The 72,089-nt window shown below is 44.0% G+C and overlaps 1 protein-coding gene across 1 annotated transcript; it reads left to right on the forward strand.

Moving 5' to 3' along the window:
* The first annotated feature begins 24,801 nt into the window (after positions 1–24,801).
* Positions 24,802–40,618, forward strand: LOC147692017 (uncharacterized). The gene is made up of 11 exons (XM_086938302.1): positions 24,802–24,918; positions 27,657–27,791; positions 28,765–28,848; positions 29,650–29,733; positions 30,794–30,877; positions 31,239–31,445; positions 32,225–32,296; positions 33,175–33,217; positions 35,282–35,344; positions 37,458–37,637; positions 38,474–40,618. Exons 2-11 carry the CDS (start codon positions 27,762–27,764, stop codon positions 38,725–38,727), a joined length of 1,101 nt encoding a protein of 366 aa, XP_086794428.1. The 5' UTR covers positions 24,802–24,918; positions 27,657–27,761; the 3' UTR covers positions 38,728–40,618.
* Positions 40,619–72,089: the final 31,471 nt, after the last annotated feature.

Raw genomic sequence — 72,089 nt, forward strand, 5'->3', positions numbered from 1 at the left:
CCATGCTCCACATCTAAATGGTATAATACCCGTCTTCTAAAACCCGGAAAGCCTCCAGCCAACTGCGGGTCATATAGACCTATTTCACCCAGAGACCACTGCCTGCCCTTAAAAAATAAAACAAAAATGTTTCATTTTCAAATTTTCTTTAAAGCATCCCGTTTTCCTTTAAGGAAAACAGGCTGCATTAAAAAAAAACTGGTTTATTTGAAAGCAGTCCCAGACATGGTGGTCTGCTGAGCCCAGCAGGCCACCATACCTGGGAGGGGCCGCCATTCTCAATGGGGTTGCAATTGCAAGAGGCTCTTAAATATTCATGAGCCTGTCTATTTGCGACCCCATTGGGAATTGCTAACAGTGTGAAATACACTGTTGTACATTGGGAATAGCGCCTCACAAATTGCGAGTCGCAAACGTCTCGCAATTTGCGAGGCGCTATTTCCAGGGTTGTACATCTGGCCCTGTGTTCATTATTCGGGGCCCATGTTAAATAACGTTCTATCCCTGCTTCCCGCTTTAAGTCAAGATAGCGCTGCACTGTCCTCAGTCGATGATTTTTGTCAGATACATATTGATTTTTTGTATTGACAAAAAGGGGTTTTCACTGTGGACTTAGGTGTATTATCTATTTCGTTAGGTGTACAAAAAAGATTAGATAGACCTACCCCTTTTAACTTGGACAAGCTAAGGGTTTAAAAAGGCTCTATCTTGCCTCAAATAGTCTTCTATAACAGAACAGGAAAAGCTAGAACATCTTGAGTGCTAGATCTTAAGGCAAACATGTAGGGGTGTTAACTGGACTAGGGGCCATATGTTACAAGCCTTTTGCGATTCGTTAAGGCCGAAATTCGCAGAATTTCGGCCTTAGCGAATCGTAAACGGCCTTTTTACCAATTTTGAAATGTAAGAAACATTTGCAAAATAAGGAATCGCAAAAAATTGCGATTCCTTATTTTGCTTAAGCATTTAAGGAATCGCAATTTTGCGATTCCTTAAATGCTATGTATGAGTTTTAGACTTGCGATTCAAGGTTTAGAAATCGCAAATTACCACCAACTTGTAGTTGGTGGTAATTTGCGATTTCTTGTAAATATGCACAATTGTGCATTTGTGAGGGTGGCATATGACGCACATACATGCCCATTGGGCATGTATGTGCGCCATATGCACACACATGTAATTTACAGGGGTGCAGCAGGGTGTCCTTGAGACACCCCTGCAGCCTTGCAATAATTCTCAAATTGCGATCAGCAAATTGCGAATTCGCAATATGAGAATTATTTCTCAATCATTCCTATGGGCCTCCTGGCCCAAAGGAATGCATTGGAAATTATTCCTTAATTGCGAATTCGCAAAATGTGAATTCGCAATTAAGGATTCGCTAAAAAAAAGCGAATTTCTTCATACATACCATTTTGCGATTCCTAATTAGCGATTCCTTAAAAATCTCTATTTAGGAATAGCAAAACGGAACTATGATACATATGGAAAGGGGCGACCATTCGGTCCCCCCGAACGTATGGTGGAGTACCACGATCCCCCCGGGAAGCCATCTTGGGCGGGAGGCGAGTCTCGGCTGGTATGCCCGAAGCGGCGTAGCCGGGGCGCGCCTTTTTCCCGCCCTAGAGTGGGCTGGCCTAGACACCGACGCGGTCGGCCACGCCCTCGGAGGCAGGCGGGGGCGGGTTTACGCCCACCCTGAAGACGGATAAAAGGAGCGGAAGCCAAGAAAGCATCCTCTTGTTCCTGTGCTCTGAAGCTGCACCTCCCCGCTGCACGTGAGCTCGAGACGGAACGAAGAGCAATTTTGAGCGTTGTAATCTTTCTTTTGTCTTACAGATATCCCGTCTGAGAATGCCCAAGAAAGTCGGAAAGCGGGTCGGTACCGAGGAGATGCTCCGCATGCTCATGAAGGAGATAGCCGATCTGAAGAAAAAGGTGGAGGCTAAGGACGGGGAGGGAGGACCGAAATGGCCTTTGCAGGGAACAATCCCCGGTGGAAAAAGCAAGAGGCCCAAAAGGGGAGCACTTGGGGGAGAGACCCCGGTTCCCGAGACCCCACGAGAGGAGCCAATCCCGGTGCCGAAAGAGGGGAATCCAATCCCTGTGGTGGTCACCCCCGTGAACAGGGAGGATATGCCCCCCGAGTTAGCGGCACAATTGGCAGCGTGGTTGGGAAACGATAGCGAGGGCGCCACGGCTGACGACGCCCGGGCAGTAATGAGGCAATTGCGGGAATCTAGGGAGGCTGCGAAGGCAACATCTTCTGTTCCCCCGCAGGTTCCGGCGGCTGGAAGTACAGCAGGCCCAAGTTCGGCGACAAGCGCGGGGTCTACTTCAGGTAAGCGGCCATTGCCGATTGCGGGGGAGGGGTCTGTACCTTCTCGAAGGGAGAAGATTGCCCAGCACGTCCCACAAGAAATTAAGGAATTGATTTGGGCGGATAAATATGTAAACATGTTTTCATTGCTTACCGACCATTACAAGATTGAGCATGTGAAGAGTCAAAAGGAGCTCATGCATCCGAGTGTTTGGCGCGCAAAAATGGCCGCCTTTAAGGTCGACGAGACCATTGGTACTTGGGGCAGAGCGTGGGGAATTTTTACTTCCATCATGGGTGAGCGCAGGCCCGAGTTGTTGACCGAGTTACCCATTTATCAGTCGCGTATCATGGAGTATTCTGTGGCATATGGGGGCAATCAGTGGTTCTGCTATGACAATCTGTTTAGAAAAGCTAAAGAACACAACCCATTGTTGACTTGGGATTGTTACGACTCCGTGTCATGGCAAAAAATGGAGAGTACAGGGATGTTGAAGGTGCCATTGGTAGGGAGTAACGGGGGGAATCTTCCCGCCAAAACTCTGGGACACCCTTTCGGACGGGTGCAGGTAACGAGTACCACTCGAAGCCGAGTGGCAACACAGGTAAAAGGGGGATCTGTTGGAATTTTAACAGAGGGAAATGTACTAGGCCCCAGGGGTCATGCAAATTCAGACATGAGTGTGGGGGTGCGGGCAGCCATCCCATCCTGAGTCCATGTGCAGAGCCAAAACGGGTGATAACGGTGGTAAGGGAGGCGCCAAACAGGTCTAATATAGTCCGAGGGGCGCCTTTACCGACCCCGATTGATACCATGGCAATGATTCCTTGGCTCAGCGAATACCCGGATCATGCTTCCGCTGGGGTGTTACGAAACGGGTTTTCATATGGTTTCCGCATCCCAGTGGGGGATTTTCAGGGGGTACCAAATTGTAAGAATCAAATGTCGGTCTTACAGCACACGGCGGTGGTGCAGGTAAAGATTGGGAAAGAGGTGCCTCGAGGTCGTGTCGCCGGTCCATTCGATTTGCCACCGGTTGCTAACTTTGTTTGTTCTCCTCTAGGGGTGGTCCCCAAGAAGGACCCGGGTGAGTTTCGGCTGATACATAATTTGTCAGCCCCACGTGGCCTTTCCGTGAATGACGCGATAGACCCGGAAGTGTGTTCGGTGCGGTACGCATCTTTCGATGAGGCCGTTGCCATGTTGAATCGCCTGGGGCCCGGGACGCTGATGGCAAAATCAGAATCGGTAAGGTCATGATCGGTGAGCAGTAATTCGAAGATCCCTATGAGGGGGCGTCACCCATTACGGATGGGAGCGCTCGGGGGAGGTGGCCAATTGGCCCCTCAACGGGGAGGCGGTCCTGTCTAAGGAGAGGCCGCCGGAAGGAAAGGAAAGGTGGTCAAGGCCCCTTCCTGGATAGGAGGGGCTACTGCCCCTCCTGGGGAATTTCCCGGGGCCAGGACATCTGCGACGGCAGATGGGTAAGTTGTGTGGGGTGCGGGAGGGGGTTTACGCTACCTTTTAGACACCTCACACGAGTCCTCGAACGACCGTTAAATGGCGTCGAGTTTATTGGGGCCCCCGTCAAGTACAAAGGGAAATTGGTAGATGCACTTGAGGTACGCCTCTGTGCGGTCGCTCCTCTCACAAGTGAGGGGGGTATTTCTGGTTTAGGGATCTGACACCGGTTACGACCTTGCCGTTGGCCCTTAATGTTAGGATGTACAATTTCAAGTCAAATGTTTTGTAGGATGTTAGTTCGGCTAGGAGAACCTTTGTATTAGAGATCTGTTAAGGTTAGCCAAACATCGTAATGTGGAAATGAAATTGTACATAATATGAAACTGTTATTTTAATGTTTTATTTTTGTTTCATATTTTAATAAATACGGCCGGGAAGGGTAACTCCCTTCCCGCCTTCCAAAAGTTCAAGAACTGTTTCCGGTTTCCCAATTCTTGGGGATTGTGTTGAGAGGGGGTGGCGGGTATCTCAGCCATATGGAAAGGGGCGACCATTCGGTCCCCCCGAACGTATGGTGGAGTACCACGATCCCCCCGGGAAGCCATCTTGGGCGGGAGGCGAGTCTCGGCTGGTATGCCCGAAGCGGCGTAGCCGGGGCGCGCCTTTTTCCCGCCCTAGAGTGGGCTGGCCTAGACACCGACGCGGCCGGCCACGCCCTCGGAGGCAGGCGGGGGCGGGTTTACGCCCACCCTGAATACGGATAAAAGGAGCGGAAGCCAAGAAAGCATCCTCTTGTTCCTGTGCTCTGAAGCTGCACCTCCCCGCTGCACGTGAGCTCGAGACGGAACGAAGAGCAATTTTGACCCACCCACCAGCCCCTGAGGACAGCGATTCGTTGTGAATACAGTTGATATAGTATCTTTTTGTTTTTCTCTGTTTTCTTACAGGTTGTGATGATTGTCGTGAAATTTCTTAAGATGCAATAAAGATTGGTTATTTTTCAGTATGTTTTGCAAATAAAGTAATTTGGAACAAGGATTGATCAGTATTTACGCTTGGTAATAAATGATGTTTGCTTTGTAATCTTAGTAACTTAGGTAGAATTGTCGTATTTATTTTGGTCGGGCGGTAAGGTCATGATCGGTGAGCAGTAATTCGAAGATCCCTATGAGGGGGCGTCACCCATTACGGATGGGAGCGCTCGGGGGAGGTGGCCAATTGGCCCCTCAACGGGGAGGCGGTCCTGTCTAAGGAGAGGCCGCCGGAAGGAAAGGAAAGGTGGTCAAGGCCCCTTCCTGGATAGGAGGGGCTACTGCCCCTCCTGGGGAATTTCCCGGGGCCAGGACATCTGCGACGGCAGATGGGTAAGTTGTGTGGGGTGCGGGAGGGGGTTTACGCTACCTTTTAGACACCTCACACGAGTCCTCGAACGACCGTTAAATGGCGTCGAGTTTATTGGGGCCCCCGTCAAGTACAAAGGGAAATTGGTAGATGCACTTGAGGTACGCCTCTGTGCGGTCGCTCCTCTCACAAGTGAGGGGGGTATTTCTGGTTTAGGGATCTGACACCGGTTACGACCTTGCCGTTGGCCCTTAACGTTAGGATGTACAATTTCAAGTCAAATGTTTTGTAGGATGTTAGTTCGGCTAGGAGAACCTTTGTATTAGAGATCTGTTAAGGTTAGCCAAACATCGTAATGTGGAAATGAAATTGTACATAATATGAAACTGTTATTTTAATGTTTTATTTTTGTTTCATATTTTAATAAATACGGCCGGGAAGGGTAACTCCCTTCCCGCCTTCCAAAAGTTCAAGAACTGTTTCCGGTTTCCCAATTCTTGGGGATTGTGTTGAGAGGGGGTGGCGGGTATCTCAGCCATATGGTCCCTAGTCCTCTAAAAAGGCAAGTCCAGCCTCTAGATGGACAAAAAGGATGGACATACTTTTAAGAATAGCAGGCAGCCTATGTAAAACTGTATTCTAGCCGGAGAAATGTACCCTCACACGCCTGCTCCATAGCACCCTAGGGGAAAGCATTTACTTTTATGTAGAGTTAATAACTCCTTTATTGGTGCTATCCTAGTTATTTCGAAAATCTAAAAATACCATCAATAGCCCCGTCAAATTTACACGCCCTCTGTCCACACAAAAGAGAATCTGGACATGATTTAGAGTTCTAAATGTGTCCCTCTGTTTTCATTGACACAGCTAAGGCTGTATTGTTCTGAACAAGTTATATTGATCAGAACATCCAGAGTTTAGAAGCCGTTTCTGTTTCATAGCATTTTACAAATGATTGTTGATTCTAAAGATCAGAACAATCATGGTTCTGTAATGCTACACAAAGGTTTTGATTACATGATAATAAACCAAATCATGTCATCCGTATTTTTACAGTAAGAACGGACATCACAGGATCAGTCTCTGAGCACCCACTTAAATAATTTACTTCCTCATTTGCTAGGGAGCATTACATCTGTCCTGACCTAGGAGTGCAGCTTGGCTAATGTGTCATTTGCATTTTGAAATGCATATTGCTCACAGTGACCAACAGTCTTACACCATATGCTCTACATTTCTGGGAAGAAATGGGATTAGTTCAGCTGAGATCACACATCCAACAGCAACACAATGCTGGCGATTTAGGGAATGCCTCAGTCTTGTTTACTTTGGTTAAAAAAAACCTGCTTGTATATTTTAATATGTATGCTAAAAGTGCCTATAAACCTTGTTTAGGTGGAATAAAAGCGTTTTGCAAGAAGTCCCCGCACACAGACGTGCAGCTCAGATTTGAGATTGATGATATTATTTGCTACTTCGTGTGTGGTTACTGCTTTCTTTGTCCTCATTGATCTGTATGTGATAACAAGATTAATATCTGGATGACATTATCTGATCAGATCGGGCCTACCAAACAGCACAAGCTGTCTGGTTGCAAAGTATCTTTTGTCTACTTACCAAGAACTAATAGTGGGCTTAAATCCCACCCATTGCTTACCATTGGATGGCTCTCACTTCACGCTAATTTGCTTGCTTCTTATTTGATGGCATTCCATCTTGTGTTTGTCGCTCCCTTGGAGCATAGCATAGTTACTTGTGCCCGAGTACTGCTCAGTTTTGTTCATCTTATGGTACTCCCTCTCCTGCAACTCCGGATTGCGGATAAATACAAAATGAAATCGAATGGCACCCACAGCATTCCACTGGCACATGTTTGTGTTCTGAGCCATAAATACTTAGGCAGAATAACCCAACTGCCATTTCGCTTTTCTTTTTTTTTTTTAATTGACGATGTTGCACAGTGTCTCCTCATTGTACAGCACTGCCAAAAGCATTTTGGAAGCCAATAGTCCAAAGGTGAGAATGATTAGCTTTGTCAGTGCTTTCTAAGAGGAGAATTTATCATAGCTGTAGTAACCCTGCTTTCTCCTTTTATCATTTTGTGTTACAGTAATCTTCAAGACTATACTGCTCTATACTGGATGAATTGCAAACTTGGTTAGAGCATAATGGCATCCTTAATTTACAAAGACAGGCTTCTGCAAAGGAATGTTGATCAAAAATATCAATAGCACACAGTGCGGCAGTTTTGGCATTTATAGCAAGTTGAGTTCCGGACAGTCGTTTGATTCTCATTGCCTTTAGTAAGCCATTTGATAAAATGGCGGCTCCTCCGCTAAGGTGGAGGAGTGCTGCCCCACTGCTCTTCGAGAAGTGGAAAAATATAATGATAATAACTCAATGTTATTGTCATTTTATTTTTCCATACTGCAGCAGTTTTACAGCGCGCGGCGGGTCTATGATGTTGTCATAGCCAGCAATGGGAGGAGTGATGGGCACTTAAGTGCGCATGATGGTTTGGCCGCAATCTCGGACCAGCCAAACCGTCATGCAAATTTTGCATGTTCTCCACAGGCTGTACTGTACTGCCTGGGTGGAGAACATGTCCAAGCCCCTAGTCCCGCCAAACTATGGCACTCAGCCCAATCACAATGCTGGTATAGGCAGCGTTGTGATTGGTCAGGGGAGCCTGTGTGCTTCCGGGAGCCAGGAGCCGAGGGAGAACGGAGGAGAGAAGGCAGCCTGCGCTTGGAAGATGAGTCTTCTTTTCTTGTTTTTTTGTTCTAATCCTTCACACCCCCTCCCCTGTTCCCTATCAGCCCCCACTGCATTTGAATACCTGCACCATATCCTCCTATTGAAGAATCTGTGTGAATTGAGTCGGCTTTTTGGATGAAAATTTCTAACCCTAACTCATCTTCTGGTATTAATAAAATTCCTATCCATTCTGGTTTAAAACATGGTTGCATACTTGCCATCAGATTATTCAATAATCACAAAAGTACCCAAGCTAGTGCTTTGATTTCTATCCTCGGGTTCCAGATTACAGTGCTATTTGCCGCAAACAAATGGTTCAACGCCTCATCAGGGGCAGTAATCACTGTATAAATACAATTTACAATTACAATGATAATTACATGATCTTTTCATCCTTCACTTTGTGCTCATAAGTGGACTGAAATATTATAGAGATGAATATAGTTTGAAATAAGTAAATTTATTCTGCCTTATCACACATATGTCTGGCAGGCGCACCAGGCTAGGTGCAATTGCCACAAAATTCCATGTCAAATTCCCTAGTCACTAGAGAACTCTCCATCACCCATTCAAGCAGCTCCAATAAAGCCTTAACAAACCTACCTTCCTTTCAAACATGTTAAATAAATCAGCTATGTACAAAAATAAAACTGAATTCCAGAAAATATAATGCCCTTGAAGAAACAACTATATAATGTTAAAACATAAAATATTTTCACAGATGCTTAGAGGCAGATATCATTCTAGCAGAACTCTCTTTTCATCAGGATGACCACCATTGTCCCTCTTCTTCAGCACTTCCAGTCCATTACACAACCAATCACACACTTCATTCCTTTCCTGGTTGGAATGATGATACCGTGTGAGCTTCCATTTTCATACCCTTGATTTTCGCGTGAAGCACACTTAGCCACAGAACATTTTGAAACTCCTTGGGGGTGTCGGCAGGTGATTTTAACTCTCATCCAGTCTTCCACCTTCAAAATCAACATTCCATGCGAACCGTCATATTTTCTTTGGGCTGCCAGCCTCCTCCACATCATTTTATGCACACTTCCTTACTACACGTATCCACATTTCATCCATTTGTTACTCATGTTGGTGCCACAACACAGAACAGTAGCAAGAACTTACCACAGAAAATATATGTTCAAGAAAGGAAGACAAACTAATTGCATTGCCAGCAAGAGTGTTCCCAGACACTGCACTGAGCACATAGTTTAATATCCATGGCACCCACACTGCTCTGTTGTAGTGCAACGCATAAAGAGTGGAGTGAAGTGCAGCGCATAAAGGGTGGAGGCAGGACTCTGCAATCCAGCCCTGCACAAAGGATATCAAACTTGAGCTTCTTCCAGGGGCTGCTCCTCCTCTAGAGTGAATGAGCATTGCCCCGCCTCCTGTGTGTACAGCAGGCACACACAAATAAGTAAAATGGCACGTTAATGGCATTTTATTTACAAGCTCAGTGAGTGCAGGGGGCGGGGCTGAATGCTGCAATTGGAGGATTAAGGCTGCCCCTGCAGTGTGCTTGTTGGGTTGGTCAGCTGGCTTGCTACGGCCAGCCCGACAAGCGCAGTGCGCACCCAGCAATCCGATCGCTGTGAAACAGCCGGGGCATTGCTGGCATAGAACCCAAGCCTCAAAATGAGCGCTAGGTTAGCCTGCTCCCACCAATCCTGGAGCTGCTCTCATGCTGAGAGCTGCTCCGGGATTGGTTGTTGGTGTTCCCCTGAACCGAAAGGAAGTCCTTCTGTTTCCTGCTTGGGGACGTCGATATGGGGAGGTATATGGGGAGAGAGGTGTTGCAGGAGGGGAGTGGTAAATATGGTGAGTTTAGCGCTGGGGCGCACCACCTTATATTTAAATTTGTAGCCACCACTGGCTTCTTCTTTATTCACCAAATTAACATCATGTTTTCGGGAAAGGAGTGTGAGCAAGCTTTATAATAAGCCCTTCCAAAAAAAGTGGTCTGTGCGGAAAGGAGTGTTGGAAAGCTTCATAATAGGCTCTTCTGAAAATGGTGGTCTGTCAAAAGGAGGTAATTCGAGGCTCCCATTCCAAGATGAAGTAAAGCCTTTTTATGTGATGGTATTTTCGGATGTATGACGGTACAACACGTACCGTTTCAACGCGTGCGTTTACAGCGCGTCTTTAACAACGCAAGTCGTTACAACGACTTGCGTTGTTGGGCGCGGATAGTAAATAGTATAATTTACTATTCTAACACCAGTCCCCGTGGATAGTAGGGAAGGTGTTGGAATAGTAAATATACTATTCTTTATCCTTTAGCGCCCTCCAGCGCAAGTCGTGGTTACGACTTGCGTTGTAAAGGACGCGTCGTAAAAGCACTGCAGGGTAACATCCGCGTTTCAAAGGATGTTCCCCGGTATTTCTTGTTTGAATCATATCGAAAGGAGGGAATCAAAAGAGGAAGATCTGCTGCAATGCATTTGTTCTCTTATTTTATTGTAACATTGTTCATCCCCTTGCTACTATTTGTGTCCCAATTTGGTGTTTTTAACAGTTAGATATTGTCCTTATTCTACGCTTGGAATTCTAGCTTGGTTCTTTTCTCTTTCCTGATGTCAGGAGACGTTTGGTGCCTTGCTGGTCTCTTCAAGTTTAAATCTTCATCTTCAATCAAGAGCTACAAGAATGACAAGCAAGTTTTTCCCTCTGTAGGGTTTGCTGCTAATTAGCCGATTCTTAAAAAGACACTCGACACTTTTCACTTGTACAGTTCTCTGAAAGGTGGTACTGTTATGTAAAGCAGTTAAGGATATTCTCAGCACCTACTTCTGACATTAGTCAGTGCTTGAGCTGCAAAAAAAAATTTGCTAGCTAGTTATGCTCTAACATTTTGACAATGACGACAAAAACTATGTTTTTTAGTAAAGGTAATGAAAGGGACCACTGGTATGTAGATGTTATATTCCTTTCTCATATAGATCAGTACAATCATCTAAACGTCACCTTTGACAGGAAAATATGTTGGTTGCTGCTTCTCAAATCCAGGTGGAGTTCCTTGACCAGTGCTTCCAATGTACTGCTTGACTTTGACCTCAGGAATGGAGATCAATATGACAAAATATAAATAAAAAAAGTCTATAACATATATTAATTTAAATTTTGTTTTACATGGATATCGAATCTTGGCCCCAGAGGGACCTTTTTGATGCACTCAATAATAAAATTTGTGTCAACCATATAAAAGACTGATTTAAGATCTTTAGCTACAAACAATCACATAGCAGGTACAATTCTTTTTAAGCTTGTGAGCCATTTATTAATAAACGTTGTAAGTAAAATATCCAACATGAATTATAACGTCGATGTAGATCAGACTGATCTTGAAGACAAATGGGAGTTGGTGCAATAGCCTATGATTTTAGGGTCTGCAACACACAACAAAGGAAACCCTACAATATACATTCAATTATAGGCGGGTCTCTGTGAATAATGGGAATGTTTTCACTGAGGATTTCTGAGTCGGCCCGCGCAAAATGTCCTAATGCCAGTGCAATCTCACACAATTTCATGTCACACTTAAATGGGAACCCGAAATTATGATTTAACACCATGTCATGTAATTATGCGCTATTCACATAATGCAACTGATTAGCACATGGGAACAACGCAAATGACCACAACGCAAGCAGCTTCTGATTGCCCTAGTTGTGTTTTTTGGACTTTTTCTTTTAGCTTGATATGCTAGTTTTGTATTTTACTTAATAATGCATAATTTGGGGCAATTGTCACGAAATTTTACGTAATTACGAAAATGCAAATTATGCCAATTTTGCTTTCAACTGGTTCTAAGGGACAAATCAATAGACAATTTTACGTTATGCTATGTATGCCTCCCCCCCTACCACCCTCTTGTTCTACTTCGATGATTTGCACATGGGCAGTATGCATAGCCTGATGGCTGCACAACAAGCTCACCACTCTTGGTATTAGACTTTCCACCCCGGCACTCAAACATGAATAAAAGTGCATTTGTATAGTGCTCAGTTACTTCGGAGAGTGTCTTGGCGCTCTGCACTTCTATAATTACTACATCGGGGACTAAAGCAGATTTAAGCTAAATTTAAAAGCCATGCCTTTAGTTTGTTTCTGAACATCTAGCTGGGATGACCCGAAGTTCAGGAAGCAGTTTATTCCAGGTGGATAGCCCTAAAAAAGAGAAGGATCTGCCTCCGACCCTAGATCGTCGGATCCTTGGAATTTTAGCCCAAAAAGCATTGGCCAAGCGAAGACATCTTGAAGGTGCATTGAACCAAATCTTTGCTCTAAGACATAACAAAAAAACCTGGGGCCATATCATACATATGGCGCATTTCCTAGTTTGAGCTGGGCGCACCTTTCTATACGGTGCACTTGGCGCACAAGCGTCTGCAGGCAAGCATCAAGCATCTGCGGTCCCTTCTGTAATACCAAAGTGTCCAATGAGCATGCAAAAAAAGGAGCAAATGCCAGTTGCGCCCCCAGGGCACTTCTGTAATGCGGCCCCTGGTGTCCTGTCATCTTCACCACCGCTCTTGACAGTATCCACCCTCCTCCAACCAAATATATATATAAAACAGGTGTATTCTCACACACTTCCCTTGTACCAAAAAGTACTATCTGGTGCCCTATCACCTCCTATCAGTCTTGGCCCCTTCACATAAAACACGGCCTAGGTCCTGACACTCTACCACACCTCCCTCCACTAAGCTCGTTTTTTTTGCATTGGTTTTTGAAATCCATGTTCGCTATTATGGATTCTTGTGAAACCATCCATAACATACAATTTTTGTGTCAGAGGTCAGTTCAAATTTGCATAGAACGCTAAGGTTCAATGCTAATTTACTTTAATCCACTATTGATTGACTGGACCGACGTTGGTAATAAAAAGGTACTTTACCATCTAATGAATAGTTCAGACAAGACAGCTGTTGTTTATTGTACCAAATGTATCAGTTGACCGAATGACGAAGTTTTATGTTGATAGGACCTACTATATGTGATTCTTGCAGAATTAAAGGTTTCCTACACCCTTTAACACACAAAATATTTTAAAATAAATATTATCAACTTAAAATTATATCTATCGTTTGTTAAATTTGTAATTTATGTTGAAATATTAGCTGACTATGTTGTAATAAGACTAGTCGACCACCCTTGTAACGATGTCATTTACGGGATTTTACAATTTTGAAATTAAGTTGCATTGCTTTCCATCTGCTCTCGTTGACTACTGATGTTACTTTTCACGTGAAACCTTGCAGGGCAATATTCATTCAACAGTATTATATCAACTGCTCCCTATACTGGCCCAGGACTGACTCGACCCTCTGTGTTCACCGTCCTCTTTGAAATTCGCTTAATAGTCAATGGTCACATTTCTTTGTCTTCCTCTCATTCTGCCTACCTAGAAAACGTTCCATACCCCAACTAGCTCTGATGATTTAGAACAAGAACGTTGGTCATACCACGGACGCAAATGGGTGCACGTGCTCTCCAAAAGAATGCCCGTATGGAATGCCCTGACATCCTTCAGCAAACAACAAGAAGAGCCCCTACCTAATTTCAAAGCCTTCAAGTCAATTAGAGAGGTCAAGGGTCGCTGCTGCGCAGCACGTTTTCCTCAGATGTACAAATATATCAAAGCCGTGGCCATTTTGTGAACAGTGAACACTACTTTGTCTGTTTTGCTTTAAATACAGGTATCCGGAGCCATTAGATAGAAGGAAAGTTTATTATGCATGTATTCCTTAAATTGGTGACGCATGGTGGAATGTGGGTGTGTGTGAGGTGGCGACTGAATGCGGAACACAGATTTTTAGTGTTGCAAGTAGGATGGTCAATTGTAGGGAGGATACATTCTATGGTTCTGGATCCTGTTGTTCCATATTTTTGTACTAATAGGTCAATAAACATGGAGGACATGGTTTCCATCTGGATCTGTGTCTTATGTCGTGACATCCAACCTAAACCAACGCCAGCTCAAGAAAATCTATTTTAGAATAAATAAATAATTCTGAAAAGGTACGCACTCCAGTCCATTGTACTCACTTGATTTGGGAATGTTCGATATAACTGCATATGAGCATCATTATACTAAAATGAGAAGTCCAAAGCACCTTTCAGTGTTACTGGGTTGGATTTATATATATATTTGCCCTTGGATATGTGTAATATATTATTTTTGCCTTTAGTGGAGACATTTTTGTATCAAATACTTTCTGCCAGAGACTGGGGCTAAAAGACTAACTTTTCTTTTATGAGCAGGGGTGACTTACGCTAGAAGATCAGAAATAAATAAGAGTATGACTCACCTGCAAAAAATCCTTGTGAATTGTGTCAGTGACATTAGACAGCCAATCACCTCCATTTATAATATTCATCAGATTTTTTCCTCTTTTTAGGTAGTAACAAGTGTCGACCTACTTTGGCTCTACCATCAATAAATGTAAGACCCTTTAGAATGCAGAGACTTATTTGGCATGAGATAAAGAAATAAATGTTACTTTGTTCTTGACTCTAGGGTTATACCCTAATTAGTGGTACTGAGGGGCAGATTATCATAATGCTGGACCGCCACTGACAGCCCATCAGTAGAAGTCCCACCGACATTGGGATCAATTGTCTCGGCTGCCATATTACCATGGCGGGTGGATTATTGGTAGTCAGAAAGACCGACCGCCACACATCCGACAGGCTCCTTGAGCCTGCCAGTGCATCGGAGGGGATTCATGTCCCTACAAGTGTGACAGTGCCTACCAGGCACCACTGGAGGGATTATGATGTCCCTTTCCACCTGTCTTTTCATGGTGGGTAACCCGCCATGAGAAAGGCAGGAGGAAAGGGACTTTGGGGGCCCATAGTGGGCCCCCCTTCCCCTCCGGCCCTTAGCTGTGGATTTTGGGGGGCCATATCCCTGCACCATGTAGCAGGCACTGCATGGTGCCTGCCACGTGGTGCAGGGATATGTCAGGTATCACCTTTTTGCACTGCGACATGCGCTGCAGCCAGCAGCACCCTCCACAATACAAAGGCTAGGCATTGTGACCGCTGTGGTGACGGTCGCATCGTAAGGCCTCTGTTGGGACTGCTGATTTCCGATTAGGTGGTGGGCAGACGTAAGTCCACCCACCATCCTAATAAGCCTCTTAGTTCCCCTTACGGTTGGAGTTTGTGCTCTCTTTCTCCGCCTCTTTTTCTTTTCTCTACTTGCTACACCCTTCTGAGATTTTAATCGTTGTTAAATCATGTGATAATGTCTTGAAAGTGGATTCACAATGCATAGATTTATAATTTGTGTTCCTCTTCTTTTTTTGTTCTGTATTGTTCCTTTTATATATTCTATGTGTTTTTGTTCTTGTCCAATTGTTTATTTATTTATTTATTTATTTAAAGGTTTTGTAAAGCGCGTAGTAACCCGATGAGCATCCCAGCGCTATCCTGCATCTCCAGGGGTTTCAGCCGTCTAAAGAATTATGTTTGAGGGAAGAGGAGAGTCTTTAATGATTTCCTGAACTGGAGGTGATTCGATTCTGTCCTCAGTCTTCGTGGGAGGTGATTCCAGTATTTGGCCGTGTGGACCGAAAAGCGACGGCCACCGGTCTTGGCGTTTTTGACTCTGGGGACTGAGTTGAAATTTTCTCCGCTGGACCGGAGATCCCTTTCCACCTTGTAGGGGATTTAGAGTTCCTTGAGAAGGGGGGCCGTTATTGTTGAGGGTTTTGTGGGCCAGACAGAGGGCCTTGAAGGCGACCCTTTCTCTGACTGGAAGCCAGTGTAGAGATTTGAGAGCTGGCTTGGCAGAGGATCTAGCCGGTGTGCCCGTAAGTAGGCGGGCAGCGGCGTTTTGGACTTTCTGCAACGTGTTGAGGGTAGCTTCAGGAGCTCCCAGGTAGATAGCGTTGCAGTAGTCCAATCTCGCCAGGATGAGGCCCTGAATGAGGAGCTTCTTTGCGTTTGCACTTGCACAATGCACAATTGCACAATTATTGTACACTGTACTCATTTACTGATTGGCCCTGATGAAGTGACGTATGTCATGTGTTGGCTCCTGATGTCTATCTTGTTTTGAGAAACGAAACTTAGTTTGAACATTTTTATCACCTGTTTGTGGATGCTTGTTGATCTACTAACAAAACCCAGTCTCTTTTTTACTTTCCTAGCTATTGTTTAGGTGGAGTCGGAATAGTAAATCTGACCCCTTCAAAGTCCCTCACTTTCCCAACATTTGCCTAGGTTTTAGTGGGAATGGGTAAATGTGACCCATCCAGGTCCAACACTCCCCCTACTGGTAATGTTGGAGTGGGTGGGAATAGGAAATCTGATACCCTTCATAGTTCAACATTTTTTTTTCAAACTGGTACTTACTTTGGAATTGTAACAGTAAATTTGACCTCAAACAAGTCTACTTTTTTATGTGATATTGTTGGTTTTAATTGTTTTTAAAAATGTATATGATGTCATGTTAAAGTATGTTTTAAAAATGTATATGATGTCATGTTAAAGTATGTTTTAATTGAATGTTTTTAATTATAATGTTTTATTTTTTGAAGTAATATTATTTGTATTAAACTTTTTTTCCTTTGATTCTTTTTATGGTATATGTATTTTTTAATATTTGATATATTGTTTTTAATTATTTCAAATTATTTGAGGCAGTGTTTTAGTTTATTTCTCATGTTTATTTCATACTTTTATTTATATATTATGTTTACTATTTTTTTTCATTTAGTTTAATTTGTATGTTTTTATTTTAAGCTTGCAAATTATAAAATGTATGTATCAAATCTTTTTTATTGTCAATTTTTCAGTATACAACCCCCTATCAATAGCCACCGGCCAATACACCACAATACAGTTTTGTGTATTTGGTCATTGTAGACCTTACATCAGTGTAACATTAAAACCTATTCCAACTTCTTGCCTTCCCCATACATATTCTAGACTTCTGTCACCTCTACCAGGGCATCATCTTGCCACTCTCCAGCCCCCACATCCACACCCATATACATACAGAATTATCAAACTTGATGGATATTACTTTTGCTTGAAACCAGTAATTCTAAGCAGTAGCACCCGCAAATGCCTGAGACATGTCATTTCTTTACATTCTGTGGCCAGAATATCATAGGAGGGTTTCTACAGTTTCTTAAAGTGTGTCATCTTTGCTTATATGGACATGGGAATATTTACCATTCCCGCAATCTCCCATGTCCTGCATAACCATACCATTTAACTGGGTGCTTTTGTCTTGTACCACATACCCAGCAGAGTCTCTTTAGCTGCAGATAGTAGCTGCTGATATGACAATGTCTCTGATTCACCCTGGATGATATCCACTGGCAGCCTCAGCATATTAATATTGAGCATCAATCTGTTTCATCCAGAATTCCTGTCCAACATCCTGCAAATTTCGAACAGTTCCATAAACGTGTAGCAGGGAGACCTTTTCCCCAGCGCCTCTCCAACAAATAACACTTCTGCTTCTGTTTCACTGATGTATCCAAACCTGCATAATATACTATTAGACTGCTACCTTAATGAGCATATCTTTAACCTTGGAACTTGAAGTGCTAAACCCTTATCTGGCGAATAATTCCTTCCACTCTTTGTCAGTCAATTCTCAGCCTAGTTCCACTTCCCAACACTTCTATCCTGTGATCTTATGAGGTGTTGATTCTGTTCTAAGACACTTTTTATCTGTCAGGTGCCTCTCACTTCTCCCCATGCTTAGCTTATAACCATCTCTCGAATAGGGTCAGCTACCACCCTGCCTTATCTTTGACCGTAGCATACGTTCTGTCTCAGAGATCCTAAGCTCCGTTTACAGTTACTCTAATGCCTTGAGTCCAAGAACGTCACAAAAGTCTCCCCTCTCTATTATCCGACTCTGTACCACGCTACGTAGTGCCCTTTATCCAATGCCAGTGGGAATTCTGGATTACCTATGATTGGGGTAAGGTAGTGGGGAAAAGTGGACAGCCCCTTCCTCAGCACCAGAACAACCTGTGAGCCCATTGTGGCTTACATTACTGGGGATGAGTCTAAGCCACTTAGACAGCTGTAATACTTTCCAAATGTGTTGCACTGCTACTGCTTGGTCCTTGAAAGACCAATGTTTCTTACTCTGATCTTCAAAGGTATAAAACAAGTTTGCTACTTGATAATAGTCTGCTATGTATGGCATCCCCTGCCCTCCTTCTTTCGTGTGGCAATAAACAGTACTCAAGGCCAATTTAGACCTCTTCCTGTCTCATTCAAAGGTAATAAAAGATTTCTGCATTTCTTTCAACATCCTCTGCGGTGTCTATACTGGCAAAACCTCCGCTAAATAAAGAAACATAGGCAAGGCAGTCATTTTAATAGCAGCTATCCACCCAGCCAGGAGAGACCTCCAATATGCCACAACTTCAATTCCGTTTTTATGGTATGTAACAAATCAGAATAGTTTGCCTGTGCTGTTTTTTCAGGAGTGTTAAAGATTTTCACTGCTAGATACATGATATGGTTCTCCTTTCGGGACCGTGGGGACTGTTTTCTTAGGGGTCGCTTTTGCACTGAGGAGATGAAAGGCTCAATATTAGGGATTTTTGTAAATTGATCTTAGATCCAGCCATAAGTAGACAGATAAGAGAGCAAGGGGGTTATTGATGAGCTCAGCTCTGCTAAAATGAGCATTATATCGTCTGCATAGAGACACATCCTATACTTAGTTTCTCCCATTCAAACCCCCTTTATCACCTACATAGCCCATGTCCTATTTGCCCATGCAGAGTGTGAATAAAAGTGGGGGCTTTGAACACTCTGCCTGCTGCCCTGTGCTACAGGGAACAATAAAGGTTATCTCATCATTCGCTGGCTCCTGGCTACCAGAGTATCATAGCCACTAAACCCACAAGTACAAAATCTAGATCTAAGTCAAATACCTCCAATACCTTTTGAAGATAGGGTCAATGCAATCTGTCAAAGGCATTCTCCACATCGACTGATAAGAATAAAGCATCCGTTTTTGCCTTTCTCAATTTGTTTGATATTTGTAGGACTCTCTTGGTAATATCAGGCCCTTCTCTTCCAGGAATAAACCCTGCATGGTCTGGCTCAATAAGGCTCTGCATATGCGGGCCTAAACTAACTGCGATGATTCAACTGAAAAGATTTTTATTGACATTCAATAATTATATGGGGCGAAAGGAAGCACTCAAGGGCAAATCCATTCCCAGTCTAGGAAAGACCATCAGCCATACTTCTCACATAAAGTCCACTAACAACTGTTCTTCCCCAAAAGAGTTGTATAGAAGTACTAGAATAGGAACCAATAATGGGCAGACTGCTTTACAAAAAAGAGGTGTGTACCCATCCAGTCTCGGAGGTTTGTTAAGCTGGAGGCTAGAGATACCACTAAACACCTCTTCCAATTCAAAAGGTTTTTCTATAGAACCACCCGTGTTTTTTTAAGGCTTGATAAATGAATCGGGCCCCAGTATTCTTCCTCGTCAGCACCTGTTCTGCTGTATAAATGTCCTGATAATACTCTCTAAATGTTTGCACAGCCTCCATTTCATTGTGACTTAACACATTATTCTTTCTCTTAACCCCTTCGCTGCTCATGACGAGCTCAGCTCGTCATGCAATACACTGGTCGTGTGCTTATGACGAGCTGAGCTTGTCATGAAATAATGTTTTTCAAGCGTTTCCAGCACATGAGGGGAATTGCCTTAGCAATCATGTGGTTAATAGAGGCTACTCTATATTTATCCACCTTTGCCCTCAGTTTGCATGCCAATAGCATACTAGGCTTGTTACCCCCTTCTGTAGTGGATTTTTTCAATCTAAGGATGGCACATTCCACATTAACCATATCTATAGCCCTTAACTTAGCTCACAATTTCTCTAGCTGCCACCAAGTTTGTCAGGCTCCAAACCCCCTCTCTCAGACCTGCAGTGCGAGACACTCCTTTCTCCTGTCTCAGTTTAATTTAGAGGTCATTAAATTAAAATTCCTCACACCACTGTTTTGAGAGCTTCCCAAAGCACCTGCGGTTTTATCACTGCTCTGCTGTTCTCATATATATAGTGTTCTATTCTCTTAGCGATTTGTTCCTTTTTAGCTTTAAGCTGTAGCATGGTATCCCTTAATCTTCACCTCCACTTCATAATTTGGGCTTCTGACCCTCTGAAAGTGCTCTTTTTCCTTTGCCTACCTCCAGCAGCTGCTCCCGCATACTGGCAGTCATGAATAAATGGTCAAGCCTAGAATATGCTTGATGCACAGCAGAAAAAATGGTGAGCCTCCCTCAAAAAGATCAAGCGAGCTTCGACATATTTTACCACCTTGTGATAGCTCTCCTACCTGGCTCGTACTAGGTACAGAGCAGTCTAAAGTACCATCCATCACCAGGTTAAAATATCCCCCACTATTACATAAAAGAACAACCTTATCTCTCCTGGTAAGACTTCAAGGACAGCAGAGACATCCCCATCTTCACTACCCAGGTCGAATTAATCCTTCACCATTTCCTTCAAAGTGAGTTCCTCATGATGCCTCCACCCGAGCACCAACACCAGTGACCCACCACTTACTACGAGGCCCTCAATCTGTCGGACACCCCAACATAAGTGCATAGGAATAATTTAAAAGACACATCAAGAATATAAATTATAATGGCACCTGTGATAGGTGTCTTCAGGACCTAATACCCAAATCATGTCTTAATCTGGTAGCTCTTCTAAGTGTGTTTGTGTGTGTGTGTGTAACGCCTTGAGGGCAGAACCCAATCCCCTTACTATATATTGAAAACTATCTAGTAACTCGTGTAATTCTGACATATATAGTAGTAGAGATAGTGTTCAACATAGATATCTTATATAATATTATGCAAGGGTATTTATATTCATACATTTTTATATAGACGAAGAAAAGACAGAAAAATTCCAATTCATGATATGGAAAGAATGTATTTCATGGTCTTCAAATGATGCGATAACAGTCAATATGTGTTTCACCACATAGCAGCGCACAGGCGTGGTGGCCTTGTCAAGGCTGAAAAATATCATGGCCATTAATGTGCATCAGAATCATTACAATACATATTCTTAAAATATCTCCAAGTAAACAGAAATAACTAGGTGTGATATGTTCTATCACCAATCCATACAAACAATAGCCCCGCTGTGCACCATGTGAGTATAAGTCTTACAGTGAGATTGAAAGGTATAATGGTAAATGTTAAGATTTTAATTTTAATTTTCTTTACTATTCACCAGGCGATATGATAAACCAGAGGCCAGTAAGTGCAAGATTGAATCAAGCAAGTTATAAGAGGACCTTCGACAAACAACTATATGCAGTAGTAAGAAAAAGAAGGGTAGGCTATTACCTTGTCAGTAAACTAGTCTCGATCAATTTGTATTTATTTTATTTAATGTAATTTTATATAGCTCAAACTTATGGTGTCAGAGCGTTTTACAAAAGGACCAGTTACATTACATAAGGACTTCGGAGTATATGAGTTACATTAAAGATACAAACAGAAAAACTCTAAATTAACAAAAGAATGCTAGTAAGTACAAAAGTCTGCTCCAAATACTAGTGGTTTGAGTTGCATATATACAAGTTGAAAATTCACTCAAGGAAAAGATACAAACAGAAAAACTCTAAATCCACAAAATAATGGTAGTAAGTACATATGTCTACTACAGATACTGGTGGTTAGAGTTGCATATATATAAGTTGAAAATTCACTCAAGGAAAAGATACAAACAGAAACACTCTAAATCCACAAAATAATGGTAGTAAGCACATATGTCTACTACAGATACTAGTGGTTAGAGTTACATATATACAAGTTGCAAATCACTCAAGATTACATTTTAAAAAGCAATTAGGGTTGGACAATTATATATTACATATTTACTGATCATGACATTCTTGCCGTCGTTCAGGGGGTGTTGCACTTAGGGGCGGTGGACTATGGTTTGTAGGTGTCCCCGAGGTGGAGGTGCAGATGGCCATAGGGGTAGAAGGCTGGGTGGTGGTGAGCGGAAGCAGCATGCTGGATACCTGGGCTGATGTTGAGGTCATGCTGGGCTCCATCTTGTGGAAGGAGTAGGACGCTCAATGCAGGTGGATCTATTCCATGAAGTCAGGTCTCCCGCTTGGCTCAAGCACCCGCAGTGAGGCCCCGGCAGGCCCAGTGCACCAACACCGCATTCAGGCCTCAGGGCTGACAGTCGGCTGCCAGGCTTGCTCCAACAAATCAATGCCCCGCTGGGTCAACTAAACTCCCACCCTCTCAGGCACGAGGGTCCATGTATACACAGGCAAGGGTAAGCCGCATCATCTTTCGGTACGAAACTGTGTGTGTGAAATTTCACCAGTGCTGCCATTTGTGCAGGAAAACGTCCCACGAGCGCCTGCACTAATCAATAGAAAATCTTGGCCTGTGAGTGAAGCCAGCCTGGAGCGAGGGACGAGTCCTAGCAAACTACTCAATAGTCCTAACAAAAATCAATAGTCTAGTCGGCCAAACAATCCCAAAAGCAATACAGGAGCTAAATAATCAACTCGTAGTGAGGAAGCGTAGCGGAAGATGTGTTAGGTTAGTAAAAATAAATACCTTGTGAAACCGTCAATAGGAGGGTATTAGGTCATGCACAATTCCTAGAGAGACAAGGCAAGGATAGGCTAAATGCCACTCTGTCTGTAAATCAACAAACAAGTTGAGTATGTCTGGATAAAAGACAAGTCACATCATGGTACCTCGTGCGGTCTTGAACATTAGTAAACCATGGGAGTTTTCCTTCACATAATCTTGACATTTACTATTATACCTACCAATCTCACCTTATGACTTTTTCTCACATGGTGCACAGCGGGTGTCTCTCAAACGTGATAGTGTCCATGGCCTTCACCACCACCCCAATGGAATTTTTTACCCTTTTTTGGCAGAAATAGTGAAAACTTGTGCGAATGTCCAGGGCAGTGTTCTCCTTGTGTGTCAAAGGGCCCACTCTATGCATACTAATTTGTATAATGTCATCCTCTGCTAGATTAGGTAGCACATTTCTGATCAACAGCTTAACAAGGGCCTCAACGTCGTTACTCACTGCATTCCTTTGTGTACATATTTTCTAATATTTAGCATCTCTAGCATTTTTCAAGATCCTTAAGATGTTCTTGCAAGTCAGAATTCTGCTCTCGAAGCATGAGAAGTTCTATTCCCATCGACTCCAACTTATCTTCACTTGCTTCATGGGATGTTTCTAAATCATCCAAGTTGTGGTTGATGTCTCCCAATTCCTTCATGAGCTCTCCTCTTAGGCCAGCTAAGTCATCAGATATGCTCCAACACAGTTCTTCCATGGAGAATCTTGTCAGCGATGGTTCTCCGTCCATGTCTCCCTTTCTCTGACCCTGGTGGGTCTGTTTTTTGAGCCCTTCTCCTAATCATTTCTTTGAGGGATGTTTCTTTTTTCCCTTTAGAGACTACCATTCTATCCACAACTCCTGATAGCGTGGATGCTTGGTCGCAAGGGCCGCACAGGCCACCAGCGCACTCCTAGTCAATTGCTGCTATACTTGGCAGTTTGTGGGGCTTGTCCACTTCATGCAGAATCCAGGGGCTTCATGTCTCCCAGGACCTCCTTGCATCCAATGGGCCGGCCGCCTTCTCCCTGGGCCCTCAAGCCACATATCATGTGTTATTTTCTTTAGAGGTGATGATCCACGCTGGGGGGCGGCATAAGACATCTTGACTGGTGAGGAGTATGTTACCACCATCGCTATTACAGTTTTCACTAGCATTGCTATTATGGCCTTATCAAAGTATTGTAAGAGGGAGTAAAGTTAGCCTCTCTCTGTCCCATGTCCATGTGCACTCATCAAGGCCTCTCTAGGCTGTAGCCTTGCTCCGGGCCATGAGGCTCAAGAGCTAATCATCCCCGCTAACCACTGCTACTTCGGCACTGGCGAGCACTCCGCAAAGCATATTTTCAGAAACTGCTTTCTCCGCTAAGGCCAGCCAAACTTGTTCTTTGTCCAGAATGGCTGGATTGCTCTTTGTTGGTCTTAACTAGGTCACCACATGGCCAGGGACCAGATTCTTGCCACTCACTGAACATCATTCGCCATGGTCGCCATCTTGCAGCTACCACAGCACCACTCTAGTTCCTTGTTGCAGAGCTTTGCCATTCTTCCAAAAACCTGCCCTCTTTGCCCCTAACTCTGGGGCAAGCGAGACCCTTGGTCAATGCTCCGCACCACCTTGGAGAACCTCTCTCTACAGTGGGACCAGACAGGGAGGAGAAACACATGTCCTAATTGGCAGCCATCTTGACTCTGTCCCCCAAGTTATGAAATGTAATGCTGTATGCATTTGTTTTATTTTTTTAATATGTATATTTTTTAATATTAATATACCGGTTAATATAAAAAAAATAGATAGTCTTACCTATTTTGTGACAATATCTTGGTATTTTATGTTTTTGTTGTTGGTATGCTGTTCCTTACATACAACGTATGTTAAATTGATATTTTTCTCATCAATATATTTTGCCAATGTTTTTTATTTCGATAAATGTGGTTTACATATTTGTCACACAACCAAAATAACCACACACATGTCACTTAGTAAATGCCACACAATTAAAACTATCTCATTCCGATATTGGGGTTCGGAGAATAAGGACTGGCACTTCTGTCACACTACAGAACCACCTCTCTTACCACATCCTAAAAGAATGGCGGTTGGGCTGAGGTGTCTAATCCTGGCCTCCCGTCATCTGTGGAATGTGCCCTACTGAGAAATCATAGCATGCACATGAGTGTCGTCCATGTCATCCACAAACAATTGGCCCCATTGTTTTTCAAGTAGCTGGTGGAGATTAATCAGCTGCCACTCGTGGGTGTGGACCTCGAAGTCAGCGTTTGATACTCTGAGAGTCGCATATAAAACCTCTTTCCTCTGATAAGCGTTTACAATCGCCAGGAGCAGGCTCCACAGCTGACTTCCTCGCTGGGCTCATACAGGTAAGAGCAACATCAGGGACAAAGAAGCTGTCGGCACGCCACGGCTTGTGTTAGGTTTACGAGGCCTTGTTTTTGCGCCTGTGAAGTGAAGGAACCTCGTTTTAACTTGTGACTGGTCTTCCCCTGGAACCTTTATTGGCATTGAGATGAGTAAATTAAAACGAGCGGGCTGCGCCTTTACTTTGTAACAGAGAAAGACGCCCTACCCTGAGAACTGAAGAAAACATGGCTCCTCTGGCTTGCCTTAGTACACTGTAGACTCAATTTGGTTCCTTCTTTTTTCCGATCTTATTTTTAACCTAGGTTTTGGGACCCCATAGATCGGCTGTTCATATTTCAGTGGGCTGGTCTAGTATTCGGAAGTCCTGCCTCAGTGCTACAAGCAAATGTGTATTTGCAGAATTTACATGATAACCTTTAATTAAATTTGACAGATACTTGGGATTCTGTTTGGGTTGAGTGTAATGTTGCGCAATTTGCATATATTCACTTGTTAATTAATTATCTGTTTGGCTCGAGTATGTGTTTTCACCTGCAGCGTTTTTAGTCCAGGGTGTGGTAAAATAAGACATCTGAAATAAACTAAGGGCGAGATCGTGGAAACTGTACAGTTGATGTAATGAGGACATTTACAATGAGAATTCAGAGAAAAGCAGAAAGAGGGTCGACCTAAAGAAAGTGAGGATGGGATAGGGGAGGCAGACAGGGAGTAGCAGGGAAAATAAACTAAAACAAGGTAGCAAAAGGATTTAATGTCACATTTGTGCCAGGAAAAGTTATTGGAAGAAAGCTCGATAAAGAGTAGCTGTAATGGAAATATAAAAAACGGAACTCACCCCATCCCAGCATTACAAATGGACCTTTGCTATCTTAAAAGTTTTCATCCTAAAACAGTTGTGAGCCTAAAAAGAGATTGTTTAAACAATGTGTTTATTCGTCTTAAAGCAAACCTGACCCAATTTTCTATAAGTACTACTCTACAATAAACTGAAAGATCGAGGTTGATTTGTTGAGGAAAATCAGTAAATTCTAATCTTAAAATGTACTCTTTTGGTTAGTCTGCTAATAATTATTCACAATTTTGTAAGATGACATTTAGTAATGTTCTTATATGGTATTAACCTTCCTCATATCGACATAGTGTTATTAGATTTCTTCCAACCTGGATGCCACTCGTAAAAGAGTAAATTAGGAACCCCTTTTTATGCAGAATCTGTTTGTTGTGTAAAGATTTTAGTTTAAAGAGACAGGTGGCAGAAATGCAAATTAATGAATGAGTTTCACTGGTACCTCAGACAAGGATAGGCACTCAGAAGAAGATCTGGAGAATCTGAGTGAGAGAAGCAAATCGGAACTTGACTTGGTGAGAATACATCTGCTCTTATTACACAAAGGAGCGCCTAACATTTACTCTTAGAATTCGGCGTACAATCTGGCATTGCCATTTAAATATCAGCTTTGGATTTTGGGGTGCAAATCACTCTGTGTACACATGGGATAAAAATATACAGAACCAAGTGGCACAGAGGCACAGTGTCTTTCAGCGAGGGATGTCTATTAGGGCTTAGATATGATTCGCCACATTGTTTATCTCCATACAGGCATGCGTATACGGGTTCTTGCACTATCAGAATGAATGCAGGAATTTTTGGTTTGATGATATGCCGCAGTGTTTTAAAAGGGATTCCTTCATTGTTGTAACCTTACTTGGTGTTGAATGACAGCAACTCACATCTAAGTAGTTTTCATTGAACCACGCCACTCTTCCCTTAGCCCAGTGCTTAATTTCACCTGGTGGTGACAGGTGGAGTCCATCTGCACTCATTTTTAGGGGCTGGCACTTTTCCTTGTCAGACTTTGACCCAAAGTAAGAGATAGAAACATACAAAAAGGAGAAAGAAGGTGGAAGAAAAAGAGGGAACAATAGTGATAAAGAGAGAAATCAGGGATGAAAAATACCCTACAGGAGTAAGAAAAAGGGGCAAGTAGTGTTGGGTGGTGGATGAAAGAGGCATGAGGTGGAATCAAGACTTCGCAGACTTGGTAATTGCACCCCAATTATCAGTAGCGCAGGCCGTAGACTTCTGAGCAAAACCGTAGGCCCTGCACCTATTCTTTTAAAAATGAAGCACTGCAAGTGCCAGATACAAATCAGCGCACTGCTCACTGCTGATCTTTCCCCAGTCATACATTTTCACTTGACAGTTGTGTCTAAAGTAGGGTTGCCTCAAACACAAAACTGCACTGAAATAGATTGAGAAGAAAAAAGAGAGGAGGTTAACAAGAAACATAAGCATTAAGACACTCACTGTTCCATATATGTATTCTGGAAACTGGACAAAACACCTCAAAACTATTGTGTAGCACTGAATATGGGTAATATGTGGGGGCTGATTTAGAGTTTTGTGGACAGTTACTCAGTCACAAACATGATTGATATCTCATCTGCTTACTACAAGTGCCACAGGATAAAATGCACTTTTAATAAAGCGGACTGGACATCTGTGAAGAAGTAACACCGTCCACCAAACTCTAAATCAGGCCCTTAATTATTATTGCACCACTGACCGTGAATTTGTTATGGACTTTCTTTTGTAATTGCCTTGCTTACGATCGTAGTAGTGTGAATATCTTATGAAGAATATTAAATGCCCACCAGTATTAACTCTTCCGCAATTGGCTCTCATTGGTTATCACTTGCCTAATCTAACGCATTCCGCTTCTTCATAAATTGGCAGGCTTCCAAGGACACCCCTTGTTTGCCGTGAGGGAGGAATAAGGAGACAAGCAAAGAAACTGAAGGCAAGAAAAAGATATATAACTGTCACTGAGCCCAGGAGGAGATGTCCCAACAAATAAGGCACCAAGCTCAGGTGTGTAAAGAGTTTCCTGTCTTAATTCATGGAAATAAGTCTCCCTTTATGCAGAAACACTGAAATCAAGATAAAAAAAGATCTATATAGCTCATGTGTAAATAACGCAAGATCCTTGAGATGCGCCTTTGACTCTTTACTAATATTTCTTACTGTGGCTCCATGCGATGGTATTGGAGAATAAGATACAAGTTATGGGCGAGGTTCAGTGAATGAATCTTCATTTAGATGATCCCAAGAGTAATCCCTGTCTTGCAGAGGTCTTCAAAACATCTTTACTCCCAGTTCAGTCATTCCATTGTTGGCCAGAAGGTCTCCGTTGGTGGCTAACTAGTCTATAGGCCTTCAACAGTGGAATCAGGGATCGGGAGAAGGGGAACCTTGAGGGTTGCAAGACTTGTCCAGGAGCAGTAAATCAACCAGTGTCTTGGAACATCACAAATGTTCAACAGTTTGGTTTTCGGTTTCTACTAAAAAATCCATGTGGTAAGCACACAGTTCATCAATTATGATTAGGCCGCCAGAATCAGACATTTAGTATATCTTCATATCCCACAAATCTCTTTCAGGCAATCTAATGGATGGTTGAGCTTGTACCAGGCGATGTGGCATGTCTATTGGTCACAGATGTAGCAGTGGTGTCTTCCAGTTGATCATGTGCTGTATCACAACCAAGATTCAAAGCTATTTTGGTTCATTAGTTAATGCCATTCATGTCATTGGTAGGAGCTGCATTTGGTATTCCAGTAATATCACTCCTATGACTGCAGTATTTTCAATTTTGAAAGCCCATGATGTGAATGGCAGCTGTCATGTATTGGGCCCCCTATCATCGCTATATATTGTATATGTGGAGAGTCAATTATTGGTTAGATTATGAATAGCTTTATTGTGTGCATTTTTGTTCAAAGAATTCATCAATCATGTTTAACTATTAGGTTGAAGGCATCACGCAACATTTATTATTTTACAGGAACAAGCCCCACAGCTAACTTCATACTACCAGAGGACTCCAGTTCTGAACCAACGGCTAGATAGGATCCGAACTGCTCCTCAGGTCAGTAGTAGCTGTAAGACAAGGAGGGCTCTCAAACACTCACGTAGAGTGGGTTTTCATATAAAGGGTAAAAGCCAGTTTGAATGCAAGAGCAGTTTTTGTGAAAATAATTTAGTCCATTTTTAGATTGAGGAAGTGGGTATTGTGTTCAGACATGAAGTCACCTGTTCTGAAGAATACAGGCAGATTGGAGACAGTCCAAACAGGGGTGTCCACATTTGTACTGGGTTTTGACCACAAGTCTTCTGTTGTGTGGGTATAACAATATACCAATGGGCATTAAAAACAATGTAAAATGCTATCTTTCCTGGAAATGAGTGCTCATAGAAACAATGGTCACAGTATGAGGAGGCTGAAGGCACCTAGGGGCCAAGGAACAAGTTTATATTTCATTCCAGAAAAGATATTCAGTGCATGAACTAACCTCAAAGTAGCAGTGATAGAAATTAGAGCAAATTCACAACAACTGTAGCCCATTTTTAAAAGTGTCTGGAAGAATCTCTAAATACAGAGAAGGACCCACCAACTGATCTTCCTCCCGAATGCTATCCTTTTGGTGGAGAATATCCATCCAGTGCATTCTACTGTGTATATAGTTTTTCCAGATATTAGAGTATTTCAGTTCCTTCCAAATTGTAAATGAGGACTTTAGGGAACAATAGGGTTGCAACAGTACTGAATAAGCAAGGACATAAACGTCAGCATTGTGTTCTATGAATTCTATGCTTCTTTGTTTTTATGGGAGGACACATGACTGTCACAGACCAGATTAAGGCACTAATTACTTTAATTGTCTAATAGGAACAAGTCACTGAGGGACCGGTCGTCTTCCAGTCATCCATGATGTCAGCACAACAAACGGAGAGAGGCTCAGCGATTTCACAGGTTGGTATCAATAGCTGAAGTCCTCCGTGTTAGTGAAATGTGAACAATGTGACACAGCCAAACACAAGGATGAGGTTAAATGTGGAAGAAGCAAGCCAGCACAAACATGTTGGTCTAACCTCAAGTGAGCTGCAGGCATTATCTTGGGAGTGAAAAGGTTGTGCAAGAGAAATGCAAAGCTGAGTGATAAGGAAAGCAATAACCCTTCATCCACCATATCTGCTCTGAAGGAGTCCACTCACATTTAAGCTAGTACAACTTGAGAACCTAATTGTCACATGGGCTGATCTGGTCTCAGTTCCTATCCGTGTAGAACACAATAATCTGGAACCAACCTAAAAAAAAAAGATTGTTACTGAGTTCCTCTATACAAGGTTTCTCCTTCTCTTGTGACTGGCCCAGCCTACTAAATTAGAAGTTCAGATGAATTAATATATGCATACCAAATTCAAAAGTGTGTTATCAGGATGAAAATGTGTGTTTTTGCAAAACTCACAAGCTGATGTTTGGGGAAAAATGGTTGAATTTCCAAAATATATTTAAAGCTGGTATTTGAACGATAAATCGTGTGCTGGTGGGGAGACTTATTGCTAAAATTATTTCCTTAGTGCCAGGACAAGCTATGGTTGTTACATACTACCTATGTGAAGGCATGTAAGATTAACTGAGCCTTTTTCACATTGCTGCTGTCCACCCTGCCTGATGCGCTGAGGTGATCACATTGAGTAATCTTGCATAGGGTAGCCAGTGACGTAATCTTGTCTGATGTGGTCACTATGACAGCACTAAAAATGTTAGAAGCTCAGAAGGATTTTCATTGATCATAAGTAGCTCTTATTACAGAAAAGGAAGGAGACTCCTGCTCTATACCAACTTGACTTTGTAGACTAGGTCACCAGGGGCACTTGTCAGCAGTCTTCGAAGTCCCTCACAACATTGTGGCAGTGCGGAATTGACTGAGTGGTCTTTTAGGAAACAGTGATCAGTGGGATCTCAAAGGGAACAAGTAAAACCTATGGAGATGGGTATGGGCCCAAGTAACATTTCCTTTTTTGTGTAGGCACAGGTGTCTCGGGTGCCATCCGCCTTGCAGTCCTCAACATCGTTGCTGCCCAGGCTGGAATACAACCAAGCAACTTCACAAGTGAGTAACTTGACTCCCATAGGAAGCTAAGGACAGAATTATTTGATGTCCTCGTTGCCCCATACATGTGTCATGGCTGAACCTATCTAATTTGGGTTATGTTCACTGTAGTTCTATAGCAGTTATTGCTGGCTTAGGATGTGAATTAACTGAAAGAGAGTGGTGTAAGCTGAGACAGGGGCACGACAGTGATACATCAGAGTCAGTCTGACTGTAGCTGAAGACGGCCTGCATCAAGCGTCCTTTAAAATCATTGTGATAACCAATTAGAGAGGGGAAGGAGAGCCATCAACATTTATTTATAAGTGGCAGGCAGTTAGGTTGGATTGAGATAACACATTTCCGTTTTCTTATTTTTCAGGTACAGCTAACTCAGCCAACGTCCACATTCCAGGCATCGTCGTCGTCCACACAAAGAGTTGATGTAAACTATGGGATTTCATCAGCCCAACAAATGGACAATACTCATGGGAGTTCTTATGCTCAATATGTGGACAATAACCGAGGACAGTATGCCCAACGTGGGGACAATATCCATGGGAATTCAAATACCGGCAACTGCAATCCAGTAAGTTGTGAGTGGGATGACATCTCTCAGCCTACAAGCAGCCAATAACAGATTTTTTTCATCCAGCAGTCAGGGTTGTAGAAGACCATGAGTGGAGCTAACGGCACTTTAGGCGAGAGAAAGAAAAGAGCTCCTAGTTATGCAGAGAAAAAGTACATATGTAACAACTGTCAGTTCCAAATCAAGACCCAAAATTTAGAAAAAGGACATATGTAACAACTGTCAGCTCCAAACCAAGACCCAATATTTTGCACAGATCCCATACTCAGCTCAGACAGCAACCCCACTCAGCTTCATCAAAAGCCCTCTAATCCGGGCTAAGCGGAGGGAAGCGTTTTAGTGTAACTGTTTGGTGAAATGTAATGTTATGTGCATTCCAATTCCTTTTATTCCTTAATAGGCTGAGTTGATCACTTGATTAGAAACACTGGGCGAGAGTAAATTGTTTGAGTAGCATAATGGGAAAATACACTAGGGCAGGAGTAAACCCTAGATGCTAGTTAGTATGGTATTAAGTGAGGTCCAACATGATGGAGCAGGGTGACATCGCTCTAACAGTGAATTCACTCCACGATCTTGACCCACTTATCGACCATGTTAATACTGGCAAAAATGATCTGGAATGGGGTCTGCAAGCCGCATCTTGAACATCAATAACTGAACAGGTCATATGTTTCGGGTTGGTTTCCTCTGGGTGTGTTGTTGTTTGATACACTCCAGAAGAGAATGTGGCATGTAAAGCCTGACTAAAGTCTTCACCAATATTTCCTGTCTTACAGGTGTTTCCAGCAGTCCCATGTGGGCCATCAGCAGCAGCATGTTCACCAAGGACACAGACAAACTGTGCACCTGTAAGTTCCGAAGCTGTTCTCAACTGTGCTCCTTTAACTGTTTCCAACTGTGTTCCTGTAAGTTTCCAATTGTGTTCCTGTAAATTCCCAAGCTGTTCCCAACTCTGCTCCTTTACGTTCTGAAGTTGTTTCCAACTGTGGCCCTGTAAGTTCCTAACTGTGTTCCTGCAAGTTTCCAACTGTGTTCCTGTAAATTCTCAAGCTGTTCCCAACTGTGGCCCTGTAAGTTCCCAGCTGTGTTCATGTTCCCAACTCTGCTCGTGCAAGTTCCCAAGGTCTGAGAGATGCTATATCCACTCTGCTGGCCAAGGCATTGTTGTGTGGTAAGATAAAATGCAGAATGATTGAAATGACAGCACAGATCTCTGCCATTGAAAAGAAGGGAGAGAAGCAGACAGACAATGATATCTCCAAACAAGATCCCCCCTTGGTTACCTACCCTTAGAGGTCTCGCCACGGAGCACAGGCGTAGGAAAGTGCGGGTGAATTCATATGATCTCTCCTCAGAGGGATGGTGGGCATACAGATGTCACCCTCTTCCAGAAATGACTAATTAACCTGGTGGCAAGAAGGGCCCTGCAGAGCTGTGCATCTGTTCTAAGTCAATGCTGACTCCAATCCAGTCCCTTTTAAATCTTGTAAATATGCCTACCTTTTCAGTGGTTCTCCTTGCAATGCCAGCATAAAAGTATTTTGCATTTCTCCAAAAGAGAAAGATGAAACGTGGATAGGAAATGCCCTGACCACGTACATAAATAAACATGTCTTTCATTTTGGAGACCGTATAATGAAGATAAACTTTCACAGCTTCCAAACTGCGAGACCTGACACCAAGTTCTGTAGAGCAAAAATAAAAATCTGTTTTTCGTTTTCTTTAGGAGACATCCACAAGTTTCTGTTGCTCTATCTCCAGGTGCTTGAGTAAGTGCTCTGTTATTTAACTATCTGTTATCGATCATCATGTTTCATGTATTTTTATGAATTTAGTGCTATACTGCTATTGCATTCATAGGAGATATAAAAACTAACTTTAAGATAATAACATAGGTAGTAAGGCTATTGTGAAGTTTCTGAAATGCAGATTCCTCTGGAAGGCTGGCTGAGATTGGGAATAGCGCTCTGCCTCTTCCGATCAGTGTTTAAAATACTCTTTAGAAAATCTTTAAACTTCATGACATTCCAATCTGCCTCTGTTCATGTTTTAATCACAAATATGTGTTCCTATGGATGTGTCTTTACTGAGGTTGGGCAGTTAACTTGATTCCTTGGCTTAGTGTTGGAATGTTGAACCCTTGATTGACAAACATCTGTATGTGAAAGTCCAATTGGCAGATTTGGACTGACAGGGCTTGGTGAATCTGTATACCTGAAGAATTGCTTGTGCCCTAACTAACATTTAAAATGAATTTGACATGCTACGATTTTTCCCTGGAAATTGCTTAATCGTTTAACACAAATTGCCGCCTGCATTGTACGGCTGTGCATCAGTAATTTGTCAATAGGCTTTAGCAGGCTGCCAAAGTTATAGAGAGTGCAGGATCAAAATAACAGTCAAACATGGTTGTCATGTGCAAGGCCTGCTCTTTAAGTTCAGTTAATGGTTCCAAAGACACATAATGTATTAAATTTCTATTCGCAAAAAGTAATTGCAACTTGTGCACTGACCTTTTGCGAACAAAAAAGATTCTTGAAAATTGATCTAAGCATGAATATGTCAGTTCACAAAATTCCAAATTGTATTGGGTTGCTATCTGACCTTCCTCATCAATATTCCTGAGTTAGTTTGCAAATTGTGACTCACTACTATTGTATTCCATCGCAAGGAGGCTGGGTCTACTGGGGTTAGCAGACCATCATGTCTGTGATTGCATTTTAATTAAGTATATATTTTTTAAGGTAGACAATTTCCCTTTAAGGAAAACTGGTCTATATTTGTTTGCATGAGAGTTGGCAGTGGTTTTGTGAACCACTGCCTACTACCCCACTATTTTTTTTAACATTTACAAACGGGAAGGAGCCCCAAAGGGACCACCTACTATTTGCGAAAGGCTTTACACCTCCTTTGAGGTGTCTGTAAAATTTCAATATTTTCTGACCTGATTTTGGTCACAAATCATTGATACAACCTTAACAAATCCTTAAGGAATATCTAAACAAGCCGAATCATGAAATGGGATTAGTACCTAATAAAATGTCATAGTACATAATAAAAAGCCTTTTTGCAGTTGCAAACCCTGTGATTTCGCCAGTTGAAGGTTTCGTAATCGCAAATTGACTTTATACATCAGGCCTATGATGTGGAAGAGCATTACCAGTAGAATACATCTTCAGTTCCTAACTTCAAAGGAAAACACGTTACCAAAAACCTGAGGGTACTAGCTGGGGATGCTATACTACATTATTGAGAAGAAATGATAGGTTGAAATTTAAATAGGGCACATCTGAAGGAGCGTTTTAATGTTTAAGACCACATATTCGCAAGGTTCCACTATAACAGCTCAGGTCTAACCTGGTGTAAGACGCTAAGTGAATGCATGCCATGACAAAGAGTGACCCGGGATGCAGGGAAGTCTTGTTCGAGAGCAATCTATCTGGCTCAAAAAAGTTCTATTTTTATTATTACTACATTAGTCATATACAGGTCAAGGGAGTATTTTGAACCTGAAAATGCCTCCAACAGGTTACCCAAGACGCGTCAGCATAACATAGCATAAGGCTCTAGAATAGGTCGCCCCAGGCTATGGAATCTATTCTGGGCCTTTACATTTTAGATCAAAGAAATACATAATAAACAAGTATGACCCAGAAGGATGTGTGAGACGGCCCCCGTCTGTTTTCATTGTTGCTAGATCAGGTTGTATCGCTGTAACTGCTCCGCATCTGGCCAAAGAGGCTTAGCGTTGTAAGCACCCACGTCAAACAAATGAATAAAGATTAATGGGTGCTTCCCTCATCTTGATGACTGTTGTTTCTTGTCTCTTTCAGTGGGTGTGATGGGTCTGCTCTCAACGTTTTGGGTAGCGATTGCCGTAGCACAAATTGTCCTTGGTAAGTAACCCTCTCTCACCTGCTTCCTTCTTTGCACACTCTTCCTCTAACCCTATTTATTTTTCTTCTTTATCACCATCCACTCGACACAGTAACTCACGCTTTTTCTCTGTCCATTCGGTATTTTAATTCTCCATTCCTGCTTCACTTTTCTATCACACACTTGATCGCGTCTACTTTTTCCTTTGCTCTCAACAGCCCTTCTTGTCTCTCTTATTTTGGCCTCTCTCCCCATCTGATTTTTTTTCTTAAAGTTCATTATATCCTGAGGATAAACCACAATTTAAGTACCAAATGCATGGGGCAAGAAGTTAAAAAAACATCGGAGATTCATGATCTCACGTTTTGGTTAGGGACCGCCTTCACCTGGGAGTAATGGTAGCACTGACCAATATTGCTAAGCGAGTGCGCCTCAGACTGAGTCATTAGGGCACAAGGCTAGCCGAACCATGAAAACAGGATTTAGTCTACAAATCGGGCACTTTGAAGTATAGGATTGGGTAATGTTTTGGCAGATTGGATCCCTTTGCTTGCAATGGGAATTTGTTACCCGATTACACTCCTGCAGCACTGGAGTATACAACTGTATTGTAACAAAGCGCCACCCTGGGTGTGGGGTCTTCCCATTGACACAGCAGAGCAAACACCACACAAGCACGCACCCTCGTAGTGTTGGCATGCTAGGCCTTCTTCTGTCACTCCAGAGATAAGGGGCCAACAGGTTTTTTCCTTGCTACCTAAATTGTCTATGATTGTGGCTGTCGTACAAAACTGCGCCCCTTGAGTGCCACATCGGTCACCAAAAAACATGTAGCGCCTTTACTATAAATATGGCAGAGCTGTCTCTCCTCACACAATACATATGGTCTGAAGATATTGTCTGAAATACTTACAGAGGGTGTAAATGCCGATCTGTCTGAGGGTACAGAGAGGTACCAAAAGGTGAAAGGACTAAGGGCCTGATTACGGGTTTGGCAGTCCTGGAGCGGGCCGCCACGCCAGCACCCTACTCCAGGACTGCCAAACTCGACCTCCGGCCACCCACCAGATTACGAGTAATCTCATGGTCTGGCGGGCGGCCATTTAACAATCCGACAGCGATGCCATTTAGAAGGTAACGCAATGGGAACGCCAAAGCCCGTTCCTCCATGGCATTGACTGTAAAGTCCATGCCGTGCAGTAAAAGGTGGTGACTGTACACAGGGGGGCACAATAAGTGCCCCTCTACAGGCACAACTTGGCCTTGGCGTAACAGGGGGGCCTGTAGCGGCACCTCGAGTATATTAAGGCCTGTGATCGACACATCACCACCTTAGGATCCATAATCCCCGGCGGTTACGGCAATCCCACTGCTGTATTCGTAATACAGCAGGTGGACCATCAGTTTGGTGGTCCAGTGACCGCAGCTACGGGTCGCCGGCGGTGAACTTGTAATTAAACCATAAGAGACTGAAAAGCAAAAAGTAAGAAGAATGGTTGAAATACAGTCTCTTACTTTAGGTTAATGGAACAGAGAGATGCAGTCAAATTTGCAAGTAAAACAATCTGAGAGCACCAACTTGTTCTTAACAATCTCAGAACAACCAATCCTTGAATTCTTCGGTTTGTCCATATAATACAAGGACGCCATTGTTCATAACATAAACATTGCCTATGTGACTGTATGTCATCTAAATCTCATGAGCAAGATATTCTCCCTGTAGAGGGTTTAAAATCCTCGTCATCCTCTGGGCGATGACCTCGGTCCTACACGAACAGGACAAGAACTGGGCCCCCAAGGGAAAGGAAATATAACTGGCTGTGGATTCATGCTGAAACGACTAAGGGTTGGAAGTGGGGGGGATTCTTTTGTTATTATATTTGTTCCAAATAACCCCGCACTGTTATGTCACAGGCTCAGCCAGTCAAGTATCTACTGTTCTATATGGTCAGTTGTGTAACAGTCTGGTGTATCAAAATCAAATAAAATCAATAAAATGTTGTCATAAAAAAATACTATCTCCTGAAATTATAAATGGAAGGTAAAACCTCACTCTAAATGTCATGTTGGATTTTTGTAAATGTTTTGATTGTACAAACATACTCTTACCATGACTCTTTTAATCCTCCACAGGGGCCGTGTATTTGGGTACCTGCCCCCTTCAGCGCTATATCCCAATTTATTGTATTGTCAGTGGATCCACATTGCTAGCCATTATCCTGATCTCAGGCCTGGGAGCAATAAAATCACTCAGATTCCTCCTTGCGTTCGTCGGAATTCTGGGACTCTTCTGGCTTGCCTGGTTGATTGCAGGTAATTATTCTGGCAGGCACTGCAGTATGATGCTGGTCATGAAGGAAGGTGGGCTAACACTAATTGTCATTCTCAAGATGGTGAATGAATAGGTCATAACACTTCCAAGATTGAGAACGATTGAGTAAGTGTGGCATTGCGACCGAGTGTAAGTTGAGTGCTGCAAGGCCAATCGTCTCTGTGTGCTTGATTTGTTGAGCATTAAGAGCCGACTTTCAAAAGGAATCGGTACATGAAGTGCCATTCACAAGATGAGTATTGAGCATAAAGTGCCATTCTCAAGATGGCAGATGAGCGTGATGTTCAATTTAATGAGCTAGCAAACTGCATTGAAGTACTGTTTGTGGGATGGCATAGGGGTATTAGGTTTTAATTGCAGATTCTAAATATGCACGTCAAGCGTTGAATTCAAATCAAATATAAAATGCGTGTAACCACTACAATAAATTATTTTCTATGACATCAGTTTGTCTGTCATAATAAAAGCTACCACCATGTCTAGAAATACAGATATTTTTAAGATAAGCAAAATGCCATTATGGAATTTTTGTGAAACTGAAAGTAATAGCTGCTGGAAATGTGCGAGCCCTATAAAACCCTCTTTGGTTGCACACTTTGGATGGGTTCTGAGAGAAATCAGAAATGGCAAAAAGCACAAACGAATTTGTCTTCTCGCTGGTGCCTCATTCTGATGGACTTACCTTTCCTTGCAGCCATGTTCTCCATGTGTGTGTGGCGGGGCATTAGAACATACCGTCTTTGGGGGGGGGCAGAGATGCAGACCTGTCTCAGTCACTCCTGTAATCTTTTTTTTTATCTCTTCTTTTCCTCTTCAGGGAGCATCTGGACCTTCCCACACTATCATGATTATACGAGGTGCAACCGGGTCATCTACCTGTTCACATTCTCCATGCTCATCATTCAGTGGATCATGATTGCGCTGTCTCTCCCGGCCCTGATTGCTCAAATTGTGTCTCTGATCTCTTCTTGCACTTCTTGTTCTTTGTGCAGTTGCTGTGGTTGCTCTGCTTGCTCCCGTTGCTTGTCATGCTTGCGTTGCTCTTCTTGCTGTGCCTTACAGGGTAAATAGTAAGACTGAGGCAAGATTAACGTGAAGGTGTAAAAAATCGATTTGGTGACGCCTTCAAAACCACTGACTAGTGAGAAATGTTCAACCTACAATTCACTGTGTTATTTTTGCCGATCACAGGCGCTGACTGAATTTTATACCTCTGCTTACACTTGGAAGGATGGTGTTTACCACTCCATAGCTGAGGGCAACTCATTTGCCAACATATAATCTGTGGCACATTGTGCCATTGCTTTCCCCATCACCATGTGCCTGAAAACATTGGAAACGCAAATCGTCCAAAAGGCTCAGTCACCCTCATGAGCAAGAAAGGAGCCAGGCTTCTCCTGATGTAAGTGTCCAGTCCAGTGAACAGCAGTGCTTGGGGTCAGAAAAGGCAACTTGGTTCCATTCTGTCATCACTGGATTTCCATTGGGCCGGAGTCTTTGCCCTCGAGTAAGGTCCCTTTGGTACAGCTGATGCCACTGACAATATTTTTGGGGCACTAACAAAGGCACACATCTCCAGAAAGCACTGTTGTGTCATTCCTGACAGTCTTGTAAAAGTTCTTAGCTAATGTAACACAATAAAACAACAAAACAGAAACAATGTGTCTTGAATGTCTCAAATTCCTATTTAAAATAGGCAAAAAAAACTATTTTTTAGACGCCAGGGTTATGGGATGTTCAAATGTAACTTATTTGCCTTTTGATACAAATACAACCTCCCATGTTTACCTACCCTGACGCAACCATTTGAGAAATGAGGTCTGCATTTGATTCACTGGGATCGCAAACCAACTCCACTCATTCCTACCTCAAACAGCAAAACAGTGTTTTTGCAATTATCAGGTGATAAAAATGCTCTAGACTACAATAACTGTAGATTTCCAAAGAAAAACACGACAGCTTGACTCTTCCTAGACTTGAAAATGTAAACAATGATTGCACCAACTTAATTTGATTTGGTGACTTCACAGCACAAGAAAAAAAAGACAGCGCAGACAATGACTGAAGTAAATGTAATCTCTGACTTAAAGGATAGATTATAATGTGAAAAATCACTTGTTAAGCAGTCTTAAAAAGAGCCACCAAAGATGAAAAGGCAACTGTTTACTTAGTTAACATAGGGAATTTAAATGTGAATTTTTGTATTGATCTAAAAAAATTAAGGTACATCAGTAAAAAAATAGTATTTTGAATCATTTCAAAAACATTTTTAAAGGTTGAAATCCTGAACATGTGCTTTGCTTATTATCATAACCTGCCTGATCTGAAGGAGTCCTCAGACAAACAATAAAAGATCCATTGTAAACTTTTCGCTTCAAAAACTCAACTATTAAAGATTAGAAAATCCATAAAACCAAAACAAGTTTACAAATACAGCCCTTTGCTGGAAAGGGAGATTAAATTTAATATCCATATTCACTTTGTTGGACCATGTAGACTCAATGACGAGACAGAATATATTATGTGTTTAGAAGTTATATTCTTACTTATAAAATAAATAATTATTTAAATTCATAGCTATATAAAGTTACAGTTCCTTTGTGGGGCCATGATTGTAATTATGATCTGCTTTATTATTTGCTTTATTATATTTATAACATTTGACATTTTCTAAATATATTCTTAATTTATTTGTCTTCTTTAAGCTGTAGTAAACTGAAGTTAATACACAGTAGTATAGGAAGAATTGCCTAGGTATATGAAGACTGTGTACTTAAGTAGATATTTGTTTCTGTGCCTCTATGGAGTACAGAACAAATCTAAAAATAATTATGAATATGTTTTTCTTAAGTACATAAATGTATGTCCTTCTGTATTTTTGGAATGACTAATGTATCATGTGTAGTCTATCAATATTTTCGTACACATGTTTTAACTTCCTCAATAAATCAGTTTGGATTAATTTGGGATGTTCATGTTTCATTTGGGACTATTTGTATTGCAATTTTTTTTTGGGTGTCAACATCAAGAAAAATATCTGACTTCACATTACCGAAACTTGGCTAATAATAGACGCTTACAAGCGACCTGAACTCTGTAAGCAGCACTGTTAAACATTCAAGTCTAGGGGCCACAAATTAGGGTCATCCTCCATTAGTTCCTGTCTTTGCCCCTAAGCAAGTTTACCCCAATAACGTAGGAAGCCAGACTGTTGTGGGGAATATCCGAACTCTGAAGTTAAGCTGTGGCAATATTATTGTCAAGTAATGCAAGGCCTAAGAGTGCATAAACTACAACTAGGGTGGGCTTTAGGGCAGAGGAGGAGTACTAACCTCAAGGGGAGCAGCTCTGTGTTTAGCAATAAGGTACGATTTAAAAGCACCTGCTGCAGAGATCCTTGTGCGTCCAGCTTTCAAGCAGCAATAAAAATGTCATGATTACTCTTGTGAATAATGTTCCTGCTAGAGAGAGAGATCAGCGTTCTGTCTAGCAGCAGTTTTGACTCCCCATACAGTAGTGCAGAGAGTTAATATGCCTGCTGCAAAGAACAGATCAGTATTTTTTGTGGATAGCTGAGTGGATTAGTAAAGCCAGCCTTTACCAGCACTTTGAAACAAATGAAATGTATAAGAGAGAGGGCCGAAGGGCAGGGCCGGACTGGACATAGAGGGCATCAGGCATTTTCCTCGGAGGCTGTAAGGGTGGGGGCCAGTTTTGAAGCGGTTTGGGCAGGTTTTGTTACTGAGGGCTGAATTGGCAGCAGGGCTGCAATATCAGCCTCCAGTAACAAAAGCAGCAAACAAGCGTTTCAAGCCTCCTTGGGCAGGTAGTTTCCCAGGGGCCAGGCAGCCATCCCGAAACCCCCTTCCCCATTGCAGGGATTCTGTGAAATTACAGAACTATGTTTAGGATTATGGGATCTTAGTAGGCAGGGACTGAGTTATCCTACTACCTTAGTACCCATGAGCCCGGGACCGACTAGATATAGTGTCTCATTTTCCCTCCTACTCACTCACAGAGGTACAAGTGATTAGACACCCCAGAACACAACACTCCTGACTCTCTCAGGAATCGCGGTTTCGCTCACATTCTTGTACTCGTCCACTGTACTATCTGACAGAGACACAAAATGTTTTAAATGTTTATTCCAACTAATGTGCTCTAGTATGCAGTATACGTGCCACAACCAGTAGATAGATGCCTAACACAAATAGGGTCACCATAGCAAGCAGTCAGTAAATCATAAAAGAAGCTGTCGTGATATAGGACAGATTAGCTTAACCTCCCTCCCCTTGTATAGAAGCAAGATGATTATATATTAAAAGATGTTTGAGTGTTATCAGCAGACCTTTTACCTCAGTCTATAGATTGTAGATCTACATCACAGGTGCTGTCACACTCTTCTCCCTGGAAAGGTCCCTCTCCAAGTGTGTGTTACCCATCCGTATACCCTCATATGACCTAGGTATGTGTTCCCAAACAACAGCTGCATCTGCATGTTTTGTCCTTGTGCTAGGGCCTAACCAGAACAGAATAACAAGGGGCATTGTTGTTTGACCTTGTTCACAATGTTCAGACTAAATCCCAGGAATGAGCAAAGTGCACAAACAACAGTATGTTCTATGTGAAATTCAGTTCGGCACAAGCAAAATAAATGTGTGTAGTAACGTGCACAAAGCATCGGACAGTCAGCAACGTGCTCATGCTAACATAGGGAAGACGACAATGCCCATATTGGCCAAGTAACCCCCTCCCCACACACCCTCCCAGGACTGGTCCAAGAAAATTACCAGGTCTGCCTTCGGTTTCCAGTCCGGTCCTTGCCAATGGAGAGATGAAGGGCACTTTTGCCAGGTGATAGTGAGAGAATCTGAGGAAGGGGCCATATGGAGGTGGGGCACCAAAAAAGATTGCTGCACCGGGTGCCACCAGCGCTAGAGCCGGCCATGATTACAACAGTGGGTGGTGTTTGTTTACTCTCACTTCAAACTTTCCCACATTACCAACCGATGATAACTGATTACTTAGCAAAAATACTAGGAGGTGGTAACAACGTCAGCACTGGTAAGGATTAAAGAGAATAGGTTGGAAAAAAAGCCCCTGAATTTATTTTGCCACAGAAATGGTGAAGTCAGTTGCCACGAACCCCAGGTCACAAGCCTGTTGGTGCTCATGTTGCCAAAGCAATGATCTTTTCGGGAAATGGATTTCAGAAAATAAGAGTGAACAGATAATACTATGTCTTGTTGGTTGCTGGTATAGTGCTTAAGCTGCCCTGTGGTCACTTCAAAGTATTGCAGGGAGCAGAATAGAAGAAAGGGTACATTAAATGAACTAATCAAATTAATGAGACGGACAGAGATAACATTATGTTTGGCTAAGTTGGTTGATCACACAAGGCACGCTCACAAATACAAGTTTAAATGTGCAACAATCTTAGATGTGTAGAATAAGATGCTGACTTCCTCCATATGATGTGGTTGTGCCCTGCTTTAACCTTATACTGGACACAAATAGCACGCTCGCTGCGAGAGGTGGTGGGTGGACACACATGGACTACAGCGGGGGGCTGTATATTAGGTCTTTACCCACACCCTAAGGGGTATATAGTACAGGCGAGGTTTGCAGATCTAGCGCTCATATTAGCGAAACGTCTAATAACGAGACAATGGAAATCAGCGAGAACGCCAACTGTGACTGCTTGGAGGGTGGAACTAGAACACTGAGGACTGACAGAAAGTGCAGCGATACGAAGGGAAGAAAGGCGAGCATTACGTAAAATACCTATTGCCATGTCCTGGGATACATTTTCTGGAACCCTTCAAAGCTCTGGACACGGATGAACCCCACAGGGGTGCAGATGATACACACATAGCAACACCCGCAAATAAGCCTCATCCTGTGACAATCACATAGCGAGAGGAGTAACTGAGGTAGGAAAGTGGAAGACAAAGGCAAGGTTCACATTAAATACCCAGCCACCTTACAACATTCCAGTACCACAAAGTGGATGCTTACATGATGTACTAACTCGAAGCCAGAGAAAGACGAGGTCTCTCTTTGGTCCCATATACAACGGGCTGGTGGAGAGGTTGCCCTGTTAGTTAGCTTAAAGGGCGGTTGTTTAGTTGACAATAGTATACACTAACAGCGATTCATAACATCAGATACAGGTCCTTTGGGCATGTTAAATGATAGTCCTGGAGCAGTTTTTACCAATTGCAGAACTGATGCCTATTATATGCTCATGAATACACATTCCCTTTAGCATTATATGCAGCTTAACACTGTATACTACACTGTGCCTAATAAGATTAACAAAAATGTACTATGACTTCACATATATGCTCAATACTGTATTTACAACAAAACTCAATAAGATCTGTTCGAAAAAAATGTGCAACAATCTTCATTTGATGGGTTTTCATCCTTACAATTGGGATTTGTTCATGTGGGAATTTTTTGACAGTTTTGGAATTTGTACGTGAGTAAATGAGGACTGACTAGAGGTTCACTGAAGTTTGCCACAACACATAGCATAGGCAATGAAGGAAGGAATCCAAGCAGTAGATATACCAAATAACATGTTGTGCACTTTATGACTTTTCATTTACCTCTTCCCCAGGCCAAAAAGTTACTGTCATGGCTTCCATATATTTGTTTTGTTTAAAGTTGTTTTCATTTTAAGTTTTCAAAATAAGACACGAGCAATATGAAGATTCCAACAGTGTGACAATGCAGCATTACTCCGCAGAGGGAAACATCGTTTACAACGCACACGTTACAACGAGTGTCATTACAACGCATTTTTTACATCGCAAAATCCATTACAACATATGTCATTACATAGCATAATCCATTACAATGCATTCCCTAAAGTAACGCCCCAGCAGAGTTAGAATAGTAATTGTGTTGTAAAGGATTATGTGTTGTAATGACATGCGTGTAACCACATGCGCTGTAATGGAGTTTGCGGTGTAAAAAATGGGTTGTAATGACACTCGTTGTAAAGCGTGCTTTGTAAAGTGTCATATTCCCCCACAGATGCAGTTCACAATACCTGCGGACCCCCGATCACACATCCTGGGGAGGGGGAGACGGTTCCATCACTTCTCACCATCCGCACTCAGAGCACTGCGCACATGCCGCCACTCAAGAGGTGCCTATCCTATTTTCAAAGGACGCTGGATTAGGGCCACCTACCACTGCGCACTGTTCGCCAATCATTCCAACATCTCACAGAGTTCTAAGTTGCGTTCTGCATATTTGTCCACTCGTACCTTTTTAGGTCTCGCAGAGAGACCTGTTGCCACCCATCCACAAAGCTGACTTTTACGATCCGGATTTGTAGAAGTGCACGTGCTCGTGACCGCGCTTCTATCCCCCTGCCTTGCTCTTCAAAGGCTTCCCTTACCATTTGCTCCTGCCTCCCCGCCCACTGGTTCACACTTCGCGGCCTGGCGGCTGTGACTCGCATTTTTATCTGCCTGTAGCACAATTAACTCAAGCTGCTCTGGGTTTCACTTTCTCCCCTGCCTGTGATGTGCGCATCTCTTGGAAGTTTAAGCACTCTGACCGGAGAGTGGAGTGTATTTCTTCTCATTGGTTTGTGCTTTTCTGGTGATTTGCCTGAAAGGCATACACTGTTTTGCATCTAAAGCTTTCGGGGCCCATCAACTCTATCAAGATGTCGGACAAGCATTGTCTGTCTCCATGATGTTTCTCTTTAATGATGCTTTACTTTGAATTATGGGAATTCTCAACTCGAACTTTGACTAATTAAGAAATCTTCTGAGGATAATTTAGTGCTTTGTGTTATTTTTTCAGTTATAATGAACTGATTTTTAAAAGCTACTAAGGGGCACCGTTTATAAACTCCCACTTAATCTGCACAGATATTGGTTTTCGAAATGTGCAATAGTTTTCATAGAAACCTAGAATCTGAGGTTCTCCCCAATATTTGAATTGTCTACGGGGAAAACCTATATTCACATGAATTTGGCAGTGTTTTGCATTTCATTTAAATAAACTTCTTGCACTTTTCTACTTGAGATCAACATTGTGCAGAAGCCATTTCATACACCAATTGCTTAGCGGCGAAAATCATAAGGGTGGTATGGTGGCTAAATATTTACTTGCACCAGCTGTCCACCAACATTCAAGCTAGTGAAAACGTTTCAAAGCCATTCAAGTAGGTTGGGGAAAACGTGTGTGTTTACCTGCGACTATCATTTCTACTGATTAGGATCGTTGTCATGTCCAGTGATGTACACAATCTGAAAGATGCACTTAGTATTATCCCACCCTTCCGATTTCAAAGGAACGCGCGCTCGCAATTTGCTCCCCCCCCTGCAATGCCGAGAGCTCGTTTAATCGAAAGGATTTACGCTTAGCTGTGATGTCTTTTACTGTAAAGGAACTCCACCTAAGAGATTAACGTTTGCTGCAATCTTTATTTACTTTAATGCAAACCAATTGCGCATTTTTGTGATGAATTTTCTTTGCTTCATCATCACACATATTCATGTTCGGCTGCGATCTCGTGTTCATTTAATGCAAATTGAGCGAAGGAATTTGTGCACGAGCTTGCCGCTTGCCGCCTGCCTCCACATCAAAGCCATCTGTTGCTTTGCGCATTTCTCCTCCCCTAATTATTCACTGCATGGCCGGCCGGCACATCAAAGGCTGCTGTTCCCCATGCGTCTCGTTTCACTTTCGCGGCAAACAGCTTGTTTTCTGTGGCTTGTTTTTGTAAGTATTGCTGAGTTTGAAGCCAGCCTGGAGTTGACCGTGCTTCTTCTTAGCTTTCTCTGCTTGCCGCTAACTAGGTCGCCATTATTATTATCGGAGCACGGCAGGGGGGAAGTTGAAATGTTGGTTTGTTGTCCTATCTGTCTAAGACATTATTCTGAATGTTGACTGGAGTTCTCCGGAAGCGTGTACTATGTTGCGCAACATGACTTGCTCTCCAGGCTCCCCTGTGCCTTAACAGAACGGAAAGCTGGACAGTGTACTGCGCTCTGTGTATACTGATTTCAAACAGTGACTTATGCATAGCGATTAGCATTTTTTTCAGCACTGAAATCATAGAGGAGGGAAGTGAAATAACCCACATTTTCTGCTAGAAGCGTAATTTGACCAGTTGTACGTGGTTTCTGTTGCATACATTTAGAGCATTTCTGGACATTGTACTATCGAAAAAAAGCAAGGGGGCCAATTACTTGGCCTCACTTACTTCTCCTCCCCCCCAATTACATCCCTGCTGTCTTTCACGGCCTCGAGGCCGTGCTCTGCCGAGAGCTTCACTTCAAAGAGCAAAGGGATCCGCTCCCCATCCCCCCCCGCTCACACCTTGTTTTTATACAGGATCAGCGCACACTTTAAAGGCTTTCTGGCGCTGCGGAGAATTAGTCCCAACACCAACCACAAAATGCCCGGAGCAGGTATCAGCGGGCTACACGGAAGTGCTGGGATTTTATCTTTGTCCCGACTTTCATAAACTTTCCCTTTCATCGACATAGGAGGACAAACCAGAAGGGTTATAAGAGAGGTGTTTGAAACATGACAGAAAAGAAAGCGTTCTGATTGCTGCAGGATGGCTCAGCGGGGTGACCGTTCTGTTCTATAACCTAAGTAACGTATGAAGGTAAGGAGTTCGATTCTAGGCACTGACAAATCAGGTCATCTATCTTCTGGTGGGTAAACTGACTTTTATTAAAAATAAAATATGCGATTACAGCGCTTAGAAGCTTAAAGAGTGTGGCATACAAAAAGTAATTGGTACATTGAGCGTGCATTATTTGTTCACATGTCCAAATTCTACCATGGCCTTTGTGTGTGCCATGGTAACGCCGTTTGCACATTTTCTTTAATTGCTTTGAAATTAATACTGTCAAGTTTATTAATGCACACACATTTTTATCCTAAAAAATAAGGTATTTACATTTGTTTGGTTGTATCCTTTTTTGCAGTCCTGAAGCACATCTTGGCAAAGGTGCTGCACAATTACACATAAATCAAGTATGATCCTTTTTAGTCCGTAAACCAAGAGCTGCCTGTGAAACTCCTACGTGTGATTTGTGGCATTCTCCTTCAATAGATGTTTTTTATTTGTAGCTGACCTGAATAGAGCTATATGTACAACCCTGTTGATGAATAGAATAAATCCGTGTGTAGCATTCTCTTTGTGAGGGTCCATTTGCATTTCTCTTCATGGACTGCATTGAATGTACCTCTTCAAGCTCAAATAGAGGTGCATTTGTGCTCTTTTTCAGGTGTCCGAGTTCTTGGAGGTTAACACTAGGAGGTATTCAGTCTCTCGGTTTTAGGAGATTTTGTATAATAATCAGTGCAACACTGTCTGCAATCAAAGTAGGTTAATTTTACAGTTTTTTTTTTAATTTCACGCCCACACCAACACAACACGTGATTTAAACAGAAGGACAGAGAAAAAACATTAATAGCAATTAACAGCATTCTCTTCAGGAATTATTAAAGTGGTAATCCATTGAAAAAGGGAAAAATAGTTCTCTTTGCCAATCTCACATTAACAATCATTTCCAACTTTGTCAGATTTTTTCTTAAAGTTTTTTATAGTTCATTCAAATTGAATTTTATTTAGATAGTGCACCAATATTAATTTGTGTAGAGATAACAGTACACACATTTGAAATTATCTTCCTATGTGCTTTCTAGTAATTTGACTAATTACAAAACTATCTTCTTGCATTTTATGAGATTTTCCAAAATGCTGTTACTCGTTAGTGCATCTATTCATGCATATTCACACATCATGCTTGATTCTTCAAATAGTCACTCAGTCCTTCCCGAGTATTCGGGGTTCCCAAATGTGTGCGTTTGGGTTCTTTATTTGCTACATATGATGTCCTGAAAAACATTTTTGGCATTGTTTTAGCTATGCCCCCTCTCTTTTTTTATCTCTCTTCTCTAATTCTCTCTCCTCTCTCTCTTTTCCCCCTATATTCTCTCTCCTCCCCCTTTCTCTCTTTCTATTTCTATCCCCTTCATTGACTCTCTCTCCCCTTTAATCTCTCTCCTCTCGCTCTCTCTTCTCTGTCACTCACTCTCCCACTTGAGCTCCATCTGCCATTCCTTCTTCCATTCTTTCTCTATCATTTTTGCTCCCCCATTTCCCTCATCTTTGCCTGCAGGTTGTAAACATCTACACAGCAGACAAGGAGACTCTCCAGCGGTCTTATTACAGTGCTGTGTAGTTCGAACATAGAACTTACAGTTTGTATCTTTTGTTCAAATCAATAATCTATTTATACCTATCTATTGTCACACATTCTTTGTTAGATGGATGATTTTTCAGGCAGCAGCATTAATTATCACATCGTGCACTGCTGTATTCTAAAACAAGAAGGTGTGACGGTACACATTATGCTTAGTTTCATTTGCAACATGCACTGGCAAGCCATGGGCATGCTGCAGCTCCCGATTTATGTAACTGCTGCTTTCAAGCTTGTGAACAGAAGCTACTTGGTTGCAAGTTAAAGGATAATTCAACCCCACACACACACAACCCCCTACACACAACCCCCTACACACAACTCCCCTACACACAACCCTCCTACACATAACCCCTCCTACACACACACAACCCCCGCACACACATCCCCCCCACAGACACACCCCACCCTCCACACCCCCACCCCACACACACCCACCCACACACACACACACACCAACACACCCCACACACACACAACCCTCAACACACACAACCCCCACACACACAACCCCCACACACACAACCCTACACACAACCCCACACCCACACTTTATCTCTCTATCGCCCTCACTCTATCTATCTATATCTATCTATCACCCTCACTCTATCAGTTGCCCTCACTATTTATCAATCTATCCATCTATCTCTCTATCTATCTATCGCCCTCACTCTATCTCTCTATCGCCCTCACTCTATCTCTCTATCGCCCTCACTCTATCTCTCTATCGCCCTCACTCTATCTTTCTATCGCCCTCACAGCATCAATCTGTGCAACCATTCAACAACAACTGGTTCAAATATGTTCGTTTCAAGCGTTATTACAAATGTCACAAAAATATGTTAATATTTCACTTCTGTTCTATGATTTTCGTCACAATAAAATACACTGAACATAATCTTCACAAAAGTTATTTACAATAGTTTAAGGACTTGCTATTATAAATTACAATAACTTTTATTTAAGTATTAATTATTTAAAAAAAATAAAAGCCATTTTTATTTGTAATATCAATACATCTAAGTCACGTACATACAAAACATGTTGCATTACAAATGCTATAGGTGTCACATTTGCAAAAGTTAAAACTATTGGCATTGTAAATGACAAAGCTATTAATTTTACTATTTTCAAAACCAACACATAAATAAAAAATGTGTCATTTACAAGACCAATAGCTCAAACTTTCCTAATGCGAGACCTATTGCATTGCAAATGCTTGTTTAGTCTGCCTTCCTACTCTACAGTTCACTCTCGCAAGTCTGCCAGCCACCTATGTGGCGGCGGCGCAGGTCCTGATATCCCGTACTGTGCGGGAAAGATTGGCATACAGCAGAAACTGACCGATCTCAACTGAAACAACAGGCCAGCCTCAGCCATTATAATAAAAGTGCTGTTCAGGTACAGATCCCCTACTCGGTGACAACCCCCAACTGTCCATTGTGAAATGTCCATCAGTATGTATGCACTGAAAGGGCTTCCACCACCAGAGTAGGGGTCAGTCGAGCATACAGGTGCTTACCCATTACGCGCTTCACTGCTACCTCCCATACCCTCGCCACCTGCTGCAGCACATACGGGCATTCCTCCGGCACACTTGCTGGACATTAGGTGCTTGGGAACGTCGTCTTCCTGCCCCACCCTGGCCAGGAGCCGCTATTTTCCATTATCGCCCTCCGTGCACCTTAACGCAACATATTGTAGTATCCCAATTATTTAGCCCAGTTTCAGAAAGACAAGATTAACTCTGCTCCTCTACCTGCCCACATCAAGGCCACCAGTAGGCTATTCAGTTCCAAAAACGTGGACCTCGGTATGTCACAGAAGGAGGTATGTAGGACATAGAGGCAGCGGGCAGGAGGACCATTTTGCTCAGATCCACCCTGCCCATCACTGAGAATGGCAATGTGTTTTAAACTCAGCGGGGGCACACAGACAGTCAAGGACTCAGTCTACATTGAGACTGTATTGGAGACTCAGTGTATGTGTAATGTGCAATCTTCAGATACCGGAGCCTCTCTGTTTCCCGGGGCAGCACCATTTCAGGAAGATCAATCGTCGGGCATCCTGCCAGTCCTGCCAGAGGAAACAGGATTGTCTTATGTTTGTTAACCCCTTCGATGCTGATGACGAGCTGAGCTCGTCATCAGCCACGGGGGGCGTGTGCGGATGACGAGCTGAGCTCGTCATCTACCGCGGCTTTTGCAAAAAAGCTGGGTAGTGCAAAAATCACCGCAGCACCGATGCGGTTAATGTGTAGCTCAGACGCCCTCCCGAATTCCTCCATAATTTTCAACATCATCGGCATCAAGCGATCCGGACTGCTCAAGTAGATGTTGGTATCATCTGCATTCATTGACACAGTATGCATTGTGTTCCTAGTGTTCCTAACTATATACTGCAATACCTAAGATCCTGTCTCAAGCGTATTGCCACTGGTTTCATAATCAGCACAAAAAGGAGTGGGAACAGAGGGCAGTCCTACTGCATACCTCTCCATATACAGATGGGCTCCGACACTATGCTCCTCAGCGTGCACAGTCACACCCAGGAGAGGAAACCTTGCACATCCTCATGCGTGTCAGTACCTCCCACAGATACACTCAATTTAGGGTGTCAAAAGCTTTTTTTCGATATACAGCACCACAAGCGCAGCCTCCATATCTATCCCATGGACCAAGTGCACTTTTGGAGAGAGGCATTTTAGATTCATATGGGCTCCTCGTCCCGGCATAAACCCACACTGGTCATCGGTGACCAGATGGGTTAAAACTCACCATATCGTAAGCAACTTGGAGCGTATTTTCATATCAACTCCCAGCATTGACAGCCGTCTATACGACCCTGGATCTCTCAGGTCCTCGCAGAGCTTGTGCACCATTACAATAAGGGCATCTCACATAGACAGAGGCAATACACCATGGGGCAGATTTACACATCCCTTGTGGCACTTTTGCACTGCTTTTGCGTCACTTTTTGTGACGCAGTGGCAGCGTAAACAATGCGCTGCGCTGCACCCAATTTACAAAGTGATGCATCTAGGGAGATACATCACCATGTAAAGCCCTACGCCACATTTTGTCTGCAGGGTGGGCGTTCCCAGGCAGAAAAGCCTTGTGGAAGTGACCTAGAGAAATCTGCAAGATTTCATTGCGCCACTTCTGGGACACCACTGGGTCATAACCCAGCTCTTGCTTGGAGCAGGCATAAGGAGTGATGCAGTGTATTACGAATAGGCCTCCCCATGCATTGCTGGAGGTGCTTGTACATGACGACAGCAATGCATGACTATTGCGCCACCAGATGTGTCAGAATTTCTAACGCATGTGTCAATCCTTGCTCCATGGTGTGCCTTATTGTAAACACGGCGCATCCATGGTGGCACAAAGGTTTTGCACGCAGGCGCGGGGAAACTGACATATCTATGCTGATGCAACAGTTTCTTGTAAATAAGGCCCATGACTTCGAGCCTCCTGTAAAATCTCCAGGAGGCAAGGAAAGAGCAGAGTATGTCTGATAATACTCCACCGGGAGTCCGTCTGGGCTATGGCATTTACTGCAAGCCATATCTCCCATCTCTAAACCTCCTAAACCGGTATCTCCCCCTCCAGTTCCTCTCCCTGGGCATCTATAAGCCTGGGAACCACAACCTGTTCATTTTAGTTGCATCGAACAAGGCTGTGGCAGGCTCCCCTTACACCCCCGCAAAATGTTCCCTCATAAAGTTGTTGAATATGTTTTAGTTTCAGAAATATGACAATGTCGTGGCACAGTGAATGTACTCTGCATCAATATCCTTTGCAAAACTGGATGTAAAACGGCCATTGAAAAACTGTCAATAAATATATTTTAAAAAAAATGTTCCCTCATCAGAGCATTTATCCCGGATTGGTCTGCCACAAGGGTTCTATCTGGGTAAAAAAAGGAGCCATCCAGAGTGCACTCTTGACATACCACCACTCGGAATGCCGAGCGCTATACAATCGTACTCCTGCCACATCGCCTCTCTGATGGTCTGGTCCGGCGTTTTTACTGCGAACAAGTCTGGGACTCCCCAGAGACTGACGCCGGGATCTGGGCATCCCCCAGACATCTATCCAGTCCCACACATCTTCAGGTTTTGTGAAGAAATGTGACCTCCCCTTATAGAGGACCTTCAACATTGCAGGATAGAACAACATGTATTTAAGGTGCATGACCTTCAGTTTTTGTTTGACGTCACCAAATGGTTTTTGCAGCTGCTGCACCCATTGCGTATAATCCAGAGTGATTTGGATACTGTGGTCCTCAAAAGTAGGGTGCCCGACTGGCGAACCACCTGTAGGACAGTGTCCGTATCCCTGTAGTTAAAGAACTTGGTAATCACTGTTCTCTGCATCCGCCCCCAGTGGCGGAGGAGGCAGCAGAGGAGGTGCCAGCCTCTGATGGGCATGTTCAAGCACAAAGCTGGCCACCGGTATCGACTTTCCGACCCATTACTCAAGGAAGAGTCCCGGAGCAACCCCCTCCCCCGCACCCTCAGGGAATCCAAAAAGTTGAAGGTTGCAGTGTTGTGAGCAGCCTTCCACGTCCCCAGCACTCATTTCCAGCTTCTGGGTGAGTGCTGAGATGGTGGCAACCGAGGTTTGGGGGCAACCATTTTCTCCTGGAGTTTATTTACCGTTTGTCAGTTGCCAAGCACTACTCAGCCACCTTGCAGAGATCTACCTGTAATAGATTCATATCCCTAGAGACAAAGTCTAGCTGAGCGTGCATATTGGCACTGGAGACCTCAATCACTGCCAGGATCTGCACCCACATTGGGCCTTGCGATACATGACGTCCCCCCTCTGATCCACATGAGGACGTGTATTGATCCATTTTCATTTGTTGGGCATCACTCTGTCCTTGCCCATTGTCAGGCCACCAACAAACTCCTTGCGCATGTCGAAGGCAAACCTGTCCACCGTCCAGCCCTCTCTGTGCATCCCACCCCAGCTCCTCCACTACACAGCCACACACAGGTAGTTATCTTTGTATGCCAGGTACGGGAGGGGCCGCTAGGGGCCATGGCAACTGCATGCTGCGGTCAGCCAGCTCTCCTCAGTGTCGCTCTTAGCACTTTCTGGGGAATCCACCACAGGTTTGGGGTACACCCAGCACTCCACTGTCCTCAGTTAGAGCTGCCCCCCCCCCCCTTCACAGGGGGCAATGTCCCTGGGCAGCCCTCCCTGTAGCCTCTGCTCCATACTTGATCTCCTCTGTGAAGCATCTGACATGGCCTACAGCACCTCATGGGTGGCCTTACCTTCAGTCCCCTCTCCTGCATCCCAGCCTGGGCCCCTCTACCCCGCAACACACTGCCGTCCCACCAAAAGCTCAGAGAGCGTGCCTCCCTGCTTGCTGCCAAAGGAGTCGCTCATTGGGGCCCAGGCCAATCATCTTCCCTGCGGACTCAGGTCTTCCCACTGGTCACCGGTGAACTCACAGGGCAAGAGGATGCTTACACTCACACTAGCCCCCACAGCAGTCATTCGGAACCCAGGCAGGCTACACGCAGTCCTTGCTAGATGTTCTTAGCGCCACCATTTTGCTTCTCTAAGCCGTTCTCAACTCTGTGTGGTTGTATGGTGGCTCCCACCATCCAAAGATCCAGTTCCAGAGAGGCCAAGACTTTGCCCATGTTCTCCTCACTCCTAAGGCCACCTCTGCGATCCGCCTACAAGGTCGCCCGATCCGTCGCAGGAGGGCAGTGCGGCAGAACCCAGGTCCAGCTTCATGGCTGTCCTCTGGGCTCCCTCTTCTGTCCCTCTGAGGCCTCCCCAAGGCCAGCAGGCCACACTTGTGGTAAAAACAGGGGGCCACCAGCACCCACTGCAGCCCATGCAGCAGCAATCAAGGTATCCAGGCCTGCGTCATGTGGTCAGTGCTCGATTTGCTTACGACCGTCATTATGCAGCCTGCAGCATTCTGAGTCATGGCATGTTCATGTAGCAGCTCCTGCCATCACAAAGTGCAGAGTCGGCCTCCAGAGGGGTGGAAAATATGCCTCATTGTCACGGCACTACGAATGCCTTTACAACTATGGCAATCCGCTGCAGCGATTGCCACCCGCCAAATGGCTTTCATATTTACATTAACATGATGACACATCCAGATCTTTCATAAATCCCTTTTGTCCAGGACATGCAACAAAGAAAGTCTCTACATTCGCTGTTCTCAGGTTCCCTAAATCCTGGTCTTAATCCCACTCAGTGACCATCAACTGTAGATAGAAAGGGTCAGTTTGTTTCTGGGTAAATTAAAGTTCTCCATAAGCCCAGTGCTGCCATCTACAAGGTCAGAGCTATCTCTCCTGCAAGGACAGTAGAGAAATCAAAATCAACACTTCCTCAGAAGACTTACATTTTGTCACCCTTCAGATAATGTGAAAGAGGGTTCCTTCTTTCCTGCATACCGGATGGATGTGGTAGGAAACCCATCACACAATGTCTGGAACAGTTGTGATGTATTGTGCATGGAATATTAAGATGTGTCAGTGGCAGACTATTTTGGATAGCCACCTCCGAAGATGGTGAAGAGACTTCCCCAGTCTTCTTCATTCAATTTCTCCATTTTGCATTCCCACTTCAGAGGTTTCCCCAGTTGTCTAGTACATTAAACATCTTCTTCATACTTCTCATTAATATCGTGCTTCCAGCCAATTTTTCCGTAGGCACCAAGGTCTCTATTTATGAGATATTCAACTGCTTCTTAAAATTTAAATTATGTTATCAGTGCCTTCATGATACTCAGCTACTTATACTTTTAACTAATACTTAAACTGAATTTATCTCGTAACTTCCCCCCAGCCAGTACACTTCGGTCTGAAGTGCCTATCATATCCTGTTTCATAATCCCTCCATTTTAGACACTTCCCTGATTTCACAAGAACTTCTCCAAAATCAACCTGTTTTCCCGACCTATCATATATGGGGTTGCCATCCAAGATTTAACGGCAAGGCCTGTAGCATGTGGCAGAGCCTTGCACTCCTGACCACAATAAAAAATATGAAGAAATATGTCTGACTTTTATTTTTGACAAATAGGTATTCAAAATGGGCATTATCCTTTTGAATGGGACAGCCCTTCCAAGGAGCAAAAGTAGGGGTCCCCTACAATGCTGGACATCCTTAAATGTAATCAAGGTTCTGATTTCAAAACTGTGTCTGAATCCTAGTGACCTGAACTTATCCTCACACATGCAACGTTGATACCTTGCCAAGGGTTCAGTAGTTTAATGACAGAGAGTGAACAAGGTGTATTTAGCCAAGTTAAAGTGAAAAATGAAATGCAGTGCACACTCATTGAATACACCCAGGGGTCTTGGTATAGTATACCAAGGATTCACAAAGTACAGAAAAATATAATCTGCGAACATCAATATTCGAGTCTACCTTCCATGAGCCAATTTAATTGACGAACTCAAACTGTGAAGAAAGGACTCTGGGGCATATTACCAAGGGGGGGCGATAGGCAATTATCTATCGCCGGTTTAGGGCGATAATTCTATCACTATATTAACAAGCTGTCGCTAACTGATGTTAGTGACAGCTTTTAGGCAATAGCGAGTGGTTTGGGGCCAGCTTTGCATGTCAGCGATATTTATCGCTAATGACATGCAAAGTGCACATACCCAACCTGTTAGCGACTGAAAGCAGTCGCTAACGTCGCTATCGCCTATTAGCAAGGCGGGCGTAGCGATTGAAATATTCCCACTATCGCCAAAAACTAACGCCTGCTCAGACCACTTCTTAGCCATGTTATCCAATGGGAGGTGGATAACATGACTAAGAGCATTTCATCGCTAATGCGTGAATATAGCTGTAATCTCAGCGTTATTCACGCTATCGCCGGGAAAAATTATCTCTTTGGAGATAAACGTTGCTAATAGCACGTTATCTCAGCGATAACTTCCGGCGATGCTTAGTGATAAAAAAATCGTTGCTAAGCCTAGTTAGCGTAAAATATCGCTACTCCTTGGTAATATGCCCCTCTGTTCCCTCTCAGCACTAACCACATAGTTAAGTTGTTAAAATCTAGTTTGCGACATCAACATTATCGGCGCCATCTTGTCCCTTTTAGGCTCATATGTGCTCGTAAATTTAGAATGCCATGGCCTCTCTGCCCACTGCCGCTAGCCAGCACGTCTCTCTCCCCCTGACCTCGTAAGCATCCCCCGTACGCTGACAGCCCCCACTCTCACATGCTTGGACCATAAACCTCCCCTTCAGCGCAACCCTGCCTCGGAACCACATCCCGTTCCCAGCTAGACACCTCCCTCCATCCCTTTCATGATCTCGTACCCTTTGATAAACCCCCTTCCCTCTGTGCCCGATTGTCCTACTCGTTCCCCGGCCGCCACCTGGCCCTGCGGATGCAGTTTATTGCCCCCATACAGTAGGAAGCTTCTCTCATCAAAGGATCCACAACTGATCAAAGCCCCCACCCCTCAGTTTCCTACCTTTCCACAATTGGCGTCCCAAACGTGGGGCCCATCAGCGACACATGGATCCAGTGGGAGAGGTCCCAACGACAGAGTGAACGACTGCAATGCTCGGGAAGTGCACCTGCCCGATAGACCCTCGTCTGGCAGCCGATCATCCGAACTTCACCGGTTCCGAGCAGACCTCTCTCGAGTGATCTACGGTTCTGACTGGGAACCATCAGGAGTGCCGCAACGGTTACGGAGATTAGAGGACGATTGGGCGCTGGAAGTGGAAGACGAGAAACTGTCCATGCGGTCCGGGTAAGGTCGTGTAGCACGACAAAATCGCGAAATGATTGTTTGATTGTTTGGAAAATACTAGTATTACTCTTCGATTGTTTGTTCTTTGAGATATTCTCTGTCTGCAAACGGGGAAGAATAGAAATATTCTATCTTCCTTTGCAGATAGTGAAGTGTAGGTAACGCGGACTTTTGTCCCCCATTGTAATCTGTTGTGCCTATTTTTCTCCCCACTGATTGATTGATTGTCCGAACATTGACTGTTCGAAGTTGGTTCTTTGGGGTATTCTCTGTTTGCAAATGACGTAGAATAGAAATATTCTGTCTAGTCTTTGCAAGTAGTGAAGGATAGGTAGTGCGGACCTTTGTCCCCCATTGTAAAGTGTTATGCCTATCTTCCCATCACTGATTAGTAGTTGGTTCAGCCCGGACCGCTTATTAGAGGTGAACCATCCGGCTCCACCGGAAGGCACCCCTAATAAGGACATGTTGATGAAGCGTGGACTAGTCGCTATAGCCTATAGCAAGCTATGGCATAAATATACCAAAAAGGATCAGGAAAGTCAGTGGCCACTGATAGGATCCTTCGATAGCGATAAATTAAACGTACTGGAAACAGCCCTTCGAAATATAAGACAACGCCCACTATGCTTGATAGTCTCGGCATGTGGCACAAAGAAGCAGAATGGAAAATGAGAAATGAAGCAAGATTAGAGAAAGAGCAAGGAAAAGCAGCTCACTTAGCTGCCAGAAAGTTAGAGGAAGAGATTAAGGAAAGAGAGGAGGCCAAGCAAAAGCAAGAGTCCGAAACATCTAGCCAGTGTCCAGTTAGAACACCCTCTACACTCTACCCCGAGTTACCCTCGAAGCAGCGAGCGAACGATGATCTATTACTAGGTCCTCCAATCATCCATATGCCCCCTCCATACGCCCCTTCCCAACCCATAGTACAGCACCCGCAACCCCCAAACACAGGTGAGAATGGTACCAGGGCCTCGGTCCCCATGGCCTCCGCGCCAGCCGAGCCTCTTGTATCTGATGCAACGCAGACAGCAACCTCAGATAACCCCGAGGCCCGAAACAAAGATGCCCCTAGAGCTAACAGGTTGAGCAAGGATGAACGAGCAGGAATCGATAAGATAGTAAGAACCCTGGTGGAACGGAAGGAAAGCGGAGAATATGTCACGGATATGTACAATTCATATGCCGATAGCCACAGACGACACTTTGTCGTACGGTTTTGTTACCACATCCTAAATGCTTATGAGGATCGATACCAAGACAAAGGTCCCGAGAATCTAACGACTCTGTATAGAAAAGTCGACATTGGGGATGAAGGCGAGTGTGGCGTGACGGACCTCTTCACGCGTACGCTTGAAGTTTTCCGCCAAACCCACAACCCCTGTAGCGACCGAACTTCGAATAGAACAAGCCGGTGCAATGATGCCTATAAGGGAGGCCGCTCCCTACTGGGTCCCCCCACGAGGTCAGGGAACACATGATGATGTTAACCATCAAGATGCGAGAGGGAGGGTAGTGTACAACTGGGTCTACCAACCATGGGACCGACAAGATATCCTGACGTTCCGAAAATCCCTACCCGATTTACGGAAAAACCCCACTGCCTTTTACACCGAATTAGGCACAGCCCTAGGTTCAACAATTATGACCCTAGCTGACATCGATTTGTTCTTCGGGTTATGTCTGCCAGCTGATGTGTGGAAGCAATTCCGGAAAGTCGACCACCTTGAGCTGTTAGGACATACCTGGTCACAACTCGATGGCATAGACAGACAAAGAGAACCTGGATAGAAACCTTTGAAATCCATTTTAGAACTCCCAGACAAGATCGTACAGAAACTGAAAACTTTGATCCCAGAAAAGAAGGTGGACTGGTCGATAGTAACGGCCTGCCGCCAGAAACCCCAGGAAGACGTATCTGAATACTTCTCCCGATTTGAGACAGTGTTTTCCGATTACAGTGGACAGGACATGACCGCTGCAACTGGACATCATCTGTTTGTCCAGAACTATGTTAAAGGTCTGTCACAAGAGGTCTCACAAAAACTACAGGCCAGCGAGAGTAGTTGGGCGGCCTCCAAGCCTGCGGCTATCCTTCAGATGGCCCAGTATTACGAGCATCAGAAGAATGAGAATGATAGGGCGACTGAGAAAAAGAAAAAGGACCTGAAAGAAAGGGTGATGATCGCACAGTTACAGGGGGTGACAATAGGAAGAGAGCAGTACAAGGGAAACTACCAATCGAATGCTCCTAGAAACCCACCCCCGAAAGACCGTACGCCCGCACCCTATGTTGGACGTAAAGACATTGGTGAAAACCAGTGTGCATTTTGCAAGGGATTTGGCCATTGGAAATCCCAGTGTCCGGCCCTGATAGAAATGAACAAGAATAGGGACACAAGAGATGTAGCGGGTGGGCCTAAAAACAGAGGGCAGGGACGAGGGCCCACGAACGACACCAATAACGACAGGTCAGGCAGACCGAACACATATGACCGTCCCCGACAGAACCAGTACCAACAGTCTGACTGCGACAACACCCACAACTTCGCATAGGACTGCCAAGGGCAAGGGAGGGATCCAGTCGAGCTCTATGTTGACCAGCAAGGACCTTATGTCACCGCTAAGGTCCTGGGTACGAAGTCTCCATTTTTGGTAGACACTGGCGCAACACGTAGCGCGTTATCTAAACGACTGATTCCAAGGGCACCCTTGTCTGGCTCACTTGTAACATCGATAGGCTTCGATGGAACGCCCTCCACTAATCCCCTGTCCACGCCGATCTCCTTTGACTTGGAAAATAACACCACTGACACGACGTTCTTCCTTTCGTCCAACACCCCCGATGCCATTATGGGACTTGACTTACTGAAACATTTCCGAGCTACCATTAGGTGTTCGCATGACAGAGTTCGAGTCTTTTTGTATTATAACCCAACCCTGCTCAGACTTTGTCCCACCCAACGCATGTTTTCCATCACTGATGCTGACTTGTCCCTACTTGACACTCTACCTCCATATCTGTGGGCCAAGACTGACTCGGACGTAGGACGCATGATGATTCACCCAGTGCACATAACTGTCAGATAAGACGCAATACTCCCAAAACTTCCACAATATCGGATATCGCCCGAGGAAGAGAAGGCATTGGTAAAGATTATCCAGTCCCTGATAGATGCAGGAGTGGTAGAAGAAGTAGTTAGCAATGTTTGCAACAGCCCTATTCTACCCATTGTTAAGAAGCAAGGAGAGGGAGATGAGAAGGCGTACCGCTTTATCATCGACCTAAGAGAGGTTAACAAGGTGGTTGTACCTCAGTACCCTGTAGTCTCAGACATCACCACTATTTTGACTCTGATTCCTTCCACTGCCACTACCTTCACTGTCATTGACCTCAAGAACGCTTTCTGCTCTATCCCCATCCACCCAGACAGCCGGTACCTTTTCGGCTTTACCCTAAAAGCCTGCTCATATAAATTCTGTCAAGCACCCCAAGGCTACACTGAAAGCCCCAGTATCTATAGCCAGGCCCTCAAGAGACAACTTGACGCAGTCCAACTACCGGATGGAGTGGTGTTGATACAGTACGTCGATGTTATTCTTTTGGCGGCCGACACCACCCCACTTGCAGTCACAGCCACCATCTAACTCCTGCACTTCCTTGCGGAAAACGGCCACAAGGTCTCCAGAAAGAAGTTACAATTCTGCCAACCCCAGGTCACTAATCTAGGCCACCTCCTGTCCAAAGACGGGAGGAAGCTTACACCCGACCGAATTCAGACCACCCTCGAGATTCCTGTCCCAAAAACACAGAAACAAGTCCGCTCCCTACTAGGCCTCACCTCCTTCTGCCGACAGTGGTTGCCGAATTTCAGCCTCATTGTGAAACCACTACTTTCCTTACTACCTTACGATGCCCCTTTCCCTCTCCCCTGGACCCCTGAATGCCAATCCTCCTTCAAAGAGCTACGAGATGCCCTCCGCTCAGCCCCCGTCCTAGGAACCCCCGATTACACAAAGTCATTCTCCCTCTACACTCACGAGAGGGAGGGGTGTGCTTTGTTTGTCCTGACTCAGTCCATTGGCCCCAAGCAACGCCCATGTGCCTACTTCTCTGCCACTCTTGACCCTGTAGCCAGAGCTTTGCCTGCCTGCCTTCGAGCTGTAGCTGCCGCTGCTGTCTCTATCCGACAAAGTGAGGGGATCGTGCTCTCAAACTCTCTCACGGTGCTAGTACCCCATGCGGTCGACACTCTCCTGAACCAGACTAAGACGCAACATCTGACTAGTGCACGACTGACAGGGTACGAACTGACTCTGCTTGCACCCCACATCACATTAAAAAGATGCACCACCCTGAATCCAGCCACTTTGTTGCCCTTACCTGAGAACGACCCCAATGTACCCCCTATACATGACTGTGTGACCCTCACAGATGAACAGACTAGGAGTAGGGTTGACCTCCGAGACACCACCTTCCCAGACCCAGCCGGAGAACTGTGGGTGGATGGCTCCTGCATCAAACTCCCGGATGGCACCACCTCAGCTGCTTATGCAGTCACCACAGCCCGAACAGTAGTAGAGACCGCACGTATCACACAACGATCTGCACAGGCAGCAGAGCTGATTGCCCTCACACGGGCATGTATCCTAGTGGCAGGAACAACAGCTAACATTTACACCGACAGCCAGTACGCCTTCGGGGTGGTTCATCATTTTGGGCTCCTATGGAAGGAAATGGGATTCCTGACCTCGCACGGCACACCCATCCTACATGGAGATCTAGTCTCCGCCCTGACTGAAGCAGTCCTCCTCACCAAGCAACTTGCAGCCATCAAATGCAAGGCACACAAAAACGTGACAGACATCATTGGGCAGGGGAATGCACTGGCCGACATTACTGCCCGAAACACTGGCGAGAATAGGACAACGACACGCATGTACGTGACTAGGTCACAAGCCGAAAAATGGACGGACGCTAGGGAGACTATTAGGGACATCCAGATGGCCAGCTCACCACAAGAATTGACTGAATGGGCACGGGTGGGATTGAAAGACGATGAAGGCTCCTGGTGGACAAAAGACACGAACAAATGGTTGCTGCCCGACTCGTACCTGATCCCCATACTGACCATGGCACACTCCCCTGCACATATAGGATCTACCCCTATGGCCGAACTTGTCTCCAGAGCCTGGCACAATGACAAGATTACAGACTCTGCTAAACGACTGGTCCAACAATGTCTGAGATGCCTGCAACACAACCCTGGGAAAGGAACTGTAGTACCCCGGGGAGGGTTTGGGGTTCCCAATCACCCATTTGAAGTCCTACAGATGGACTACATCCAACTCGAAAGATGCCAAGGCCTGAAATGTGTACTTGTTGTCGTGTGTGCATTTAGCAAGTGGGTGGAAGCCTACCCAACTCGCGACAACACTGCCATCGCCACTGCAAAAGTACTGCTGAAGGAATTCTTCCCTCGCTACGGCCTTTGTCGAATTTTATGGAGCGACAATGGCCCCCACTTCGTAGCCGAAGTTATCCAACTCATCTTGAAAGGGTTGGGTGTAAAACAAAAGTTCCATGCAGTCTTCCACCCCCAATCTGCTGGACTAGTCGAGCGACACAATGCCACACTGAAGCTCAAGTTAGCTAAGATAGTGGCTACCACGGGACTGAAATGGCCAGACGCTCTCCCACTGGCATTGCTTTCAATGCGTTCCACTCCCACCAAACACCATTTGACCCCTTACGAAGTGGTTTTCGGCTGGCCCATGAGTATCTGGTCTGCATTGAAACCAACATCCATTCATGACGTCCCGGACGTCCTAATGTCTGACTATTTGTACAATTTGACTAAGACACTGTCTGTTATCCATCAACAGGTGCTGCATGCCATTCCCGATGCTTCCAAGGGCCCCGGACACGACATCCAACCCGGATATTACGTCCTAATGAAGTACTTCCAGCAAGCAAAGAGTCTGGAACCCCGGTGGACAGGCCCCTGGCAAGTTTTGATCACCACCCGAACGGCTCTTCGAGTGGAAGGGAAGAAGAATTGGCTGCACGCACACCACTGTAAGAAGATCTCCTCAGCCCTGATGACGACCGAAGACGTGGCCGCCCAAGAAGAGCTCCTGAACAAGGATCGACCATCCCTGAGCTGTTAACCTGATAAAGAGACACTTGAACTGACAGAATTCCCCGATCCCACTGTGCCATCCAGAGAAGGGTACAACCTGCGACGAAAGGAGGGAGCTTCGTCTAAGCAGACCACTGACTAAGTTACAATTCTCAGAGCGGTGGCCTAACACTACAAAGGCTGCCAGGAGAGAAGCCAAAACGAAGTCTGTGATTCTGCCCGCTACCGAGCCCCTTGAAGATGATGGAAGCGCCCGACATGAAGATGATGGAAGCACCTAACACGAAGATGATGGAAGCAACCGGACATCCGAAGACCCGCTACAGAAACCCAAAGGCTGACAGAATCCACAGCTCAAAGACTATTGCCATCTTTATCGCCCTTCTCTTTTGCCTTCTCCTCATGACCACCCTCTGGATCGTGGAAGAGAGCGCACCAGCTCATAAGACATTTCTGACCACTGCACAGCCTACCACAATGAAAGAACATTACCTGGTCTCTCTTTCACTGCAACTCCGAGAAAGACGTAAGGAGTTTTGGAACAACTCCTTTGTGCAGTTGCTGCACCAACACAACCTTGCCGCCAATGCCACCAACTGCTGGATCTGCGGGTTGCTACCCCACGCCACTGGAAATTCTATCCCCTTCATTCCTTCGCCTTTCTCTGTTCATGGTTCCTGCCTTGCTTGGCTGATCCTCCTGCAAGAGAGCTACAGGGACAATACCACTTCCAGCATAACTATGGCACACTTCTATCATGGGTTCTGGCAGAACAAAACGGGGAGAACTGCTGCCCCCTTTTTCCCTCTGACATCTAACAACTCTATTAATCTAGACATCCCTGCCAAAGAACAGATAGAAATGCAGGTGTTCAATAACCTCGCCAGACCCACCTTCTCCTACCTCCGGAACAAACAGCTGCCACCCTGACTGTGGCCCTATCTGTCATCAACGTCTCGGGCCTGGTATGCATCGAAGGCCTTGGGACAGAGCTGGTAGGCCACAGCGCTTGCCGAATCACCAGAACTTTGGATGCCTCTTTTAATAATACCACACCTTCCCCATCTATGTAGAGTTAAACACCTTGAATACGTGAATATTTCAGCAACAATTCCGGCCCCCTCCTCTTATTATTAGATGGAGACTGAGATGAAAAATACATACACTCGTGGATAGACTTTTTCTATTAGAGTTTGTTCATGAGTAGCGCTATCCCTACCATTTACATTGTCTACACACTGTTCCAAGATGGCCGCTGCCGTCATATGACTCCCGCGTCCGAATAGAGAGCCACTACCTTTTAAAGCTTTTACCACTATGTAACTGGTGTAGTGCGCGGGCATCGCAAAGGATAATGTTTCTATTTTTTTGGGCACATAAAATTACTGAAATGGTGATAATTGCCCGTAATCTGAAATTCGACGCGATGTTATCGCTAAAGCCTCACAAAATATATACACTACATTGTTTAAAAATCAGGCTTTTGAATTGGCTAAGCCCGAATAAACTCCGTGAGAAGGCACATATTGCTACATAAAACAGGTACTTTCTAAGGACTCAGGACCATTTACAAATGGCCGCGATAGTCACCTGACTACCTCGACCAATCAGAGCCCCCGAAAATCGGCACTTGAGAATCTAAATAGATCGGTGCAACACTCGCTCGGCGTTCGAGTGCTGAGAAGACGCCGAACGACTATTCTCCACCGGTAATCCACCGGTAATCCTCTGCGCGACCAACTTGGTCGTTTTTATGTATAAGGATGCTCTTTGAGTAGATAACCGTTGTTTGTTTGGCACTTTCTTCTAGTAACTGAACTGAAGGGAGATAGGATCACGCTCACCTATGGGGACTGCTTTCCTGGTTTTAAGGTCCTCTTGGCTGGTATGAGAGGCAAGGCTACTTGAAGGGTAATTATTATCTAAAATAGCATGGCTGTTTGACAGTGCATAATGATCTATATGTAGAATACAAAGGTGGACAACAGGTAACCTCATTTATGTTTGTTTATATTACAGCACTCAAAGCACAGTGTCTTTGGCAGTGGCATTTAATTGAGTTGCCCTGAGAAAATTGCCTGAATTAAACCAAGGCAATGAAACATGTCGGCTGTAAGTAGGGTGTGAATCGATAGGTAGTATTCACATTCTCCTTTTTTATGTTTATGTGTTTACTGTTTGCAACAAAGAAAGGAACATGAGTAAAGTTTATTGTCCTGGTTGCACGGTAACTTGTGTGTTAAATGTTTAATGTTGTAAGTCAGTGTCACATATAAGTTGTGTCCACTGCACCATTCACTTTCCTTTTACTTTGTGTTTGAGACACGTTTACGTTAAAGCTTGATTGCACCAATGATGAGAACAGGGGCATCCTGGCGAGTACAAGCCAGGGGTCCCATTGGTGGTGCACCCGTGAGGTGCCATCTCGCTCTTCACACATTTTTGTCTGTTGTCTTCCAAGGTGATTGTTGGTCTTGTGCTGTCTTAAATGTGTAGATCAGAGCCAGGTTGCCTTTTATAAGGGCAATAGACTGAGACATCTTGATAATCTCTAGACTATGAGATTTCCTGGGGTGATTAATGCTTAACCAGTGATGTCTATAGATCAATAGACAAGTATTGCCGCGAGAACTAGGGCTACTCGTTCCCAGGCTGCCACCTGGCCCTGCGGATGCAGTTTATTGCCCCCATACAGTAGGAAGCTTCTCTCATCAAAGGATCCACAACTGATGAAAGCCCCCACCCCATGAGATCCGATCAGCCACACACATTCCAGGAACTGGCGGAATATCCAGCTGCGCGACAGTCATCACCTGTTGAGACCGGGGTGGGGACTTCTACTGTAAATGTGTGTGGGAACGAGCATGAAGCGGGGGTTCAGAGGATGTCTTTTCCGTACTTCAAAGTGTTTGCAGGAATATGTTACTGTAATAAAGATCATAAACCAGTGTATAAGAGGCCAGGCCTCAGAGATGCGGCTATAGCACCTCGAGAAGATACCCTGTTGTCTGATTTGACGTGTTCTGCTCCGTCAGAATAAACTCCTGTTTCCTGCCTTCCAGTCTCCAGCGCCTGCCTCTTTGTTTGATAATATTGAATGGTATGAGAGGCGGCTAACGCCGGGCAAATACTCAAAGGTCCTTGGTCGAAATCGGCCCTACCTTTCCACAAAGTGAACATACCCAGGCCACAAATTCAGGGCTGAAAAAGTATTTTGCATGAACCTCAATAAAAGCACTCTTCTATAGAATGAAAAACTATTTCTGCATTCAAAGATAAATAATTGAGGTATTTTCAATACATTCATATAATCTGCACAAGTTCAAGGGTGTTATGAGGTATGAATCCAGACTGATCTGCATACATCAAGGGTGGCGCACATGTCAGAAGTCTATTATTAAGTATTTTGGCTAAAATCTTGGTCTCAACATTCAGGAAGTAAACGTGGTGGTATACAAGAGAACCGTTTTTTTTTTGTCACTGTACATTTAGCTCTAAATCATTTGATCGCTTCTAATGCCGTCTCGCTCTCATAAAGAAACGCTTGAGTGTGTTCACCTTCCCTGAAAACTTTGTTGTAGTTTTTCTGTCATAGTTACTTGATACAATTCTTGCTGATACTCCAACAACACTTCTGATCAATTCGAACAGCTTTCTTCGTCTGTGCCGCCAAGAAAAGCAATGGCGGCATTAGAAGCGATCGAATAATCTAGAGCTAAACGTACATTGAAGAAAAAAAAAGAGAGCCACTATGAGTTCAACCAGCATAGAATCCAAATGAAGCAGTGATATGCATCTATATGAAAAATACAAGCTTTCCAACAGTGCTGATTGAAAAAGTAAAAAAATAAAATGGCCTTGGTCCTGAAGAAACCTAACGGCCATTTAAGAGTCTTGTAAAAAAAAGTTAATACAACAGTGACTCTTGCTTGTTTAAAATACAAGACTGATTTTCTTTGGGTTCATCTTATTTAAGTGTCAAATTGAGTGTTTTCATGTCAAATAGAATGTTTTGAAAATAGGTATTGCTTTAGGTAACGCCTGTGTTGGTGTCATTTTAATATCACAAGTATTCGTTTTGAATGTATGATATGCCATTATGATTTGACCAAGAGCTCAATGGGGCTTGATACCTATGTTTTATGTGATCCAATGTGTTTGACATGAGAAAAAGTGTTCAAAATATCCAGAAGATTAGTAAATAAACAACCAAGGTTCCAGGCAATTAAAACCCTGAACCTCAAAGAACAAAGCTGTGGTGAATAATTCCAGCCAAGGCACAACAATTGCTCCTATATACTTTTAGAAAGCTGGCAGTTTCATGTCCAAACCATTTGGTGCCTGCAGCCTGTTCTTCTGTCACATGACTAGGTTTAGCTGGAAATTAGCCTCTGTGTATTCCTCCTAGACTTTATCAAAGTGGAGGGTCTGAGTGTTGGCAGGATGGGCCATCCTGGCTTGATGGGGGCAGAGCTGTCACCTGCCACACTTGCACTTGAAAGACACTGGCCCAGCTCATATACAAAGGGCTTCGCACTAGCCTATTGTGCCCTTGAGACAGGCTGGGGCCAGGGCATGGAGGGAGGAAATTGCAGACACTCCTGTAGGGGGAAAACTCCTAAAGTATCTTCCACTTCAAAATGGGAACCAGGTATAAATACAGGACCCTCAGACCCACTCTTCAGTACACCTTTGAACCTGTAGATACCACAGGAGAAGGATACTCTGTTTCCCTGCTGCTTGAGGCCAGCCTGCTGGCTGAGAAGGAAGACTGGATCTGCCCCTTTATACCAGGCTACGTGACTCCAAAGGTCAGCTGACCGAACTGTTCTGAGCTATAGGAACATAATAGGTTCCAGAGGCTTCTCAGCATCTGCCCAGCTGACCTGCTGCCTGGACCTGAACTGGAACTGTCTGAGCCATGCTGGACTCTGCAAGAATGAATCCCTGATCCCCAAGAGGTGCCCCTCCTACAGCATCCATTTTAGGGCATCCTCCTTCCTTACTCCTCATCCCTGCTTCTCATCCAGCATCCCTACTTCTCATGCATCACCCTTAATTATCATCCCTATTTCAAATCCATAAGTCCTACTTCTCATCCCTACTTCATACTTCTCATCAACCATCCCTACTTCTCATCCCATTTTCTCATCCATCATCCCTATGTTTCATCAATTATCCCTACTTTTCATCCACCACCACTACTTCTCATCACTGTTTCTTATCTATCATTCCTACTTCTCATCCATACTTCTCAGCGATAATTCATACTGATGATCCATCATCCCTATGTCTCATCCATCATCCATACTTCTCATCCATCACACCTATTTCTTATCCCTATTTTGTATCCATCGTCCCTAGTTCTCACCCATCCTCCCTACTTCTCATCCATACTTCTCATTCCTCATCCCTGCTTCTCATCCCTGCTTCTCATCCCTACTTCTCATCCATCATCCCTGCAATTCCTCACTGCTTCCCATCCATCATCCATAACTCTCACCCATCACCCCTCCTTTTCAAACCTATTTCTTATTTATCATTTCTACTTCTCATCCATAATCCATACTTCTCATCCATCATCCCTACTACTCATTTATCACCCCGACTTCTCATCTCTATTTCTTATCTATCATTCCTACTTCTCATCCATAATCCACAGTTCTCATCCATCATCCTTACTTCTCATACATCATTTCTACGTCTCATCCATCCTCCCCACTTTTCATCCTTCCCTCCTACTTCTCATTTCTATTTCATATCCATCATCCCTACTTCTCCTCCACTCTCCCTACTTCTCATCTCCACTTCTCATTCCTCATCCCTGCTTTTTATCCCTACTTTTCATACATAATCCCTACATTTTATCTATTATCCCTATTTCTCATCAATTAACCCTACTTCTCTTTCCATCATTCATCAGCCCTACTTCTCTTCCACCATACTTACTTCTTATCCATCATCCATACTTTTCATCCCAACACTTCATCTATCATCCCTACTTCTCATTCCTTAGCCACAGCAACACACTTTCAATCTTGTGAAGCACCCCTTCACACTGATTGGTTAGCAACTGCCATCAGAGTTAAAAAATTCATGGAGGGTCTAGATTTGCGGGTCAATTTAAAAAAATCTTTTATTATGTCTTGTGGTCCCGGAAAAAAGAAGCTCAACACTATACAGATAGGCACAGATAAACTTGAATCTTTTCCTATATTTCCTTATTTAGGATTGGTTTTCGCTGCGAACGGCTCGTGGAGTGGGCATTTGGCCCACACCACGAGCAAGTTCTCGAAAGCCACCAATTCTGTTTTGAGTCTTCCCCGCCCAAAGAAAATTGGTGCCACTAAAGCTATTTTAAAATTTTTTAGATTACAGTGCTCACCTGTTGCCTCATATGGAGCGGAGGTTTGGGGGTCGGGAAGCAGCCATTGTATTCAACGAGAGGAAAGCCGTTTTTGTAGGAAAATATTCGGCGCACCGATCTCATCCTCTGATTACATTTGACATAGCGAATTAAACCTTCCATACATAAGTGACTTTATTAGAGCCAGACCAGCACTTTTTTGGATCAGAGTCTGGAGGAATAACGCTGCCGTCCTTACACAAAACATTATAAAAGACTGCTTAAACTGTGATCATGGGATGGCGATTCAATGGCTCTCAGAAGTGCTTAAAACACTGAGTGCAGTGGATAGAGGCAATTTATTTACTGATCCTACTACAATTGAAACTAAGGATAATGCCGAGGTTAAAAATGCACTGTATGCACTTTACAATATTGAACGGATAGGAAGAGAATCCCAGAAATCAACCGTTGCAAAATATCTAGGGAATGAACTGTGTAGACAACCTCTCCCGCCCTATCTCTCCCTACCTATGACTAGCTGGGAGAGATCACTTTTGTTTCGCCTAAGGGAGGGTACAGTGAAATTTTTGTTGTCTTTTCCATTGGGGCATCGACATAGTACTGACTTCAATCCGTGCCCCTGTGATGGTGTCAGTTCACAGGATGATTTGCACTTCCTATTCTTTTGTAAATTTTATCTTAGATATATTAAATGGTTTTTAACTCCTTATTTTAAGAAACATAGACCACTCTCACTTAATGAGTCCTACAGAATGCTGGTTTCCCTGGATTCTGATGAACTAATTTTCCGCACCAGCACTTTTCTGAGACTGATTACACGAGTGCGCAAAATGATGGAAAATCCCTGAAATCAGAAATTAGTCTTACTGGAGCTGAATTGTATGGAATTTTAAACTATGATATTTCTAAATTATAAAATGTTCTGTATGAATGTATATTGTAATGATTTGTTGTTTTTAATTGCGGTACTTTTATGAATTTTATGAAATTCGAATAAAGGTCTTTTGAACTTGAACTTGAACTTGAGTTAAAAAAAAAGAGGGGTGCATTTTAATGGTCTAGCCACTAAAAAACACAGCATTCTCATTGCACATGCTGATTGAGGACAGAGGAGAGAAAACACAACTGGTGTTTCTGGTTTACTGGAGGTTTCAGGAAGACAGGGGGCCTCCCACTTGCGCCATAAATTAACACCTGAAGAGAGAGCCATAGAGTTAATATAAAACCTTTTCTGGTTTCAATTTCATATGTAACAACTCTGTCCAAGCCTTGTTCTTTCTGGATTCCTACTTAACATGCCCAGATCCTGAAATCTGCAACCTATGAGGCTGCTGAGCAGCATGGCTTAAAGTAAAGTAGTAAAATATTGGTATGATGTGGCCCAGCGCCAACCACATAATAGCATTTTTTTTCCTTTGCTGTCAGCCAAGCTACACAGCACCCACGCACAACGTGGCTTAAACATATTTACATAGCCAAAAGCTCTTGTATAGATCTCATCTTTGTAACCTCTTTAGGCATTGCCAATTGTTTTTAGCCACACTGCACATCATCCGTAATGCTGTGCAGTGTGGCTAAAAGTTATATACAACACTTTGATGTGGCTCCCAGCTGTATTTCATAGGTGTGTGCACCACACATGCGGATCTGCAAATGAAGGGCGCGTTAGGGGCGGCTCTAGGCTCATGGCGGCCCTGGGCAGGGAGCGTAGGTAGGGGACCCCGGAAGAGGGGTACGGGCGGGGTGGAGCCAATTAGGAACCAGGAGGAACGCAGGCACGGAGGCCAGTGAAGAGGGGGGGTCAGGGTGTTTGGAAGTGGAACCGATCCGGAGGCCACCAAATCCCTGCCAGGGGCCGCCACGCAAATATGTATCCATCCTCAGAGGATTATATTATATTA

The sequence above is a fragment of the Lissotriton vulgaris genome, chromosome 9 (assembly GCF_964263255.1).
Source record: "Lissotriton vulgaris chromosome 9, aLisVul1.2, whole genome shotgun sequence".
Taxonomy (NCBI): Eukaryota; Metazoa; Chordata; class Amphibia; order Caudata; family Salamandridae; genus Lissotriton; species Lissotriton vulgaris.

Excerpts from the sequence above, each read along its gene's own strand:
- LOC147692017 (XM_086938302.1), top strand. The coding sequence starts at position 27,762 with ATGTCCCAACAAATAAGGCACCAAGCTCAG. Across the intron at positions 29,734-30,793 it reads GAGGCTCAGCGATTTCACAG|GCACAGGTGTCTCGGGTGCC; the intron begins GTTGGTATCAAT and ends TTTTTTGTGTAG. Across the intron at positions 31,446-32,224 it reads ATACCGGCAACTGCAATCCA|GTGTTTCCAGCAGTCCCATG; the intron begins GTAAGTTGTGAG and ends CCTGTCTTACAG.